Source organism: Pinus tabuliformis, chromosome Q (genome assembly GCF_031772625.1).
Source record: "Pinus tabuliformis cultivar Carrire ecotype Pingquan chromosome Q, CPIR1, whole genome shotgun sequence".
Lineage (NCBI taxonomy): Eukaryota > Viridiplantae > Streptophyta > Pinopsida > Pinales > Pinaceae > Pinus > Pinus tabuliformis.
This window is the reverse complement of record NC_142296.1, coordinates 71,498,764-71,570,852: the sequence shown is the minus strand read 5'-3', so window position 1 is coordinate 71,570,852 and position 72,089 is coordinate 71,498,764. Positions and strand designations below refer to the sequence as shown.

The window sequence follows — 72,089 nt, the reverse complement described above, 5'->3', positions numbered from 1 at the left end:
CCATACATGTACTTGAAAGTATGCACCCCATCCTGCATCAAAGTCTCTGACCTCAACTCCTCAATGCATCGGATCCTCCAAGTCCACCATATATGAAGTCCCTTTAAGTCACAACAATCTCATGTCATCATGAGCTCCATGATTCATCTCCAGCCAACATCTCAACAAGCATACAAGTCTCGGCCCAAAGGTTTCTGCAAGATGCCTCAGCTCTCCATGTAGTAGGAATGCTCCATAGTCTGCTCATAACTTCATCTAAGTCCATGGCCTTATTGTACAAGAGTGCACAACCTCTCTATCGGCTCATAAGTAAAACATCTCCATGTCACACCAGCAAATCTATCTGCACAACATCCCTGCCTTGGCACTCCTCATTGGATGCCCATAAGTGACATCTCTACAAGTGCTCCTGCATAATGTCCCTGCATAAGATTGCCATGCTCCACGTCCCCAACCTGATGTCCATGACTAAGTTTCCCATGTAGTCCAACCAAGTAGACCCATCACAACAATCGATCATCCTCATCCAAGTCTGCAATCTTCAGTCTAGTGAACTCGATCACCCAACCATATCATCATCATCACGAGTCCCTTCCATCATAGCTCCCCCACTAAAGGTTCCACCAAGACTTTCTCTTAGTCTCGGCCATGATAAGTCCACCCAAGCATCATCATACCCAAGTGTGTGCCCTTCAATTTATCCATGAGTCATGCCAGGCACTTAGCCAATTCTCCATATGGCTAAAGCATGACCCATTCTCCGGCAATGATCATCATGTTCCTCCCTTGTCATAGGCCTTTGTGCCTTCTATCATAAGATCACAAACAACCCCAACAAGTCCTGCAACAATCAACAATCCTTGCTTCTCTATACAAGGTCTCATCATAGTCATCCATGGTACGATCCTCCCTAGCATCGACAAACTGGTTTTTCCCTTCCCTGCATATGGTCCATCTACCAAATGCTCAAGTGAAACACAAGTATCAATAGTACTTACATCATCATCATGAGGCTCCTCCATATGAGTATCCTCATCCATCCATGTCTGCAAATTGCACGATCCTAGTCCAACTTAATCAATCTCAATTTCATCCTCCATCGTTGTCACATCTGCAACATCCTCAATCATCACGACTTCCTCTTCCTTGTCAGCACAATCTGCAACTTCATCTTGCTCCATTGTCCAACCAAGTTGAAGAAGTTCGTCTTCAACATTCTTTTCCAAGACTTCAAGCTTTTCTCAAATCCATGTATTCTCTTCTTTCAACCGCTTCAACCTGTATAAGGTAAGCAAGACCTTCCCTTTGCATTCTTCCAAACCTGCCATGCCTTGTCGTTTAGCTTGGCCCAAGCACTAAGCTTCTCCTCTGCTAAACCTATTTCACCATTCACCTGAATCACCCCGATATTCCACTTGTCACCTGCAAAGCTTGAACACCCTCTCAAGTCTTCGGTCTTCGTAGAATCAGCTCCTTGATTCAGCTCACCAGCTCTGATACCAACTGTCATGCCCCTACACCTGCGATAGTCTTTCAACTGCTTATAGCGAGGTGCGGCACTACCAATCGTTTTCTTTTCACCAATACTTACGATTGTAGACTACGCCTAACATTCCATACTTAGTTTTATTTTCGTTACCAAGTATTATTAAGGTGTTCCTTTATACAAGTAAAAGCCCATAACATTCACATAAACAGCATTATACAAGAGAAATGCACCAACAATATAAAGGGAGGAGCAACTCCTTGCAATATGAGTCTGCCCGAATCAATATATTATACAATTTTTCCACTTTTACAAAGTACAGACTAAGTCCTTGGGAAACCCCAAATTTATGCTTAGCCATTTTTCACAACTTCTGCAAACTCGGTTGCCCAGCTCGTCAACACCTCCGCACGGTCGTCGCACGACTCACCAACCCTTCGTTCACCTCGTCGTACGATCATGTTGTTTGTCCAACTCGGGCATGCCTCCAAGTCGCCACACATGGGCGCCTCTGCCCGAGACACACCTCCGTTCACAATCTCAACACACCACCAAGTCTCTGTGCACACTTGCACGACGGGCGGGCGCTCACCCGAGTCACCCAAGAACCTGTGCCAAGTCGTCGCACAAACTGGGCGCTCCTCCGTTTCACCATCGGGCACCTTCGCACAAATCGAGCGCCACACCCGTGCACGTCTCAACCGTCCGTCGGGTGCCACACACCTGTGCACACCCTCACCCAACCACCGGGTGCTCCTGCCCGTGCCTTCACCCACAACCGAGTCAAACACGTCTTCCCCATGTAGCCCTACCCAAGAATGGGCGCATCTCAACTTGTGCCTTCTTCTCCTTAGCCTTGCACACTTTTAGACCTGCACCTTACTCCTTTACATGAGCAAAGATGTGATGATCAAATGATGGTTTGAATGAGCTCCACGCTCACCCAATATATATCCAACGTAGGGCGTAGTCCTGGCTGCCCAGTCGACTCGCCCAACGCCCACACGCCATCGCAAAGTCATGTCGGCTCCCTCACAATCATAGGTCGGCCTCCATACAAGTTACACCATGCTCTCATGTGTATAACCAAGCTTGCCCACTCCTCATATGCGCATAATCTCCATCGCACCTTCAAGAGAGAGCTCACCCATCACACAATCGTAGTTGCATTGTCCACCCGCGTGCCCAAGAACTACAGGTCGTTACATAACTAGTAGAACAAATGGTTATCACAACGAATGTCAATTCCTGGACCGTCAGCTCAAGCCAGACCTTCGGTTCAAGCCAACAGCAAGGTTTTCTTACTACTTTCATTTTCCAAATAAGTAACCCATAACCCATAGTTACAAATGAAATGAAACCAAATGGTACATAATAATTATCCCTCACCCCTTGGCCACATGTTAAGTAAATAGATTGCGATTTACGAACAATTAATGTCATAACATCCAGCTGCAAGGATGGGAAAAAGTAAAACACACACGTCTCCATTGCCAAGGACAAAGACATTCACCAACACGAAGGCCATCACCAACTTGAGTGGTTAGCAATAATAATTTATGGCAGATAGGCATTTTATAGTGAAGTTTTTCGTGGTCACATCATTGAGATTCGTCATCTTCAACAATTGGCGCGAATCTCAACAGTGTTATCTGAAAATTTAAGCATTCAATACATTTAATTTGAGCAGGGCATCTATTTGGGTTTACAAAAGAAAATGAGCTCTTTGTGGGAAGGCTGGGGAAGGTTGGCTGGATCACCTGAGAAACCATAATGGGGATGGGAGCTTTGGCACAACTGAACATTGAGATGGTAGTCCCTGTAAACGAAAAGGTGATCGAACCGCTGGTGTTGTTCAATGTTTTGGTTTTTTTGTTTGCAGCATTGAATATCGTGATGGAATTGTGGAGACTCACGAAAGTGAGTTTATCGATTACATTCAACATCGGTTTATTTATACATAATCTTAGCTGAAGATTCAATAGTGAATCTGCCCACTGTCATGTGTCATGTACACTCTACTGGATATTCTCTGTGATATACGCCACACAAGCATCACAGTGTTCATCACCGGACACTTGGTTACAAACACTCATATCTGCGAACACTCCATTGGATATTCTTTGCGCCACATAGTCGTCATGGTCGACACAATATTCATGGACACTCAGTTGCAGACACTCTTATCTGCCAACACTCCACTGGGTCTACGCCACACAGGTGTCACGGTCGACATAATCTTCATCGGCGGACACTCGGTTGCAAACACTCTTATCTCCCAACATTCCACTGGATCTACGTCACACAGGTGTCACAATTTTCATCAACAAACACTCGGTTGTAGACACTCTTATTTTCCAACACCCCACTAGATTTACGCAACATAGGCGTCAGAATTTTCATTAGCGGACACTCGGTTGCATACACTCTTATCTGCCAACACTCCACTGGATCTACACCACACAATCGTCACAATCTTCATCAACGGAAACTTAGTTGCAAACACTCATATCTGCCAACACTCCACTAAATCACTCTCTGCGTGATTCATCAACGAACACTTAATTTCAAACATTCATATCTGCCAACACTCCACTGAATCACTCTCTACACGACACAGACGTAACGGGAGGCACAACCCTTTTTAATGGACACTCCACTGGAAACAATGCTTTCCAACAGCGTCAACAGCAGGGAAGACTCCTCTTACCCTTCACCACTACCGAGCCCTCCTCTGGCTCTTCACATCACAGAGCCCACAATTTTGCACACCATCAAACTTAAACGATCTTAGGCTCACCCTTATGCCCTCTTCCAAACAACACTAGACCTCACATAACTCCACAGGCTCTGGTAGTGAGTCTCAACACACAAGGTGGCCATTTAACAATGCTCTTCTTAACCGTGCTTTGTCAAATGGTCTACACTAGATGCTTCTCCAAAGAGCCTTTTAACAACACTCTTCTTAACTGCGCTCTATCCCATGCTCTACGCTAGCTGCTTCTCCAGACAGCGCCTCTACACCTCTTCCTAGGCTATCATTGTCTAATAATTCCACACTACATGAGCTACAATGCCCTTTTTGGCCTTCATAAACTTCTTGAAGCTCAGCTTGCCTAACATACAGCTTCACATGCTTTTTGTTGGACCTCAGATGGAGCAGCTCTCCAGGTGATTTGTTCACATAAATTATCTTCCAGGCAATGACAATGGCAGCTTCTTTAAAGCCTTGGTTTTTGTTTGTGTTACCACTAACCCTTGCCGCATCCAAGTATTTGGCGTTATAGAAATTCCTCCATGAGGAATCAGAAAGGGGGTTGGATCGAGCTACGATGACGTTCTTAGGACTCGACAATATTCCATCATGTTGGTCAGGCTGCTACTCTGGTTTTCCCTGGGGGTGGCAAAATTAGTCTTTGCCTTGGCCCCCCTTCGAGTCTTGGTTGTGTTATCATAAGCCCTCCCATCTTCTTCTGCGGTATCAAAAGTACCGAGCTAGACCCAGATTTTCCTCCAGGGACCACGAATCTCCATCGTAAATCAACTCCAAGGCCTCCTTCTCAACTCCTGCATTACATCACAAATTCTTTGTCAACATTCCAGGCGGGTTATCCTCATGTCGGTCTCAGCGAGCAGAAGAGATCACTCGCACAGGCATTCAATTCATTCGCCTCTTTAATTCATCTGTTGACCTCTATTGACAATACCAGTGGATGGAACTATGAAGACTCACCAAAGTGAGCTTATTGATTACATTCTGTTGGAAGGAACTAATTCCAACTACCCACAGTCAAAATTCAACAAATGATTTAATGCAGGTTCTAGAATACATTGACAATGGGCAAGCTTCCTGAAGAAGCCACTACCCCAATCAATCTCTAGAACTTTCTCTATCCTGTATAAATATCTGTTTAATCAGTGAATGAAGGCAAGTTGCTGAGTTCTAAGTTTTGTGTTTGAGTCTCTGCGCTCTCTGATATGGTATCAGAGCAGGCGTGAGGCTGTGTGAGTCGTTGTTGTGTTCGAGTGTGATCGACTAAGTTTCCGTTCTCTTTCTGAGTAAGAGGAGTGTTCTGTATTTGTGAGTGTGAGAGCCCGCTGTGCGTGCAAGTCGAGAATTGAGAGTGTGAGAGCCCGCTGTGCGTGAGTTTGAGAAATTGCCGTGTTGCAGACAATGTGTGTCGCTGAGAAATCACGTGAAACCTTTCATGTGAGAGTGGGTCAAGAAGTCGATCAAGGTTGAGGCACAGCCCGAAGGGTTCCAGCGGCAACACAGAAGAGGAGAAGGCCTGCTAGAGGTCTCTGCCATAAGACACAACCACCAGTATTGTGAGCCACTCTGACTTTCTATTATTTTCTAAGCTCTATTTTCTAAACAAAATCATAATGCTACATAATTGCAATCAGTGAAATATATGCGGATTCATATGCTTATATTAAATTAAGAAAAGCTAGATAGCCACTTTGTAACATTGTTGTTGATAAGAGAGCTGTGAGCTTGTAGAACTACAGCCACATGGCAGAGAAGAAGCGTTGAGAATAGGTTTATTTGCAGCGGGTAAAGGCTCTGGTGAAGCGCAAACTGGCTGAAGGAGTTGTGTGCATAATTTTTCTTGTGTGTTGGTAAGAGAGAGATGAAGAAACTAGGTAAATCCTCAGTGTCTAATGCTTGGAATGCTATAACGTTTGATTGACTATGCTCCCGAAAGATTTTGCACAATCTGTACTCGGAAAACATTGTTAAGTTTCTGTAGTGCTACTCCCTGCCTTCATGCTCCTCAAGATAATTACTTGTCAAAGAATGATCCGCTTGTATCGGTGTTCTTTTTCTTTCCTTTGATTGTTGTGGATAGGCTTTGGAGTTTGTGGAATATTGTGGGCAAAGTTAAGATTTGGAGGTTGTGTGTTTGCTTTGAAGATCTTGTGGTATTTGCTAACTCCTACAATTGTCTGCATCATCTTCGTTAAAAAGACTTTGGTTCTATGATAAAGAAATGCGCTTGTAGATTTTGGAAATTTTTAATAATGAAAAGTGCATGTGTGGTGAAAATTTTCTGAGACTTAGTGAAATTTGATACATTTGGATTTATATTTGGTGGCATTTTGGTGATTGGAGAAAGCTTTTTTTTTCATCATGGCAAATTTTTTGCTTGATACTTATTTGAATGAATCCACCAAACTTGATGGAGGAAATTATGTGAATTGGAAATTCAAGTTAATGACTATTTTAGAAGGTTATAATTTGTGGTCCATTGTGAGTGGGGATGAGCCCAAACCCACTGTGGCAGGTTCTATTCAAAATTGGGAGAGAAGGGAGACGAAAGCAAAGGTGTTGTTGCGTATGTCCGTAAAGGACAACATGTTTGCAGCAACAGAATTGACGAAAGAGGTTGAAGACATGAATCAACCAACTATGTCAGGAAAGAAAAATAAAGGAAGCAAAACTCTTTCCAAAGAGCACGATGACAAAAATCAATATGGTTTTTTTTAATGAATCTAACATTGTTTTGAGTGTGCAAATATTGACAATCAGAAAGAAGCAACAAAACTTGAAGAAATTGCAAGCATTAAGGACAAGTATAAGTCTCAAGAACGTGAAGCAATGTTGAATACAAAGAATGTTTCTTTAATATATGTATATGTTGATGATCTTATCATAGCAGGAAATGCATGCAAGTTGATTGAAGAAATTAAAAATCAGTTGTCACATGTATTTGAGATGAAGGATCTTGGTGAATTGCATTAATGTTTAGGTCTTGAAGTTTGCAGGGAACCTGGTAAGACACTAATCACACAAAGCAAATATACAAGGGAAATCCTTAAAAGATTCAATATGTTTGAATGCAAGGCAACATCTACTCCTTTAGAACAGAATGTCAAATTGTGCAGTGAGGATGGAACCAAAGAGGTGAATGGAACTATGTACCGTTAACTAGTGGGAAGTCTAAACTATCTCACCACTAACAGGCCAGATATAGCATATTCTGTCAGCATACTTAGCTAGTTCATGGCTAAGCCTTGTGAAAGCCATTGGAAAGCAGCAAATAAAGTCCTTTGATATTTGAAAGGAACACTTAACTTTTGTATTATGTATACTTATGAATTTGATGTTGAATTGGCAAGTTATTCTGATTCTGACTAGGCTGGAAATCTAGATGATAGGAAATCTACTACTTGATATGTGTTCAATATTGGTTCAGGATCAATATCATGGAGTAGTAAGAAACAACCAACTGTTTCATCGTCATCCACTGAAGCTGAGTATAAAGCATTATGCAGTGCTAGCTGTGAAGCAATATGGCTTATGAGGATACTTGAAGATGTTGGAGAAACACAACAAGCCCCTACAGTAATCAAATGTGACAATCAAAGCACTATCAAATTGGAAAAAAATTCTATATATCATGCAAGGACAAAACACATTGACACACAACAACATTTTGTAATAGAAAAATTGCAATCAAAAGAAATTGACTTATCATATTGTAATACAAATGAAAATGTCACTGACATATTCACCAAGCCTCTTGGAAAGGCTAAATTTGAAATGTGTAGATGAAACTTGTGCGTTATAGAAAATCCAAATTATGTTGTAAGCCTAGCTGGGACTTAGACCAGCGAGCATATCAATTAAGAGTATGTTTTTTATATAGTTGGAATTAAGGGGGAGTGTTGGAAGGAACTAATTCCAACTACCCACAGTCAGAATTCAATAGATGATTTAATGTAGGTTCTAGAATACATTGACAATGGGCAAGCTTCCTGAAGAAGCCACCGCTCCAATCAATCTCCAGAACTTTCTCTGTCTTGTATAAATATCTATTTAATCAGCGAATGGAGGAAAGTTGTTGAGTTCTAAGTTCTGTGTCGTGTTCTGTGTTTGAGTCTCTGGTCTCTCTGATACATTCAACATCGGTTTATTTATACATAATCTCAGCCAAAGATTCAATAGTGAATCTTCCAACTGTCATTTATATTTCAACAACTCTCATCAACTCGTCACATGAACATGCATAGACGGCGTCGGGATTAATATTCTAACATCCATACAACTGTAAATTCATCATTGACGTTGATGAAGGAGAAGAATAAGAAGAATCGATCGCCAATAAAAAAAATCATGCTAAGTTTAGACTTTTAGTTTTTTAATTTTTTAAATCAATTTTCTGTAATATTGTAAATAGGAATATATACCACACAATCAATTTTGTTATCTTTAAAACTAGAGATATTATTATAGCATGTATTCTGGTTTGCAATGTAGTTATATTGATAATCATCACGACCTTCTCTTCTTTTCTTTTATAAGTTTTAGTTCAGCGCTGTGGTTATTTTGTTCAACGACTTTGTTTAAGTGTTTGAAGCAAGTTGCTAACTTGCTTTTTTGTTTCCTGCCATTATATCTTTTGATCGGTCACTTATTCTCATTTATTCTCACAATGTTAGACCAAAACTACCTGTTCAATATGAGAAAAATAATTTCTTTCTCCTAACTTTCCCCGGGTTTTTGAGATTGAACCTTTACTTACAAAACTGAGGAATAGAAATGAAAATATATAATAAAAGGCCCGATGGAACCTACAATTTTAAGTTACAGTGTATCAAAGTACTCTTGCTGCCCTGGCAATCTAATCCTCGGAACTATAGTCTCCCATTTCATTGCATCTGCATGGAGCATGGGTGCAAGTATATAAGCAATCGTTACATCAACTTGTCCTTCCACTCGGCAAAAATATTTTCTGTGATGATGACATCATTTTCCCTTATCTTGTTTTCTGTCTTGTATTTTTTATCATGTCTATCAATGACTACATTTTAACAGGATCAAGAACATTCAAAATGTGGTATATTTTTCCTAAATTTATAGTGTTTTTAATATTTGTATATTTTTATTTTTATTTTTATTTTTTTCTAGATATATTTTCTAGTGAAATTTATTTAAGATGTGACAAGAATTTGTTATTTGATGCTTCAAGGATTTTTTCAAGACACTTGAATCAATTATACATTCAAAAACACATTTTAAACAATAAAACATCACAATCTTAGTTAAAGTTGTAACTTAATATTCCAAACAAAAAATATATATATAGAAGTAATATACAAAACCTTATTCATATTCTTTTATATACAAAAACTTTGTTTAAAATTCCAACCTAGTCACATTGAGGTTTTTGTCTTTTCATAAACAAGATAATTATTGTCAAAATTGTTATTTTTATTGGTTGACCTGAAAGGAAAACCAAGAGTTAAATGAGTGTATATAAAGTCAAGCACGTTATCTAAACCATAACCCACTCAAAAAATTGAAACACACATTTAACCCACCCAAAAAGTAAAAAACACACTATATTCAATCTATAGTTCTATCGGCATGTTTTTGCACCTTTTTGGTGCAAATGCTAGTTTAGTGTAGTGTTGAATAGCCAAAATGTACCGCCAACGACTAAGGGATCTCCCCGGTGTGAAATCCCAATTAGGCCTCACACCGATTGGGATAGGAACCCCATCCGGTATGTGGGCTTGGCTGCCACCATGTATGTTTTTTTCTCTTGGTTATCAAATGAGAAGGTGCTAGAGTGGGGTGAGAATGAAGTGCTTGGGCATCGAAACAAAATTAGCCCAAGATTGACAAATTGCAAAAAGAGGTTTAAACAAGTCACAACAACAATAAGAAGGGATAAACGATGAGGGCGATTAGTGAGCTAAAACCCCATCGGACATAATAAACAGGAACATGCCGGAGGTCAATTGCATAGTAGTTCAGAATCGGTCACCGACATGGCAAGGAACAAGTAAACACAGATTCGAAAGCAAAACATACATGCAACCAATATGTATCAGAACATAACATCTTGCATATATGAAAGCACACATACAAATATGGTGAGGTACCAGACAAGTAATACAACCACCATGAGTGAGCATGGGAATTAGTGTCAAAGATAAAAGAAAACATCTTATTAATATGCTACAACTTCAAATACATATCATACAATTGGTCAATACCCAGTAGTGGAACATCGGTTGTTCATACCATTTATTGATTGCAAAACCCTAGCCCTACTGCAAACCCACTCTCCTAGCTACCAAGCGCTGAGTGGCCCTAGCTCTCAAGCATAAATCAAGTATCTATACTAGTCTCAACTCAAGTACTAAAGTCCTCCTAGTATATGAGGCATGAGGATAAATTTATAGAGGTCAGGTCATTGTTCACCTACCATGACTCTTCAAGTTCCCCCATGCCCTTTTGGCTACCCTCCACACTCTTGAGCATCCCCACTTCTTTCTCAAGCCAAGAATGCTTGTTACATGCTCACATTAGTCCCAACATAATGGTTGATACAATGGTGGGTGAATTTTACGTTATGATGACAAAGGGAGAGGGGAAAGATGTAGAGGGTTATTGGAAACCCTAAAATTCTTGTTTCCGATATCTCATAACGATGTAGATGCTTTGTCCTGAAAATGACTTGTTTTCCTACCATTGTGCTTCACTCACATTCATTAATCCTTTGGTAATGCACCTTCGAGTTTACTAAAAGGTTCTTGGGACTTGGAAGGGCCCATCTGGTTTGCTGAAGGAAACCTTAGTTATGCGAGCTCCATGAGAAACACTAATCCCTTTGTGTAGACAAAACATCACGTGCTCTTCCTTCCGCTTTCGGTTGGTGTGTTTCTCTCATGTCCACATGATTGATTGTAATATGATGTGATGACTCTTATGCTATGCCTATCGAATATGTGTGCTTCCCTTTCCTCCTGAACAAACACTCCAACAAGTCTCACTACACAGAAATGACAATGGCTAAAGTACAGGTGCACGACATCCATTCTCCCATTAATGCATTTCTAAATTCACTTGTATGTACTGATCCAGCATTCTGTTTGGCTAAGAATTTCAGCCAACGTTCGAAACACAGAAAGATGGAACTAATCTTTCTTTGTGGATTTTCAAATAACTGAATTGCAAATGTAAGGGATGACACCCACATTTAGCTAAGCATTTCAGCCAGCACCTTACAATAAAACGCTTGGAACCATCACCAAAACATACAATCTAAAGCGCTTGAAACACAGGATCAATGAAACGCTTAAAACAAATGACTCTGGCATAGTGTTATGCACAAGTTGACGACTAGCAGTCGTGTCATGAGCATCACCCATCTAAATTTTTGTTAATTGCTCAATCGGCCGACCATTTTGATTGATTTGGAAATGTACTGCGACCATGCAACAAAAGCACCTTTTCAAGTGACCACTCCACCAAGGTAGTGACCAGTGAGGTAGTTCACATTTTAGGAAAGGTTACATGGTCGCATTTTCGCAAAGTCGCATTACTTGGAAGCTTGCCTGAGGCACAAGAATGTGATCTCCTGACCTTGCTAGCAGTGCAACCTCCACCAGGTTACACTATCGCAATCCAACAGGTCGCATTTCAAACGGATACTCTTAATATGCGATTTCATGACTCACGGGCTTTCCATAAGAATGCAACATGTTGTAATGTTGGATTTGCACTCATTGAGGGTGCTTTCAGTAGGCTCACTAGAGGTTTTAACATGCGACCCAACGACTACGAGTGGGAGTGCGACTTCTGGGAGGTCACAAAGTTGCATCTCAGATTGGTCGCACTACTTGGATGTTTGCCATCAATGTTAAAGTGTGACCTGGCAACTATGTGAGGGAGTGCGACTTCTTAGAGGTCGCAAAATCACCGAATGGGCTAGTCACATTCTAGGATGCATTCGTTATATATTCATGTCTAACTTCCTCATGCTTTCTATAACTCGCTTTCAAAACCCGTGATGATTTAAACATTGATGTCATTAAATTGGACCACTTCAAGAATCATACATTTAACATCGAAATAAAAACTCGTGTCCTGCCTAAATCACATTCTCTACCTCTCCAATTTCTCGTCATGATGAGAAAATAAGTGAAAGTTTGCACAAAAAGCTTTATATATTTCTAGAGAACTGGGCAGAATTCTAAAATTGTTCCATTTCTTGCTTTGCCTGAAATATGAATCTCCTACAATTATTCTTTTTTATCATCCTCATTGCCCATTAGCTCATCCAGTGAGAACTCGTCTTCCTCTAAAATCTCTCCATATTTCCCATCCCACGGTTCAGTTTCCTCAATAACAGGAACAGATTCTAGGGGAAGATTACCTTTACCTCCTCACCCTGCATCCTTCACAAAATCCACAAGATGTTCAAGCTCAAATTCACTGTGAAGTGGAGCATATACACTCTTTTTAATGTTTAGAGCTATGAAGGATGGATACCCATAGCCACCAACACCCACAACTTTTTCAAGAGCAGGTTTCTTTCCTGCTACTACCCACACATAGTTGTATGGACTTCTTTTGAATTTTTCTACCACAGACATGAGTTGTTTTAGGTAACGATCCCTTCCTTCTACTTTTGTGTCTAAAATTTTGGGCAGTAAACTAACAAAACAAATTACTGAAGAAGCACATTTGGTTTCCAATACATCCTGGCTTGTAAGCTCCACCACTTCCAGAGGAGAAACATTCATCTCAAGCTGCTCAAGGGCAAAGGATTAAATCGCAGAAGTTGTCCTTGCACCTTCATAAGGAACTTGACTCTCCTTATCAGAACCAAAGACCAAGATTGTAGGAAAGCCTTGCACATTGAACCTGCTCATCAAACTCTTCTCCTCATCACAATTGACGTGACCCATATTCACCTTGCCCTTCAAGCTATTTGCAGCTTTCTTCCACTCTGGAGCAATTTTTTTGCAGTGTCCACACCAGGGAGCATAACATTCAACAAGCCATTGATCTTTACTTTTGAGGACAATGTCATCAAAGTTTCTTGAAGTGAGTTCTACTGATGAACTTGATGAACTTTTCTTATTTGATCCAGTCTTCCCATTTAGTCGGTCTTTAACAACAATTTTCAACTGCTGAATTGCAAATTCTACTTGGTTTTGCATCCCTTGCTCCTTGATAGTCTAATGGGGGCTTTCCAAGAGTAAATACCTTAATGGTTGGAAACTCCTTGATTCCGTATTCTTGAGAAAGTGACTTGTGGGCGTCAGCATCGAGAGCAACAATTGTAACAAAATCTTTCAAAATAGTGGTTGTCTTTTCCCATATTGGAGTTAGAGCCTTACAATGAACACACCATGGTGCAAAAACTCAACAAGGACAACCTTGTCAGAATTTAGAACCTGCGATGCCCATATAATACCCCTTATGCTCCATGCATCACTTTGGGATGTATGCTAGCTTTATGGTGGTTACTTGGCTCTTAATCATTCTTGGCAAGCATCCACCATGTCGTGTATCAAGAATATGCCTTGTCCTATGAAATGTTGTCCTTAACAAAGCCTCATGAAGTCAATATTTATATCATTAGACAATTGTTTTCTCCATAAGTGGCATATTTCCAAACTATTATTCAATTTCATCCTTCTTCCTTAAATATGTGCCCAATGCAACTCCATTTAAATCCCTGCAAAGAAAATGGGATAAATAATTAAAACCATGAAAATAATTTCATTTGGAGGTGATAGTAAAATTGCAACTAAATTATATGAGTAAAACAAGAGATGCTCGAATCCGAAAATCAACACAACATTTAGGCACCTTACTGGACTTATGAATTGCAAGAAATTTATGTGATGCCAAAAGCAATGGTGCAGTTATAGATTCAAGGGCATCGAGTAAGATGGAAATTTGAGGAATCTTAATGCACTTGAGGGGACAAGGACAAAGACAATCAGCGTTACTGTCATAACGTATTATCACAAATCCTTATGCATATGTGTTGTTGGGAACAGGTTCCCTAAAGAATAGTTTTGGGGCTACAAGCCCATATTTTGGGACAATTTTGTAATAAAATTGTGAAGTCTCCGCATTTTGTGGTCACAGAGCGTGAAGGTGTCAAGAGCCATAAAGGGTTGTCTGCCCTTATTTTGTAAAGTATCAAGTCATTTGTAAAAAAGAGCTAAGTAAACTCTAGGTAATGAGTCAAGGAGAAAAAAGAACTATTGGAGTTTTGGTAGAGAAGTATAATTGTTTCAAGTCTTAGCGTAGGTAGAGGCTCTACAGCTGAGTGCGCAGAGGCCTAGAGTGGAAGTCCATAGCTGAGTGCGCAGACCCCTGCAGCTGTGTGCGCAAGGCAAATAGAGTCTGTATTAAACTGGAAGATATCAATAAAGAGAAGTATTTTGAAATTACTGTGTATTTAGTTCTTGTTAATGCATCTGATTATATTACATTTTGTGTCTAATTTACAATGTTTATTGGATGCGCGAATATATGTGATTATATCTATTAATTGAACACAAGTAAAGATATAAGCTTATGCGACGCTAATTGTGATTGATTAGTAAGATAAGTAAAACACTTTAGATAACTTGGGAACCTATACAATACATTGTCATAGCTATGAGAAAGTACATGGACCATGGGTCAGGGCTGCGTGAAGGTCAACCATACACCTTCGTGGAGGTATTGAAGGGCAGAATAAAGGGTAGACTGAAAGAGCCCTAAGGCTTAGCGACCTGCATGAAAGTAAGGGCAGAGGGTATAAACCGACATCGCGACCATCTCAGGGTGTAGAAACTTGGTTCGAGCATCCCCCCATACTTCTTCGGGTGAGACTTCAGTCTGCGCTTCGTGGGTTGATGCTGAAAGGGCCAGTAGTGTAGGGATTTGTTTGGCTGACTAACGCTAAACCTGGGTTAGGGTCCACAAAGCCAACAAATGGTTCCATTGCCGGGATTAGAATCTGCCTGAGAGATGTGTGATGTCCTATAATTGGAATCCAACTAAGAAATTGATCGAAGACTAGTTGGATAGAAAGATCCACGAATTCATGGCGCGGGAGAACAAAAATCCACGGATGACAAAGGAATAGTGGCTAGACAGGTACTTCTATGCAGAAATCTAAAAGATCCTTTTCTGTTCCTTTCAAGTTGAGTTATATGAATGGATCGCGAAGCTAGTGGATAGCCAAGGAAGGTGGAGGCTTGATGGTCCTATTATCTGGACCCTGGAGTTAATGTATAGACTGGAAGCCTCCGAGGATAAGATCGCCCATGTTTTCGATCATTGGATTAATCGTATCATAGGAGGGTTTGTGACAGAATTTGTGGTCGATACCTCAGTCAGTTATAGCGACGTGGAGGTGCGCTTTTTCAAAGGTCCGCAAGGTAAGTACTTTAAGTCTTTAAACACTTGGATTAATATGTTATTATGTGAAAAATTGGTTATGCATCTACCTTGATGTTCAGAGCTACGTGAAGTGGAAAGACTTACAGGAACGAAGGAAGAAAGGCTCTTGAATATAGCCCATTGATTTCACCTCCTTTGAGTGACGAAGAGGGAGAAGCGCAGGCTTCTCCACGAAGTGCAGTTCAATTGATAAAAAAAGTGTTCCCGCGACTACCACCTCCACCTTCACCACCATCACCTCTAACTTCGCCCACACCACCACCACCTCCACCATAGTTCAACATAGAAAATTCAGTGAAGTTGCCTTTGTTTAAGGGCTTGGGAAATGAGGACCCGGACTAGCTCTGATTCATTGTAAAAGTTGTATGGGAAGCTCAGGGCGTCATAGACAATCACATGAAGAAGGCAACATTGGTTAGTGATTTACAGGATCGCACACTAACTTGGTACATCAATTACTTCAATGATAACCCAAATGTTGGGTTGACAGAGATCCAAACCGCATTGAATAAAGAGTTTAGTAGGCCTAAATCGAAGGCGCAGTCGATTGTGGGGTTTAAGGAAATCGTGATGAAACTAGGTGAGACACCTTGGGAATTGGATCAGAGTTTGAAGTGTAAAATCTGCAAAGCTAATATGAACTTAACAGATGGACAACACCATGAGTGGTTCGTGGCTTCGCTCCTGCCTCACCTAAGGGTTGCACTATCATAACAAAATATTACGACTCAAGCATAGGCCTTGGAGATTGCAATAAGACTGCATGAAACATCGATGCAAGATCTAGATATGGGGGTTCAACAAATCCATGCGCAGTTGCAAAATATTTGCCTCGACATGTAAAGTTTGAATCAGGATAGAACAGTTCAACTGGAGGTTCGCGAAGAGATATGGTGCCTGAAATGTAAAGGTCAGGGGCATGACAAAGACCACTGCCCGGTCTTTGCAAACTATATTGGAGGAGGAGCACTGATGCCTTTGAGGCCGAAAGCCCAAGCAGGACTGAGCATGGGGCCTACGTTGTGATGCGATATATGCGAAGTAGCAGGGAAACATACGACTGATAATTGTCATTTGTTGCAGAAGTTTGTACAAACACCGCAACAACTATTCTGCAACTTCTGCAGGTTGGTAGGGCATGATGAGCACAATTGCCGAATTTAAGAATTGATGATGGCCAGAAAACCCGCCTATAGAGTTCAGGAAGAAATGCTTCTTCCTTACCAGAGCATTGGGATGGCATGAATAGGCTTTTAGGGGCGCGGACGAGGCCGAGGCAGAGGAGGACTTAGCAGAGGTTGAGGACAGTTGATCTGTTACAATTATGGACGACCAGGACACTATGCCCGCAAATGCACTAACCCAACGCATCCGATGTGCAAATATTGTACTCAATTTGATCATGAGACAGAGGACTGTACTACACTGATAACAAGGATACGCGACAAATAGGTGCTACCACCGCATCTGACTCAGAACCTACAGATGATGAGCATTGAGCCTCGCGAAGAGGATCTGAATGTGAATATAGTGCTCCGAAGTGGAATTGCAATGGGGGATGATAAGGGGAAACGACCCGAAGATAGTGCATGGGTTCGAAAAGCTCTGGCGAAGGAGGCTAAATTTGATTTGGAGTGTGCACGTGAAACATTCATGGAAGCAAAGAAGAGCTATGTTGAGGCCTCTACCTCAGGGAGTCGGGATAAGCATGTTCAGGAAATGGACCCTTTTATTCTTACGACCTTTTTAGAGACCTGCATGAAGCTGTTACGAGATAGCAAGGCTAGGAAGGGGTTAAAAGAACTTATAAATAGATGCGTCGAAAACACTCCGGGTGAACTGCGTGTGGTGCAGAATATTGGCAAGCATAAGGTAAGGACTGGGTGTGAGATGAGACTCACCGCACAGATAGGAAAATATGAAATGGATCAGGTTATTCTGGATATGGGGTCAGACACGAAAGTTTTGCTGAAGGAGACTTGGGAGCGGATTGGGAGACTCACACTGCAGTGGTCTCTGATTCAGTTAAGGATGGAAAATCAACAGAATATCATCCCCATGCGATGGTTGCAGGGAGTAACTGTAGAAATTGAGGGTGCAAGCGCATTGGATAATTTTGAAGTAATAGAAATTGTCGATGACAACAACCCCTGCCCTGCACTCCTTGCCATTGATTGGGCTCATGACATGAATGGGGTAATCAACCTAAAGAAGCAAAAGATGATATTTGAAAAGAAATCACTTCACTTAATAGTACCCCTAGATCCTGCTGAAGGATCGTGCTATACTGAACTAGTCCACAATTACAAAAGCGATGACAATTTGGAATTCATATATAAAATAAAAGCGGGAGAACAAGATTGGGTGAATCTAACAATGGATGGCCAAATTACATGGGATCGTGAGAGTTCCTGCAACTCAAATTCAGATGAAGAATTACAACGCTGGCAGAGTCGGCTACATGAAGTAACTATGTTGAGCTGTAACATGATGACCCGGTCGTTCACTATTTATCGTCAAAGGTAAGAAATCTGCCCATTTATGACGGCTTGAATGATGTGGATGTTTTTTTGGATGAATTTAAGAGGGAAGTACCAGAGAAGCAGTGCTTCTAGGCTTTATATTGGGCACTGCGCAGTACACCTACGAGATGGTGGGGTACGCACAAGGGTCTCTTTGATGATTGGCGTGAGTGTTATAGACATTTTTGGGCACTAAAACCCCACGCATGAAATGTCCATAAACCAAGGGCTCCTAAGTCCCTAAAAGTGTTGTTCTAACCCCTAAAGGAACAAGGTCAACAGATTACAGCTTCTCCCAGAAGTTCTCCATGAAAAATTGCTCAGAATTGGTCAAAACAAGATCATTTCAGCTACTCCACTGGCCAAGTGCGTTGCGTCTCACCTAAATACACTGTGTGGGTGCGTTGCATTTCAAAAATCCCTTCTATGGGGTGCGATGGGTGAGAAATGACAAATGGCAGTGTCATTCCATGAGGTGGAGACACAATGGAAGCTTCCAGAATCTTCTCCTGTGACACTTGCCTCTCTGAACTCGACCAAGGATGAGTAAGATATCATCAATCTCCAAGTGGAAGAAAGAACTATCAGAGGGAAGACACTAATCAAATCATAAGCTGACTCATCTCCATTACAGATATCTATATATGGATCCCTCATCCCAGAGATCCAGAGGCTGGAATTTTGCATATTGTAAGGAATTGCTATTGGTTTCTTGAGACAAACATCAGATTGTTGGGTGATCTAAGCTTTGTATGAGGTGAAGAGGGGCTTCCTTGCTGAGAGGTTGATGCTGGGTTAGAACAACTAGTTGTAACTCCTCTTGGCTCTTTCTTGTTTATCAATAAAAGCTATTCAAGTTTTCCTCCATGCTCTTGTGTCATTGATGTTTGCTAAATTTGTATGGTCAATTTACATATGATCCTAGATTGTTTATGATTATAGATCCATGTCTTTGTATAGTGCTATGCTACTGTGATCTTACAGGTACTTTGTGAAGCTGGGCGTGCAAGAGAGCGGGTAGCTAAAGACTACCAAAGAAGAGAGGAATCAAATCAGGAGATTAGTGCAAGACAGAGGTTGGTCTTTCTGTTCCTCTCTATCTATAATTCATAAAGGAAAAACGAAAGTAGCTTTTCTCTGTTTTTTTCTAAGGCAGCTGTCACACCTTAGTGGGATAGAGCAATTCTATATAGACACTTTTCCCTGTAACAAAATGGCGACTCTGCTGGGGAAGAATTAGTTTGTTTGTTTATCATTCTTTGTTATCTATTTCATAAACTTACAGGTAGTATTCGAACTGCATTTTCCATAACAAATGCAAAGTAGATAAATGCTACTTCAATCCATCTACTGGATTTGTTTATGATTTAAACAACTGATTCACGAACTATCTGATTGCCCTTGTGATAGCTCTTAGATCCTCCTTATATCTACCCCTCATTGTTGCATTACTGATTGCTTTTTTCTCGGCCAAAACCCAAGAACTGAACTGCAAACTGTGACTCGGAACCCAAACAAAATCTCGTTTCTGGCCCAGTGCAGGTGCTGTTCAGAGAATCTGAACTTCAGCGCACCCCAAGTGGACAAGGTGTGCTACATTTCAAATTCTCTGAGTTACAGGTGCGCTGATCAGACTAGGCTCTGTGCAGTTTTGGTTTCTGTGATTCATTCTTTCCAGTTCTATTCCTGAATTTTGCTACCTGTGATCAGTATATGTCTGTTTGAAACCCCGTTTCCTTGTTGTTATTCCGCCTCCTTTGTACAAAAGAACTGTAGATGTTTTTGTGTGTTTGTTGATTCATTTTCAGTTCTCCTTTGCAAAAGTAGCATAATCGTACTGTCGTCCTTTGATTTGAAACTGTCGCAAGTGTCGATTTCAATCGTAGGAAAGAGTTTGATTGCTGTTGATGGTCGATTATCCTGTTACTATTGTTTTTGGTCTAAATTTGTAATTTTCTAGTGTCAAGAACCAGTATTCATTTCAAAATCGTAAGGTGTTGTGCTCGACTCGATTTTTTATTTTGAAAAGAAACTTGTTGATATTTGTCACTTGAAAAGAAATTTAGATTTGTGCATCAACTTTCTTTTTAGCATTCATATACTAAGAAATTCGAAAACAAATACATGCATGTGCATTTGGATATAGACAGTCTAATTGGTTTGATTTAGGAAAGTGCATTTAGAGTGTGCTCTTTGCTCTTTGTGAAAAGATTCTGTCTTTCTTTCCTTAGTAGCTAGGATTTTCATTGCACAAAGAAGATAAAAAGTTTGTTTATCATCTTAGATTGCATTTTAGGAATTACATCTACATCTCGCGGTGAACCTGAAAGGCAAACTTCATAAACAAGATCAACTATAAAATAAATTCAATGAATCTAACAACGCTTTGGAACTTAATGCACAACATTTAGAAGTCTAGGCTAGAGACGTATTCCGGCGTCGTAAAGCCTGGTAACTGTTGTTCTCACTGATGGTTGGGTGATTCCTCCACTTTGAGGCGATAAGTGCCAGTACAGACTTGTGCTCCCACATACCGTCGAGTATATTTTGGGAGACCCCAATAGGCTTAATCCTTTATCCATAGCAAGTCGTGTCTGCTGCCCTATTGATCGCAATGCACTGAACACAACATTCGGGAAGATTGACTGCCGTACCGTAAAAAGTATTCTGCAGTTTTGCAATTGGTTTGGTAATCCCTCTACCTAGATTTCCAGAGCAGTCCCTTTCGTTCCTTTTCAGACTCCTTAATAGAAAAGGTCCATCTGAGCGCTTGTCACTTCAGGCTCATTAAAAATCGAAGGAGACTAGAGTCATCTTTTGTTTTTTCTCGACTCTTAAAAATTGAAAAAACAAGTTGTGTCAAAGCGTCTAAAATTCATTTAATTCGGAAACATACTTGCCCTTTATTTTTAGTTGATTGAGTAATCTGAAATCATGGAAGAAAGTCAATTGAAACCCTGTCGTTCGCGGAGGCTTACGAGTCAACCGTCTTTGTCTCCGGAATCGAAGATAGTACGGACAAAGCGAACTCGTTTAACCGGTTCCAAATCTCCTATTAAAGTTAGAACAAGTGTTCCAACAACATCAGAGACTCCGGTTACTCCAAACATTTCTGGAATCCCTGCCTCTACAGAAGAAGTTCAGCAGCCACAGAAGGACAGTAGTATTGATCCTAGTCTGAGAGTAGACACTTGTGTTACCGAACCGGTTCCATTTACAACCGGTTCGGAGAGTCTTGCTCCTCAAACATCTGTCGCTGTCGATTCCATACCTTCTTCGGCACCAGAAATATTCTATGGACCTGACGGTCTACCCCTTCCACCTGGTCTGATTGCCATAGAAGAGATTGTGGAAGATCCTCCAACTAGTACTCCATCGCAATTTGGAGTCAGGATCACTCTGTATCCTTGTTCATCAGAAGTTAGTCTACCGCCAGCGGAAGCTCCTGTAGAATCGCTAGGTAATCTTTTGGATAGACTAGAAATGTCTGAACAACCGTCAACATCTAGGACTATGTCGTCTGACACATCAACGACAGAACTCCCTACTATCACTCCAACAATGTTTGCCAGTATACCATCTATCCCAACTAGCTCTCAACCGCTAGAAGGAGCCCACTCAGGGGCCGTTTCGACAGTATGGTCTGTTCCTGTTTGTTCAGCCAGAATAATATCTAGAAACTCTTATGTTGAGTCTCAACAAATTGATCCATTTGGAGGTCAATTTGGGCAGTCCGGCCCTCAAGGGAAAACCATTCCCTTGAGTTTTGGATTACCACCGTATGGGGGGCAGTATGTCCTTTCATTATCCCCTCAAGGAGGACAACCATACGGGAGTTCACAACAAAATTCGGGTTATGTTGGAATTACCTCTAGCGGTTGGGTACCGATACTACCTCAACAACCAAGAGTTGTATACTCGATGCAACAATGCTTACCTATGTCAAATATACCAACAACGCCAGCTATTGTGACGGTGTCACAAGTTCAAGCGCTGCCTGTTGTATGTCAACCTCAGGTTTCTCAGGTTGTGATGCAACAGCCCCTTGACCCTGCGACTCAACCATAATCACCGACTGGTGGAACGACACAGGTTCAGACGGGTACAATTACCCCTCATCTTGGTCAAACTGTTAGTATCGGGCAATATCACATGGCTTCACAACCATGGCTACTACAATACCAACAACCACAATTCCAACAAGTATACCAAGGTTCTAAGCAACAAATCTTTGCAAATAGTGGGCAGTCGTATATTCAAAACGGTGAAAATCAACCATTTTACAATGGTCATGCCCACCAAAGTTACCAGCATCAAATGCATTATGCCGGTATGCAAAGACCAACCGCTCAGGCAATCCCATCTTACCCTGGGTATGCTTCACCTAACCTGAATCAGCAGTTACCCTTTGTGGCAACTTTAGAGTTACCTGATTTAAATCGGTTAACAAACGATCCAATCGCTTACGCCCCTTGGTGGCCAGCGATTCCACATAAACTTCCATCAGATATTCCTAAATTTAATGGAAATCCGGGTGAAGATCCATCGAATCATGTGATGACCTTTCATCTGTGGTGTTCATCAAACACCCTAAATGATGATTCGACAAGGCTTCGCCTTTCTCAGAGGACGTTAACTGGCCCAGTGGCAAAATGGTACATCGAATTGCCTAGAGCTTCATTCGACAACTTCAGTACCTTAGCCACAACCTTTTTAACCCATTTTCAATTACCAATAAGGTACAAAACGGGAACGGAACTCCTTACCAACTTCAAACAGACGACGGCCACTCACATATCTGATCATACACATGAGTGGCAACGTCGTCGTAGAATGGTAAAAACGTATGTTCCCGATTAGCTCTTAGTTGAATGGTTTATCAAGTCATTACTACCTTCCATCACGGAAGATGTGGCAAAGGGGGGAGTCGTAATAGAAGAGCAAGTTATCGCTCGTGCGCAATATTTGGACTTGATTTACACTGAGTCTGGCACCCTCTAAGATAAAATACCTGATGCCCCTAGACCGGAATTCTCAGTTCTTCCTCCTCCTAAATCAAACAATGACTCTCATGCCGGAAATGGCGTGATTAGCACAACAGACACGAAATCGACAAAGGCTACATCCAAAAAGGCCCGTAATATTTCAGGTCAAAATGCAAAAGATGAACTTCTTGCCTCGGAAGTAAATGTCGTATCGATAGATAAAGGCAAAGAAACCAAACAACCAGGGGGCAAGAAGAAAGGCAAAGGGAAGAAGAAGAAACAGGAAGAATCATCACCTGAAAAATCTTCTGCAAACCCTCCTGGAGATAGGAAACCAAAAAATCCATGCTTTATATGCGATGAGGATCATTGCACTGCAAATTGTCCACACAGAGCTGAGCTTAAAAAATTCTTCAAGAATTCAAAAACGTCCACAGTGTTAACTGATCCGTTTCCAAATCCAAGAACAAATCTAGTTGAAAGTGGAAATGCTTCCCCATCTCAAGTGCTAATGTTGTCGGTTTCAAAACAGCAAAATGATGATTTGATATCGACAAGGAACAAAGATTATGGGAATCCACAGCTGTCGAACAACAAGGATAAAGATCAACCTAGTAGTTCGACAACAACTTCGACAGAAGTTGCACCACCCATCATTCCTGAATTGACAATAAAACCGCCAAAGGGAGTAGTACACAAGTCAACATTTAATCCCCGCACTAGAGCGGCACAACATTATAATATAGTGGAAGATTTGGCCCAATCACCATCCGCTATGTCGACTCTTGAAGTACTACAAAATTACCCATCCCAAAAGCAGGCTTTATTATCAGCCATTGGTGGGATAGGCCCAAAGGATTCCAATCTTGTATCCTTTGATCATAAAGTATACGATCCTCAATTACCAGCTGAACTACCTTTCCTTATTCAAGTGAAAGCCCTCAACAGAACTGTTCATCGAACAATTATTGATGAGGGGGCATCTACATGCATTATGTCGATGAGTTGCTAGAAAACTTTAGGATCTCCAACCTTGTCGCGATCTTCGACGACATTAAAAGCCATTCGACGGAAGGACATATACCCCATATGGTATTCTAAGTAACTTGAAATTTTTACTAGGAGGGAAAATAGTAGAAATAGATGTTGAAGTAATCGATGGAAATATTGATTACAACATCCTACTAGGAAGACCATGGATATATGCTATGGCTGCTGTTGTGTCGACCTATTTTAGGAAGATTGCATTTCCCTTTCAAGGAGGGATTACAATCGCAGAACAACAAAACTTCCTCCCCAATGGTTCTCAAGTTACAAGAAGCATTCCTATGATCCATGGAAGCCCCCATTCGCTTCAAAATATCGGAGTAGGCCTATTAAAAGATCCTATATTAATGGGAACTTTCGCCCTTCCACCTCCAATCAATATGGCGGAAGTAGCGTCTGTAGGAACCTGCAATATGATATCTTCTAAAATGATATCGACATGGATCATGCAATGGTTTTGCCCCCAAGCCCAACGGAAATATTGTAGTAATCAATGTTCCTAGCCTAGATGGCAAACCCAAATCAACACTCATCAAGCGTTTGGATAGATAGGTCTAAAGAATATGGTACCCCTTTAGATCCTTGGTCGCGAATGCATGTCACTGACGAAGGAATTGTTCAATCAATGGTAATTGAAGGAGCACCATGGAATGATTCCCACCATCGTTCCCTTCTTCCGGATTGTGGAGAAGATACCCCTGATGACCTTTATCATCCTTCAGTTTTTTATTTTCTATCAAATACTGTAAACACGGTGGATTCCGAGCGAAACTTGTCCAACATTGAAGAGACTATCGCCATAAATATCTCGACCAAAACAGATGTTGTAGAGAATATTTATGTTGTCAAAGGTTGTTCTCCTTCAGAACTGGAAATATATGACGCTCTTTTTCGCGAATTCAGAGATGTCTTTGCTTGGTCATATAGTGAAATGCCAGGCATTGACTCGAGTATCGTTGAACACGAAATTAAGATGTATCCAGATGTAAAACCAGTACAACAACGGCTACGGCAGGTGCACCCCAAGAAAGCCGCTACCATTAAGGCAGAAGTTGAGAAACTTCTCCATGATGGTTTCATTTATCCGGTTCCTCTAACCGATTGGGTATCGAATATTGTCCATGTTATGAAAAAACAAGGAACAATTAGAGTGTGCGTTGATTATAGGGATGTAAATCAAGCTTGTCCAAAAGACAACTACCCTACACCCTTCATCAACCAGATAATTGATGAATGCGCCGGATGTGAAATCTTTTCATTCATGGATGGATTCTCCGGGTATAATCAAATAAATATCCGCCCACAGGACCAGTCAGAGACTGCATTTATTTGTCCATGGGGCACATTCGCATATCGAAAATTACCCTTTGGTCTAAAGAACGCAGGGGCGACATTTCAGAGGGCAATGAATTATGCCTTCTATGACATCAAAAACATCGTCCAACCATACCTCGACGACCTTCCGGCTCATTCGCGAAAGTGGACTGATCAACCGCAGCATTTAAGAGCGATATTTCTACGTTGCCGACACTACAAGATACAACTCAATCCACACAAATGTGTATTTTGCGTCAGTTCTGGTCGTTTGCTTGGCTTTGTAGTCTCAAAGGACGGGATTCGTCTCGACCCATGTAAGGTCCAAGCAATCATAAATTTTCCTCCACCTTCGAATTTGCTTCAGATTCAGAAACTCCAAGGGAAAGCAAACTTTCTGAGGAGGTTCATTCCAAATTATGCTGAACTTGCTAAAGGTTATACACGTCTTTTGAAAAAAGGAGTACCCTTTGTCTGGGATCAGGTTGCGCAAGCTTCCTTTGATGCTTTGAAAGAATCCCTAATGAAAGCATCATTAATGTACGCTCCTGATTATCAAAAAGATTTTAACGTGTATCTGGCTACAGCGGATACGACCATCGCAATGGTTTTAGTTCAAGAAGTCAACGGAATTGAACATCCTATATATTATTTAAGTAAGAACTTAAATGATACAGAAAGCAAATTTTCTTATGTTGAACAGCTAGTGCTCACAGTTGTTCAAGCGATACAGAGATTTTGACACTATGTCCTCTTTCGAAAAACTACCATTCTGTCAGATTGCAACCCCATGACTTATATATTGTTGTGACAGTTGCTGGGGGGAAAATATTCAAAATGGATAGCAATCCTACAAGAGTTTGATCTGGAATTTGTAAAATCCAAGTCAAAGAAAGCTCTGGTTTTTGTAGAATTATTATGCGATCTCACATCGTCGTCCAACGATGAAACATCCGTTGAAACAATCATGGACGAAAGTTTGTTTCTGATATCTTCAAGCAATCAATGGTATGTGGATATAATCATTTATCTCCAAACCCAAAAATATAGGCCAAATACCTCTCGCTTCAAACAAAAACGTATTCGATACCAAGCAAAAGACTACATGATCGTCGGTGATACACTTTACCGTCGCGGTATCGATATAGTTCTGAGAAGGTGCCTCACCCATGAGGAGGCCAAAAAAGTCTTGAATGATTGCCATTCGGGCGTGTGTGCGAGGCATCAATCCGGTTATGCTACGGCGCAAAAAATCTTACGTGCAGGATACTTCTGGCCAACAATGTTCAAATATTGCATAACCGCAGTCAGAAGTTGCCATGCTTATCAAATTTTCCATAGCAAAACCAGAAGACCACCCGCACCTCTGCAGCCAGTAGTTGTTGTTGGGCCATTCGCCAAATGGGGCATCGATTTCATGACATGTAACCCCACCTCGACCGAGGGGCATGGGTATATCATAGTCGCAGTTGACTATTTTACCAAATTGGCCGAGGCGATGCCTACATTAGATAATACAGGTGAAACAGCTGCCCTCTTCTTTTTCAATCATGTAGTTGCTAGATTCGGCGTACCACAAGCTATAGTCACAGATCATGTATCACATTTTCGCAATCACATGATGGTTGAATTAGCTGCCAAACTAGGGTTGTCTCACGACATCTCTACTCCATATTACCCGCAAGCCAATGGACAAGTTGAAGCAATCAACAAGGTCCTGAAACACATGCTACAAAGGATTATTGGAGTTCACAAAAGAAGATGGCACCTAATCCTGTACTCAGCTTTGTGGGCTTACCGAACATCGGTAAGGAATGCAACCGGGTTTACACCTTTCCAACTGGTATACGGCCTAGAAGCAGTCTTACCAATCCAGTGCGAAATCTCGTCCCTCAAACTCGCAATTGATCTCCTCCCCGGAACTTCAGAAGAAGAAGCTCGTTTCGTGGAACTAATCCAATTGGATGAAACCCGTCGTGATGCCTCTTTGGCTAACGAAGCCCATAAGAAACGAGTCAAAGCACAGTTCGACAAAAATTTCAAACCCCATGTCTTCTCAGAAGGCGACTTGGTCTTGCTTTATGACCAAGAATCCGATAAATTGGGAGCAGGTAAATTTAAGTCTTTATGGATGGGCCCCTATATTGTTAAGTGGGTGTTAGCAAAAGGAGCCTACGAGTGAATGGATTATGACGGAATTCCACTGGCGCAACCTCGTAATGGGTTGTACCTCAAGCGTTACTATGCGTAATGGTAACCTGTATGCTTTTGTTATGTTTTTGTTTTCGCTAAAGTGTTTATTTTGGTCAAGTAATCCACTTTTTACATTTGTTGCAGATGTCAAACCTATTGGAGTCATGTGTTGGATATGCCGACGGAGCGAGTAATAGTTTGCGGAACCTATCTGCCGCGGCCTGGGCCATTTTTGATCCAAGCGGCGAGTTAGTAAGTTTCAGAGGGGTATGTATTGGTCGATCAAAAAATAACATCACTGAATATAGCGCATTGATAGAACTTCTCTCTGATGCCATCACGCATGGTATATGCCGACTGATTGTCAGGCTAGACTCACAACTCGTCATACTACAACTCACTGGTATCTATTCTGTCTGAAATCCAGCTATTTATCGCATGTTCCTAAGGGTTAAGATTTTGGAAAGACAATTTGATTTTATTCAATATCAACATATTTCCAGAAACTTAAACACATTAACTGACTCATTGGCAAATTATGTGTTAGATAGACATTTGCAACATTTATAAAAAGAAACATACCATCAATGTTTGCATTTGGATCATGTAACTTAACCAAAATAAAACTCTGAAAATCAAAAATATATATAACTGTTTATGGTTTACACATAATGTTCTGTAACCAAGACAAAATTGGTCAAATGACCAAAAAACTCAAAATGCTAGGGGGCACCCTATTCTAATGATGCTCGTGATAGCAAGTCATAGCCTGTGCGATCATGTGTAAGAGACGAGTCCATCATCTTGGCACACCAGTAGTATGCCGCTGTAACCTCAAAGGTAGCTCGTCAGTCCTCACATCTGGAATACCAAGAGTGAGGCCCTCAACCTGCTCCTATAATGCTGTGAGAGTCTCGGCCACTTCAAGGTCGCGAAGGATAGCCCTTCCAACAGCCTCTCATGCTGGGGCGGCAACTGACGCTCTTAGGCGTGCTATGGGCCGAACAGGACCAACATCTGCATGTACACATGAGTTTGATTAAAGTCTTGATAGAATAAAGAACAAGGACATTATAAATGAAAAATGATAAACAGGAATATGGTCAAAGAATTTACCAATGGCACCCCACTGTTTGCCATCCGGCAGTACTAAATCTGGATCACCCCGGAAGTCCATGCTAACATATCGATACTCGGAATAAACCATCTCCTGACGATCAAACCACCTGAAGAAGGTATCAGAAAATGAAATCTGAGACTGACTAGCGTGCTTAGACATATGGTCAACCCATCTCTGCATACGTGGTTCAGTAGGTGAAGGTAAATCGAGTGCAATATACTGCGGCTGCATCAGTGGTATCTTTTCCAAGGCAAAGGCGGTCAAAATAGAATCATATCCAAAGTTCTTCAACCTCCTGCTCTTTACCTTGGACAACTGTTCTTTCATCACAAGAAGTACTGCGTCGCACCAGTTGAACACCTTCGGTGGGAGGCATTCCAAGGCATACTGCATATAAGATCGATTGGCTACATGAAGAGCCGCACCACCAGCCATCCTACCAAAAGTAAACAGAATAGTCCTAAGGGACCTGTCAGTGACATCACGGATGATGATCTTGTCGTCTTTACTCGGCTGAGATCCCTCTCTGCAATACCGGCGAACATAATCTCTCACAGATTCACCTCCTCGGGCCGAACCTGATAAAGAGATGGGGGCACCCCGCCTCGATAAGCCAGTCAAGAAATAGATGTCTACTACAGTCAAGGGGATAGATTTTCCCTTGATCTGGAACACCTGGTTGGTCGGATCCCAAGCATCGAGCAAATACTGTAGTAAGTTGATCTGTTGTCTCATGCTAGAAATGCGGAAAAACTTCAGCAAGCCACAGTTCTGCAGTGCGTTTACTGTAACCGGATCATGTAGGGCAAGCATGTCCTCTTCTTCATGCTCATGTTCTCGCCATGTAATGGTCATCTTACTCCAAAGATCTCTGAAAAACAAACAAGAGAAGAGTTAGATCCTGATTTTGGTAAGAAACAGGCAAAATTTCCATTAAAAATTGTGCATAAAATTCCTTCTGCGCCCATCGCACCTACAGTAGTGCTCTGGGTGCGTTGCATGTCAGATGGCCATTAGACAGGCCAACATCCAATGCACCTTTCGATACACAGAGGGTGCGCTGAAGGTAGAACGAGATTTTCAAACCCCAGAGGCTCAGAAATACTAGTAATCAAGCTCAGAATACAAAAAGGAAAGCATGAAATGAAAGAGCTCAAGTTTAGCTCCTACCTGGTCCAGACGGCGCCGAGAATCGTCCACAGAATCTCCCGAAATCAGCTGATGAAAATCAAAGGGGGAAAGCACCTCCAAAGCTCCAACAAACCAAAGTTCAAATGAAATGGTAAAATGAGAGGTAAAAACACTTTTTCATTACTTTTTACATAGTTCAAAGTAAAATATTAGTGTTCTAACTCGTTTTTCAAGCATATATTGTTCATTTCTGACTAGTTTGATGAAGCATTTGAAAATACAGTACAATCTTTGAAGAACAAAGCTATTTATGGTAAAATAAAAAAGAGACCATTTCATCGAGCAGTTTTAGCACATAGTTCAAGCTCGTTAAAAAATAAACATAAGACATGAGCAAATGTTTCCCCCCGCGTTTAAGCTCATTAAAAAATGAACTATTCACCGGTAAATAACCATCGTGAATGTAGTACTTCAGCCATTAAAGCCTTGGTCGTGTTTGCACCATCACCTCCACTTTTGCATTGGCCGATCATTCACCTCCATGTGATTGTTTACCCATTTTGAGGAACAGCTGCGAAGAGTGATTTCACTAGCCATCCTTGTAACACTGTCGTTATTGGAAAATTCCAAACCTTACCTGGAATTAGTTGCTACCCATTTTATCACTCGTTCCTCAAAAGACGAGTCTCCTTTAAGCTCTTTTCAACTGACTCGTAAAATATGAAAAGATTGCCGAGCAATTGGCCTCTCCAACTCGTTAAAGGGACTGGAAGTGCTACCTCTCGTCTAAATTTTAATCTTTTTGTACCTGAGAGATTATTACACAAAAAGATCAAGCGCTTGTTTTGTTCAGCTCGTTAAAAGTATCAAAAATTCATCCCTTCTGTATTGTTTTATACTTTTTCGGACTTAAGGGATTAGATGACGAAAAAGGAATTTTGGAGTTACCTTTACGTTCCTTTTCAGACTCTCTAAAATTGAAAAGGACCGTGTTATCTTTGTCGTTAAACTCGTTAAAAGTTTAATAGCGGAAAACTTGTCTATAGATGAGAACGAGTTTCACTATCGCTAGGCTCATTAAAACATAGCGATGGGTTTGCCCGAAGGGCAAATTATAGAACAAGCATATGTTATCCTCCTCAAGCTTGACAAAAATAAAGAGGTACTGGTCAGCAATGACTGGGAAAAATTTGGAAGAAAACTTGAAGAAACTTTGTTGGTAACAAGTCGCTCTTGAACATGACACTTCCACTCCGCGTTCAAGTCGGGTTGGGTTGTTTCATTCACCGGTCACATCACCATGGTCCCATCATACCATCCACATTTGGGGTTAATGCTACCAATCCATCACATCAATGTCGCCGATATGTTCAAGAGAAGTCATTCAGAGAATTCACCTGTGTCTCACCCACTACCATACATTTATACTCCATTCTTTCATGACCGCCACCCTGAACCTTATATCACCAGATCGTTTTCACCTCCATTAAAATCATTTGCTCCGTTCCGTGTCATTGATGTGGGATTCATTAAGGTCCTCCTGTGACGGATCGCTTCTTGTCGACATCAGCTCATTATCCAAGAAGTTGATCTAGGAACACCCCATTCAATACTTTGAAGCTTGCATGCCTTAACGGCAAGTTTCTCACTTCCGGCGACAGGTTTACATCAATGGCCTTCGACCGAAAGTTTTGCGTGGTGTTCGACGCCATGTCCTTTATTCACACCACGTGAATTGTACTGCAGTACCTTGAGGGTCATTATCATTATCGGTGATTCCTCTCGCGCCTGTTAACAGCTTACATCATTGGCTGGTAATCAGGCGATGTCTTTCCATGTTCGACTCCAGAACAGCTTTCACATGGATCGACTTGTACTTCGAGTGAAGATCGAACGAGATTGAAGACCCCGGATCTAGTTTCATCCATCCGGGCTGCGATATATATTCAGGGAAATAAAGACATCAAGTGTACATCATTGCTGCATAGATAATCATCCAATCAAAAGGATCATGGCTCTATCAGAATCATCAGTCTACACTCAGACGATTGTCTGTCCTATGTACATGAAAATGAATTTATAGAGCTGAGCATGAGAATGCCCACCTCAGCTAGATCATGAAAATATTATGAAGATAATGTATTGTATTGTATCTTATTACAGGTCTCCTCCCAGCTTGAAAGAACTTCGGATCCTCATAATAAAGCATTTCACCCGACATCAAAAGATTAATGACCTCATGCTTTAGGGGGCAACTGTTATAGACATTTTTGGGCACTACAACCCCAAGCATGAAATGTCCATAAACCAAGGGCTCCTAAGTCCCTAAAAGTGTTGTTCTAACCCCTAAAGGAAGAAGGTCAACAAATTATAGCTTCTCCCAGAAGTTCTCCATGAAAAACTGCTGAGAATTGGTCAAAACAGTATCATTTCAGCTGCTCCATTGGCCAAGTGCGTTGCATCTCACCTAAATACACTGTGTGGGTGTGTTGCATTTCAAAAAGCCCTTCTATGGGGTGCGATGGGCAAGAAATGACAAATGGCAGTGTCATTCCGTGAGGTGGAGAGGCAATGGAAGTTTCCAGAATCTTCTCCTGTGACACTTGCCTCTCTGAATTCGACCAAGGATGAGTAAGAGATCATCAATCTCCAAGTGGAAGCAAGAACTATCAGAGGGAAGACACTAATCAAATCATAAGCTGACTCATCTCCATTACAGATATCTATATATGGATCCCTCGTCCCAGAGATCCAGAGGCTAGAATTTTGCATATTGTAAGGAATTGTTGTTGGTTTCTTGAGACAAACATCAGATTGTTGGGTGATCTAAGCTTTGTATGAGGTGAAGAGGGGCTTCCTTGCTGAGAGGTTGATGTTGGGTCAGAACAACTGGTTGTAACTCCTCTTGGCTCTTTCTTGTTTATCAATAAAATCTATTCAAGTTTTCCTCCATGCTCTTGTATCATTGATGTTTGCTACATTTGTATGGTCAATTTACATCTGATCCTAGATTGTTTGTGATTATAGATCCATGTCTTTGTATAGTGCTATGCTACTGTTATCTTACAGGTACTTTGTGAAGCTAGGAGTGCAAGGGAGCGGGTAGCTAAAGACTATCAAAGAAGAGAGGAATCAAATCAGGAGATTAGCGCAAGATAGAGGTTGGTCTTTCTGTTCCTCTCTATCTATAATTCATAAAGGAAAAATGAAAGTAGCTTTTCTCTGTTTGTTTCTAAGGCAGCTGTCACACCTTAGTGGAATAGAGCAGTTCTATATAGACACTTTTCCCTGTAACAACGAGTGTAGGAGGATGATGAGGACACGCTTTGGGAAGCCGAAGGTACAAGTGATAGACAACTATGACGGGAAGGACAATCCCCGCACACACTTGGCAAAATGGGCTAAGGCCTATGGAGCGGAGCCCCAACCTAAATGGGTGCACTTGTTTTGTCACACCTTGGATGCCATCCAGATGAACTGCTACTTGGACATAGAGCTTCGCCATGGCACAAGCGAATGGGATATTTTGCGTGAAGGGTTCATAATGATGTTCAACTTCGAAGATGGGTTTGACTGTATTGACGAAGCGCTACAAAAAGTTAAAACAACAATATTTAGGATATCGTAGGATCCTTTGGATCTAATTCAATCCGATTGGACTACTCATCTAAGCCACGCGCCGGAATGCTATAGTGTGGTTGCTGAAGAAGAAAACAAGGACCCACGAACGATTAATATCCCTGAAACTAAGGGCCACCGTGAGGTTGAGGGACCGCAAATCTCGAATCCTGATATAAACGACACAGGTAAATATTGGTACGGACGCAGAACCGAAATTAGCGAAAATTGGAGATTACTGGGATCGCGTGATGGTAGATAAGGTCGTTGAATTGCTCCGCAAATACGAGGATGTGTTCCCTACCAATTTTATGGAGTTAAATGGGATAATAGGGGATTTGGGCATTATGAAGATCACGTTAAACCCTGACGCAAAGGCGGTTAAGCAAAGACCTTACCGTCTCAATCCAAAGTATAAGGAGAAGGTTTGCTTAGAGTTAGATAAGATGCTCGTGGCAGGCATCATTGAGCCCATAGAAGAATCTGATTAGGTGAGCCCAATGGTGGGATAGGAAAAGAAGAAGAAGGATGAAATAAGGATATGTGTAGATCTCAGGAAGTTGAATGACGGTTGCGTGCATGATCGTTTCTCGACTTCGTTCACTAATGAGGTATTGGATAATGTAGGTGGCTAGGAAGCGTACTCCTTCATTGATGGGTTTTCTGGGTACCATCAGATCAAAAGTGTGCCTGAGGATAGAAGAAAGACGACCTTTACGACTAAATGGGGACGTTTTCAGTACACTGTAATGCCTTGTAGATTAAAGAATGCACCTATGATTTTTTCGCGCGTAGTCATTGCTGCATTCAAAAACTTCATTCATAAGTTTTTGGAGGTGTACATTGATGACTGGACTATGTTTGGGTTGGTAAAATGCCATGTGGCTAGTTTGCACTTAATGCTAGATACTTGTCGAAGTACCAGATTGCACTCAATCTAAAGAAATTTATGTTTTGTGTTCCTTTTGGGACTCTACTAGGTCATGTGGTTTGTAGACAGGACTTATGGTAGATCCTACGAAGATCGCAATGATACATAACTTGGAGGTGCCGAGGAGTGTTACACTAAAAAATGTCACCATGACTATTTACAGTTAGTATGGCTCAATCAACAGTCATGCTACCCTCTTAGGCAAGTCTTATGCCTCTGCTCTCCATGTCAAACTCCAAAAAAGAGAGAAAGTCTTGTATAAATGTATTTATCTCTGGGGACGCAGGTTCTCTCAACCTTACCTGCGGGGACGCTCCCAATGTTCACAAAAGTTACGTCCAAAGACGCTCTGTATGTAAAGGGACAGGTGTGTCCCCTTGTAAAGGTTAGAATGCGCAAGTTTCATCTTTAAAAAGTTACTTGTGGTCATTTCTAGAGCATTCTAGAAGGTTGTTCGACGTGTATTGGGCGCCTCCAGATGGTTCATGCACTCCTATCAAAGAGGAACTTATCCCATCAATAAGGGAGCTATCCCACCCAAAGAGGGGATTATCCCATTGATGGTGGACCTGATTAACCTCCTCTTGAGCACTATAAATACAGGCATTGGGCCAGAAGGAGGGGAGGTTGAAGCTATACATTTTCTAAGGGTAAATGTTGCAGGAATTAGGACTCCCATTTAGAAGCTTGTGAGGAGAGATTGCCATCTTTGCTTGTTCTATTTGGAAGTGGGTGTGCTTTGTCAAAGTAAAGGAGAACTCTTGACGGACCCTGGGAAGGACTTGCACAACACCAAGGCTCAGGTTGTATTTGTTCTTTTTGTTACCTATTAATGCAAATGAGTCCATTCTTCTCAATAACTTGTTGTTTATGAGTTATTTCATGTGCTCCTTGGTCTACATGTTGAATATGCTTTGTTTTATGTTATAATCAGGTGCTATTTAATTGTTTGACTGTTGGTGATTACATGTTTTGGAGAAAAGGAGGAGCTCATCCAGATCAACAAAGCTTGGACTTCTACAACAGCGTTTGGACAAAGGTAAGAACAAAACACTTGATATCTCATATCATAATGCATGTTTAGAGAAGGATAGATCTTGTTTGTCTTGTTTGTCACTAGAGAGTCTTAGGCTCCTAGGGAGGTTGGTTGTGTCCGCACAATCGACTCTTTCCGCCTGACAAATTGGCGACTCCACTGGGGAATCCATTGATGAGAAAAGTCTTTTCCTTTGTGTGAACTTTGCTTTGAGAAAATTGGTTTATTTTTCTGGTTTTGGCTCTGTGATTCTGTCTCTGGGTGGGTTAGCTTAGGATTAGTTTTATTTTGGTTTTTCTTGAGTTTTTCAGTAGGACGCACCCTCTGAGTGCTGCACAGTGCGTCCCTGGACGCACTTTTGCTGTGTGCACAGAGCGGACCCGCACCTGTGCTAACGGGTTGCCTGCGTCCCCTGCCAAAATTTGAGAAAATTCCATTTTTTACACTTTTTGCTCTTAGATTTTGTTTTTTCTTAGTTTTTTTTGCCCAGATTCATTAGTCCCTTACCAAGGATCTTCACCTGAACTTGTTTCTATAGCATTGAGTGTTTTAGTGGATTTCATCGAAGATAAGCCCTAGGGTTTGATTTTGAGTAGGTCTTGTAGTGACTTTGGCGGTAGGAGTTGTCAAGCCTTAGATCTCTCTGGTTTTGTCAGCATTCTAAGAAGTCAGACCTGTCATAAAGTCTACCTGTGAGAGCAACTTACCATTGAGTTGTCTTTTGGGCCAATTTCGAAGTGCTTGTTGTTTAAGTCTTGAATTCCATTTTACAAAAAGAACAAAAAGATTTGAGTTTTGTTTTGACTAGTCTTTTGATTCTGCATTAGCTAGTCCTTGATTTGATTTTGATCAAGTAAAACAACCTAGAATCATCTTTGTGAGATTTTGCCTTGTTAGGTTTGTTTAGAGTAATTTCTCTTTTGATTTGCTTGTGAGTCAAGTTTTCATAGTTTTTATAGCTTTTAAGATTGATTTTCGTTACAATAGATTTATATGCTTTATTAAAAAGAGAAAATACAAAAAATATCTCCTTTGAAAAGTTTTGTTTCAAGTAGCTTTGAAAAGATTTGAAAGAAAAAGAGTTTTTCGTGCACGTAAAGAGTGGTCATGTTTGTATGCTTGAAAAGAAAAGAGAATTGTTTCTTTGATTGTCTTTATTAAGAAAGTTGTTTTCTTTAAAATTTGCATTCTCTCAACTCTCTTAGTTAAGAATTTCATTGAAAAAGCAAAGTAGCGTAAATCATCTTAGGTGCATCTTTGTAGTGGTTGGAGTCGAGTCTACACACCATTGGTTTCACTTCCACTACCTTGTGACTTTAAAGAACAACCATAAAAGTAACGCTTAAAGTAAAATCGAAATAGTAACTTTTATTTACTAGGGCTCTGAAGCACCAATTTAGATCAGGCTAGTGTCTTGGAGTAGGTGAGTAATTAACTCTCCAAGACAACAAAACCAAACAAGTAGCTTATCTTGTGATAGATTAAATCCAATTGTCTCATTTGTACTCTGGGAAAGCTCCTCTTAAAGGAGAAGCACGAGCTCGTGTCCGAACCAGTGAGGGGATCATTCCCCCCTCATTGGGAACGACGCCAGACACGCACGTATTACAAACGGTAAACCTCGGATTAACCATTGTCGAGGAGCCAGGGGTCACTTGTTGGTAAACCTTGGATTATTGTCAAGGAGCCGGCAAGGGGATTGAGCTTGCTACTCTGCCCTTGCGTGCTGTCGGATTTTAGACTGTTCCCCCAGGTGCATTTGTTGCGATTGGTAACCTTAGTGGCCATTATCTTTAGGATTCTACCGAGGTGACGGTGGAGGGAAGGTCCCACTGTACCTGGAGCATACGTCGGTTATACTCACTTGGATTTTCTGGGGGGTTCACTTCACTCGAGACGGTTAAAGTGGAGGAACTTGGTCCAGTCTATTCATTAAGCAGGTTGCCGGGGTAACTGTTCCACCCGCCATTTCTGTACTGAATCCAGCGAGGTTGGGCTTCATCACCAACTAGCGCTTTTGGTCCGGAAGACTACTGTTTGTGTTTGGTTTGACGCCCTAGATTCTTTAGGCGTGTGATTCAAATTTGTTTGGTTCTTTAGAGGCTTTAGGTGGTTTGATTTGAAATTTTATTTTGTGTTCGTGTGTAGTAGTTAAAAGTTTTTAGCTGTGGCGGAATTACCGAGACAGTCCCGTAGACTTCGGGGCAAGTCTCCTGAGATTGTTACCGGAATAGATTTGTTAAGAAAACTCCGTAAATCGCGGGGTGAATCTCCTGAAGATATTCCGGGTCAGTACGAAGGGTTAAAGGTCCTTGTAACTCCTCCTAGTGACAGTAGAGTAGGTTCACCTGAAGAAGGAGAATCTTCCTTGGTAGTCCATCCAGATTACCAAAGTTTAGAGACAGGTTATAATCCCGAAGCTGTTTCAGTTTCTGAACTTGTTGGTAGTTTTTCGTCTGCTAGTGATACAGGCGAAGAACCTGAAATATCTGAACCTGTTACTCCAACTTCTAGTGTTCCAGATTCACCGAGAATAGAACGAATTATCACCGAAAATCTTCCTACTGGTTTGATTGCTATAGAAGAACTTGCTCCAGAGGAGGATATAGGTGTCTCTAACCTTGAAGGTCAACTTACTATTGATCTAAGGGAGCGTGAATCCATCTTTTACAGTCCTCCTAGAAGTACTTCTTGGTACCTTGCGTTAACCAATTTTTTAGACAACTCAGGGGTAGGTTTTTCTACACCTCGTACTCCTTTTCCACCTGGAGGTATTTATACTCCTGTAAATATGTCTGGTCAGTCGTCCGTGTTTACTCAAAGTCATGAATCTTTCTTACACGGCGGTCCTTCTGTCCCCACTGGGTATCAATCACTTTCTGGTACCTTTGCGGGGGCATCTCCTCAACCCGTTGATCATGGGTTATTTGCTGGAAACAGTGGTAATATACCATTGGGTGTAGGAGACATTTACATGATGTCAGGTTTAGTTCCCGTTTCCCAACCTCAAGGTGGCCAATTACCGCCTGGGGGGCAACCGCAGTTAACGCCTGGGGGGCAACCTCAAGGTACACAAATCGTGTCTGGGGGGCAACCTCAAAGTCAGTATGTACCTATGGTGCAATACGTGCCTCAAGGTCAACCCCAGCCTCAATATGTACCCCAGGGTCAACCTCAGTATCAATATCAACCTCAAGGATGGCAACCTCAAGGATGGCAACCTCAAGGGTATCAACCCCAAGGTTATCAACCTCAAGGATACCAACCTCAAGGTCAAGGTCAACCCCAGTATCAGTATTTACCTCAAGGTTATCAACCTCAAGGTCAATACTTGAGTCAAGGTTATCAACCGCCTCAAGGTCAGTCATATGTTCCAAGTATGGGAACTGCACCTTACAATTATCAATCCTACCCTCAATCCGGTTATGGATCTCAGTATCCTCAACCTGTTACGGGTCAATACCCTGGAATGTTAGTGTGGGATCCATCACAGGGTCAACAGGTGTTGCAGCCAAGTATACAGATGGTTCCTCAAGCTGGACAACCCGTAGTTTCTGGTCCAACCCAGCAACCGCAACCTGTCCAGTCAAATGTTCAAACTTCTGTAACTTCGGTAGTTACTCAGCCGCCAATTGCACCTAGTACTCCATCTCAAACGGCTGCTACAACTACCGCTACATCTACCATACTTACTTCTGGAGTATCGACGGCTCCAGTTTCTACTGTCCCTGTTACCACACCTCAGACATCTTTACCGTTGTCTGGATCTACGATTCAAACCACGGTCCAAATGCCTGTAGATCAGCCTGGTATAAGTACGGTTGTCACTACTCAACCTCAATTTGTTCAACCTCCGTACCAGGGACAGTACCAACATGGGCAAGCTGTCCAACAACCGGTTTACCAGTATCAACCGTATCCTGGGTACACTTATCAACAACCTCAACAACCCCAGTACGGTCCGGTTAATCCTGGTTTTCCAGGAGGATATAATATCCCAAATGCGACTCCTGTTCCTAGTTATCCTGGATATCCTCCTCCTGGGGCTGGTATTGTGACCCAGAGTTTTAGAGATCCTAACTGGCAGTTACCGTTTATCGCAACTTTGGAATTACCAGACTTGACGCGCCTAACGAACGATCCAATTCAATATCTTCAGTTCTGGCCGCCAATGCCAAACAAGTTGCCCAGTGATATACCCAAGTTTGAAGGTAAGTCTAGAGAGGATCCGTCCAATCACGTGATGACTTACCACCTCTAGTGTGCTTCAAATTCTATCTCGGATGATTCAATCCGCTTACGTCTTTTCCAGCGTACACTCATTGGTCTCGCGGCCAAGTGGTACATTGAGTTACCACGGGCCTCTTTTTACAATTTTAGCCAGTTAGCTACCTCGTTCTTAACTCACTTTCAGTTGCCGGTCAGATACGATAACGGCACGGAGTTATTAACTTCACTAAAACAATCGACGTCCACGTATATTTCTGAGCACATTCATGAGTGGAGACGTCGAAGAAGACTAGTGAAAGTTTTTATCCCGGACCAAATCTTAGCTGAATGGTTTGTCAAATCATTATTACCGAAGATTACTGAAGATGTAGCTAAGGTCGGAGTAGTTACTGAGGAGCAAGTCATTGCTCAGGCACAATACCTTGACTTAGTTTACACTCAGTTGGGTACGTTACACGAGAAGATTCTGGATCTTCCAAAGTCGAATCAAATCGCTGTTGCTCCTTCGAGATCTCATGCCACTGATGGTATGATTGGTATCGTGAATACAAAGAGCAAGAAGAAGTCTTCCAAGGCTTCAACTACTCCAATTATCACTTTGCCTGATTCTCCGACAGGAGAGTCTTCTCCTGAACTTACCGCCGATATTCACGCTGTAGAGTCATCTACGGCCAAATCAAAAAACGGTGGAAAGAAGAAAGGAAAGAAGAAGGCTAAAGCAGACAAGGCTCCAAAGGAGAAAACTGAAAAGTCGGAAACCACTGACGAAAAGCGCAAACCTCGATATCCTTGTCTTATTTGTGAAGAGGATCATTTTACGAGAGATTGCCCTCATCGGGCCGAGGTTGTGAAAATAGTCAAAGGTTCTCCCACTCTTGCTGTGTTAAAAAATCCATTTCCGGAGCAGGAGAATAAGATGATAGGTTCTTCTTCGAATGCCAGTGAAGAACCCATTTTGATGATGTCTCATGTGAGGATTGCGACTCGATCGCAAGATTATGGTAGTAAGAATCCTGTTGATGGTAAGGAAGCAGAATCTTCTCATTCTAATCCATCAACCTCAGCTCCTGGTTCCGATCCACTACAGATCGAAAAACCTAACCCGGACTTAGTAATTAAACCGCCCGCCAAGGGTGTACTTCGAAGGTCTGCTTTCAATCCACATGCGAGAGTGGCCCAGAATTACAACATTGTTGAGGACTTAGCTGTTTCACCCTCAGCAATGTCGGCGTTAGAAGTGCTGCAATCATGCCCAGCACAACGAAAATTGCTTTTGTCGGCTATCGGAGCTGTTGATGTTCAGGATCCAAATCTAATGATCTTCGATCTAGAAAATAGTACACCGCGTCTCCCCCATCAAATGGCTTTCCAAATTCCAGTGATAGTCAAAAACAGGCCTATTCATCAGATTGTGATTGATGAGGGAGCTTCTACGTGTATTATGTCGATTCAATGTTGGAGATCCCTTGGTTCTCCTTCGTTGAACCAATCCCCCACCATCCTTAAGGCCTTTGATGGCCGTGGGTTCCGTCCGTTTGGTATTCTACAAGAATTGCCTATAGGGGTAGAAGGTAAAACCGTTAGTCTGGATGTGGAAGTGGTTGATGCCCCTCTAGACTACAACCTTCTTTTGGGTCGAAGTTGGTCATATGCTATGACAGCGGTCGTTTCATCGGTCTTCAGAATAATCAAGTTTCCACATAACGGTAAGATCGTGACTATTGATCAGCTAACATACTTTTCATCCGACCCAGCCTCTTCAGAGAGTATCCAGCATGTCGGTAAGACGACAATCCCTTATAGGGACGTTGGTGTAGGTTTAGTTAAAGATTCCGGTTTACTGGGAACTTTTCCTCTCCCTCCACTCAGCGTAGATCCTTCGTTTGCAACAATTCATATGATTACATCAGAAAACATTATTTATGATGATCCTTGGTTTGTCCCATCTGACTCTGAGATAGACTCATTCGGTAATGCTATGCCCTTGAGTCCATATGAAATTGCTTATGAAGCTCTCATGTCTTTTACCGACTTTCATTCAACCGAGCTCGACCAAATGAATGTGGTTAGTGAAGAGTCACTTTTCACCTCACCCTCAGAACGGATAGCGTTTCCCGAAGTCGTGTCATCTGATGAACAACTTCGCGAAATCCTAAGTGTAGACGATCTACCATGGGAGGATCTCCATCACAGATCTTCGTTTTTACCTAAGGATGATGCATTTGAAAATGATTTTTCATCTATCTTTACCGCTGAATATGTCAAAGACGCTCAGGATCCAACGAAACATTCTGATTCAGAGTTGAATTTAGGGAATATTTCTCGTACTATTCCCATTGATATTTCAGTGAAGCCCGGAATTGAGGAAAACATTCATATAGGTGCCGCTTGTACAGAAGAAGAAATCCAAACTTACAAGGCCCTATTCCAAGAATTCCGCGATGTGTTTGCCTAGTCTTACGAGGAAATGTTGGGAATCGATCCTGCCACTGTTGTTCATGAAATAAAGACCTACCCGGATGCTAAACCCGTCCGGAAATGGTTGCGTCAGATTCACCCTCGAAAAGCGGCTGCGATTAAAGCAGAAGTCGAAAAGCTGTTGAAAGCAGGTTTCATATATCCGATCCCGTTAACGGATTGGGTATCGAATATTGTTCCGGTCAACAAGAAACAAGGAACAATAAGAATCTGTATCGACTATAGGGATATAAATCGAGCTTGTCCAAAAGACAACTATCCTACGCCTTATATCGATCAAATTATTGATGATTGTGCCGGAAGTGAAATGTTTTCCTTTATGGATGGTTTTTCGGGCTACAATCAAATCAATATTCTACCTGCCGACCAACCAAAAACGGCATTCATTTGTCCATGGGGGACATTTGCTTATTGCAAATTACCTTTTGGGCTTAAGAATGCCGGGGCCACTTTTCAACGGGCAATGTCTTATGCATTTCATGACATCAAGCACATTGTGCAACCGTATCTCGATGATTTGTCTGCTCATTCTTTACATCGAGCTGATCACCTTGTCCACCTACGAGCAGTCTTTATGAGGTGTAGGCATTATCGAATTCGGTTGAATCCCCACAAGTGTGTTTTCTGTATAGAAACAGGTCGATTGCTGGGATTTGTTGTTTCAAAAGCCGGCATTCGCGTCGATCCCTCGAAAGTCGAGGCTATCATCAACTTGCCTCCTCCTTCAAGTTTGCGCCAACTCCAAAGTTTGCAAGGGAAAGCGAACTTTTTACGCCGATTCATCCCAAACTACGCTGAGGTCACTAAAGGTTTTACACGGTTGTTGAAACAGAACACACAATTCTTTTGGGATGAGATTGCTCAACAATCTTTTGATGCACTTAAACACGCGTTGACCCATGCACCGTTGTTGCATCCTCCCAACTACAACCAGGACTACTTCTTATACCTCGCAGCTTCTCATTCCACCATTGGAATGGTGTTAGTTCAAGAAGATGAATTCGGAGCGGAACATGTGATATATTATCTTAGTCAGACCTTAAATCCAACTGAGTTAAAATATTCGCATGTGGAGAAATTGGCCCTGGCAGCCGTTCAAGCTGTCCAGCGTTTCCGTCACTACATTCTTCTCCGTAAAACTACAGTTATTTCGGATGGCAACCCTATGATTTATATTTTGACAAAACAACTGCTAGGGGGCAAGTACTCTAAATGGATTGTTATCCTGCAAGAGTTCGACTTGGAGTTCGAGAAGTCCAAGTCTAAGAAATCCTTAGTTTTTGCGGAATTGATGTGTGATTTCCCGAGTGCTGACACAGAGACTGTGGCAGAAGAGTCCATTCCGGACGAATCTTTGTTTCTTATCAGTACTGTAGATCCGTGGTACGGGGATATAATCATCTATCTCCAGACCCAAACCTTTCGGCCTGAAGCTTCCAAAGCAGAACGTCGAAAAATTCGGTTTCAATCCCAGCAATACAAAATTATTGGAGATACACTTTATCGCCGGGGGGCAGACTTAGTTTTTCGACGTTGTTTAACTCACGAAGAGGCTGAGAAGGTTTTGAATGATTGTCACTCTGGAGCATGTGGCGGTCATATGTCTGGGTATGCCACAGCTCAGAAGGTGTTGCGCGCTGGCTATTTCTGGCCGTCTATGTTTAAAGATTGTATCATTGTAGTCAGGAAGTGCCACAACTGTCAAGTGTTTGATCGCAAGATGCGCGCTCCACCTGCTCCTCTCCACCCTATAATTGTCGTTGGTCCATTCGCCAAATGGGGTATCGACTTTATTACTTGTAACCCTCACTCGGCCGGGGGGCATGCGTATATCATCCTCGCGGTTGATTATTTTACTAAATGGGCCGAGGCGATGCCTACATTCGATGCAAGCGGCAAAACAGCTGCAGTTTTCGTATTCAATCATATCATAACTAGGTTTGGTGTCCCACAAGCAATCATTACTGACCATGGGAGCCATTTTCGAAACATCATGATGACTGAGCTTACAAGCCAGCTTGGTTTGCGCCACGATAGCTCTACTCCTTATTATCTGCAAGCCAACGGTTTGGTTGAGTCTATCAACAAAGTTCTGGTTATCATGATCCAACGAACCATTGGTGTTCATCGGTCGAATTGGCACAACATGTTATTTTCAGCACTATGGGCATACCGAACTTCAGTGAAAAATTCAACAGGGTTCACTCCTTTCCAGCTAGTTTATGGCTTGGAAGCTGTGTTACCCATTGAATGCGAAATCCCATCACTTCAAATGGCTGTCGAATTACTTCCAGCTACTTCCAAAGAGGAGAAACGTTTATTGTACTTAGCTAAATTAGATGAGACTCGACGTGACGCTACATTGGCAATCGAGACTCATGCGAAACGAATGAAAGCTCAGTATGATAGAAATGTAACCCCTCGAAGTTTTTCGGAGGGAGACCTAGTGCTATTATATGATCAAGCTAACGATAAGCTAGGTGCTGGAAAATTCGTTCCTATGTGGCATGGACCCTACATTGTAAAGCGAAAGCTAGCAAAAGGGGCTTATGAGCTAGTTTATTTTGATGGGGACTCTTTGGGTAAACCCAGAAATGGACTTTACCTAAAGAGGTATTATGCTTAAATGGTGGGTATGGAGAAATTTTTAGATAGGATAGATTTTCTTTCTAGCTAGCGTGTTTGTTAGTTTAGTCAGTGTGCTTAGCTTAGAGAGTGTGTTTTTCGTCGTTATTCTGGCTTATCTTGGTTTTACTCTTGATATTGCAGATGTCGACGCCTCTCCAAACATACATTGGATTTGCTGATGGTGCTTGTCGTAGTACACGGAATATCTCTTCCGCAGCTTGGGTTATCTATTCGCCCTCTGACGAGTTAGTTTCTATGCATGGGGTAAGCCTCGGTCAAACAACGAACAACATTGCAGAATACAGTGCAGTGGTTGAATTATTATCCGAATCTATTTCATTTGGAATTCGACGTTTGATAGTGAGGTTAGATTCTGAACTTGTTGTATTACAGCTTAATAGAGTTTATACCATTAGAAATCCTGTGTTATTAAGGTTGTTTTTGAGAGTGCGTCTCTTGGAACGTGAATTTGATTACATTGAATATCAGCATATTCCAAGGTCTTTAAATACATTAGCAGATGCAATTGCTTCTCGAATGTTAGACAGACATTTACGATAATCATGCAAGTAAATTTAAAAACATTTCATCACATATGTTAAACAAGATAAGCCGGTAATAGTGATATATATATAGATAGGAGTGTGTCAAAAAATATACATCGTCTTCGATCATAGGTTGAAAAACACCTTATGATCGGCAAAAATGATAAAGTACAAAAAGCCAAAAATGTCATATGTGTCTACAAAAGTGACTAGTCAATCACTGGTGGTGCTCCCTATACGACACCACTACACGGGCTACCTTACGCAAAAATCTCCTAAACGGTCCAGGGACTGCGACTACAAAGCGCTGAAGCCTGATAGGAATGTCATCCATAGTAGTCTCAGGCATATCTGCCGTCAGACGCTCTAGATCATGCTCCAACTCAGCTAGTACTTCTGCAACCGCGTCCTGTGGGGCTGGTACCAGTGCAACTGGGTGTCTCCTCTCAAAAGGCCGGAGGTTGGCTGGGCGCTGTGGACCAACATCTGCATTTTGAAAATTTTTACTGTCAGTTTTGAGACGATATATATAAAAACAAAAAAAAAATACATAATTTGAAAACTTGTGAAAAATAAGGTACCTCTGTCATCCCATTGTTCTCCTTGTGGAAGAACCATGTCCGGATCATGTCGAAAATCTACTCCGGCGTACGGAAAGTCCTGGATCGAGAAAACCTAGTCCTCCAACCAGTGAAAGTAACTATCAGAAAATCGAACAACTGCCGCGCCCTCGTCAGGATGCTGGGCCATCACCGCAACCCATCGTACCAGCTTTGGCTCCCGAGGACCCAAAATATCAACAGTGAGTTGCTGAGGGATCAGCATCGGAACTCTCTCTAAGGCAAAGCTCACGACTAAAGGCCCATATCCAAAAGTTTTCAGTTGTCCGTTCTTTGCCTTAGTCAGTTGGCTCTTCACATTAGCCGACACAGCAGCACACCAGTTGAAAATGGTGCCTTGGTAACAGTCAATTGCCATCCGCATTTGGGACCCAGAAGCAATGTGTAAAGCGGCTGCGCCGCAAATTCTGGTAACCGTGAACGCTATAACTTTGAGCTCACGTAGAGAGATGTGTTTGATCTCCACGCCTTTCGAATGGTGTGCACCAGGTGTGCACCAATCTTCCCGGAGACTAACAAGGGATTGGCCACCCGGCCTAGTCCCGGCTAGATTGAGTTGCTCGCCTCTGTTTGGCAGGCCAGTGAGAAAGTATACATCCGAGGGCTCTATCTCGAGCTGGTGCCCTCCTATGTAAAAGCATTGCTCTTGAACGTTCCATCTCTCAACCAGCCATTCTAAGAATCTTACCTGAGCCCTCATGCCCGGTATGGCCCAGTATTTATATAACCCGCATGCTTTTAGGGCATCCAGGGAAGGTTGGTGTTCTATTGCAGCTTCATCAACCTCTTCGTGCTCTCTTTCTCTCCAATCCAACATGGTGAGTGCCCTACACACCAAGAAATAATGATTAGAATTAATTTGGGGAAATTTGATTGGTTATTTGTGAGGATTGGGGTTTCAAATTCCGCGTTCCACGGAGGATGCACCCCGCGTTTGGAACACAGGGCGTCGGGACGCAGCTGGCCTGAAGGTGGGCTGCGTCCCCCGACCATTTTCCTGTATAAGAAAAAGTCGGGGGACGCAGGTCACCCGAAGGGAACCTGCGTCCACCGAGGAGCGCATTTTGAAACCTAAACCCTCCCAAAAAACAAAACTAAAACCTAAAAAACAATTTTAATCGGATAGAAATGAAGAGTAGGATGTTGTAAAATACCTGGAAGAGACGGCGTTCGATTCTGACAGTCGGATTTTCCGCAACGACCACGGGAAGTTTTCTGCCCAAAAGCCCTTTGTTCAACCTCAACAGTAAAACGGTAAAAATGACATGGTAAAAAGTCTTTTTATAGGTTTTTTGGATGAATTTGTTCATTTTTCACCATGAAAAGATGTTTTTCGATGTATTTTTGCCTATCTTAAACAGGTATGAGTAATGTGTTACTTTTTGTGCAGGACAAAGGGATTTAGAGGGAAAATTGTCATTTTTCACGAACCAAAATATCAGAGTCATCTTTTAAGCCCTTTTCTGACTCCTAAAATATGAAAAGATTGCCGAGCGTTTCTTTTACACTCGTTAAAACGGAATTAAAAGACGGTCCCCTTATAGCTCTTTTCTGACCGTAAAATCAGGAAAAGATTGCCGGGTTTTTGTCGTTTCAAACTCGATACGGAAATAAAACGACGTGTCCTTGATCGCTTTTTACTTTTCAGTTCAGTGGCACTAATTATGAAAGTACTCCTTGGTCGCAAGATCAAGTGGTTCCCCCAGGTATTATTTTATACTTTTTCGGGCTTGAGGGACACAAATCTACGAAAAAGTTCAACTTGGAGTCTTCTTAAGTTTTTCAGACTCTCTAAAATTGAAAAACACCGAGTTTCTCCTATACTGGGCTCGTTAAACATTTCACAGTAAAGGACCTGTTCAATTACAAACAGGAACGAACCACTCCTTCCTAGGGTTCGAATCAAAACTAGGTTGGACTCATCCGAAGGATGAGCTTATAATCAAGCATATGTTATCCTCCTCAAGCTTGTTAAAAATAAAGAGGTACTTGCCAGAAATGGTGGGGGAAAAGAGAGAAGAATGAACCTGTTTGTTACCTTTTGTCTCAAAAGAAACTTTATTACCACTCTTGAACACGACACTTTTCATTCACCTGGGTTGGGAAATCTTTTACCTCATAGTTGATCAAACCACTTTGAAAGTCTTTAACCGGGTTCTGGGGATTAACTTTGAGTTATTCGTCACCAAGCCATCTTTCATGTCGTTATGTGTTCAAGAGGTCTGCAAGCAAAACTTTCATCTGCAAAATACTTGTCATCCATTTGACCATCCCTGAGTCAGTCCTTACAGCAACATTTCTTCAACTTGAACAATGATTTCGTGTTGCGGGCTTGCCTGCAACGGGTCGCTTTCTATCGACATCAGCACATTATCTAGAGAGATGACTTAGAAATCGTCAGTACCTTGAAGTCTGCATGCATCAATGGCAGGTTTCTCGCCTTTGACGTCAGTTTACATCATTGACTTTCGATCGAAGGATTCCGTGAAATGTTCGACATCAACTCATTCATTCACATCTCATGGATTGTACTGGGTACTTTGAGAACCATTGACATTACTGGTGGTCTCTCTCACGCTTGTTAACAGTTTACATCATCGACTGGTAATCAAGTGGTTTCTACCATGTTCGACATCAACTCATTTATTCGCATGGCTAGAATCGTACCAATTCGGGAAGTAGAAATGAAGACCCTGGATCTAGTTTCCACCATCCAGGCTGTGAGGAGTATTGTATTCATTATCTAAGTAGACTAATCATAAACAGATGGCTGCGTCCATACTGTGTCTACAAAAGTCTATGATTGTGATGTACTGCAAGATCATTCCTGTATCAGAGTAGTTAGTCTGTTAGTTAAAGTTTTGATCTGAGTATGGGAATGCCTACCTCAGTGATGATATAATCTTATACATGTATTTTGTGTTGAAAATTGCAGGTTCTGACCAGGCTCTCCATGGGATAATCCTTGAAATGATAAAGCACTTCACCCTTCCTAGATATTACAAACCCTAATCTATTCCAGGCTTCGCACTTTAGGGGGCAATCTGTTACACTAAAAAATGTCACCATGACTATTTACAGTTAGTATGGCTCAATCAACAGTCATGCTACCCTCTTAGGCAAGTCTTATGCCTCTGCTCTCCATGTCAAACTCCAAAAAAGAGAGAAAGTCTTGTATAAATGTATTTATCTCTGGGGACGCAGGTTCTCTCAACCTTACCTGCGGGGACGCTCCCAATGTTCACAAAAGCTGCGTCCAAAGACACTCTGTATGTAAAGGGACAGGTGCGTCCCCCTGTAAAGGTTAGAATGCGCAAGTTTCATCTTTAAAAAGTTACTTGTGGTCATTTCTAGAGCATTCTAGAAGGTTGTTCGACGTGTATTGGGTGCCTCCAGATGGTTCATGCACTCCTATCAAAGAGGAACTTATCCCATCAATAAGGGAGCTATCCCACCCAAAGAGGGGATTATCCCATTGATGGTGGACCTGATTAACCTCCTCTTGAGCACTATAAATACAGGCATTGGGCCAGAAGGAGGGGAGGTTGAAGCTATACATTTTCTAAGGGTAAATGCTGCAGGAATTAGGACTCCCATTTAGAAGCTTGTGAGGAGAGATTGCCATCTTTGCTTGTTCTATTTGGAAGTGGGTGTGCTTTGTCAAAGTAAAGGAGAACTCTTGACGGACCCTGGGAAGGACTTGCACAACACCAAGGCTCAGGTTGTATTTGTTCTTTTTGTTACCTGTTAATGCAAATGAGTCCATTCTTCTCAATAACTTGTTGTTTATGAGTTATTTCATGTGCTCCTTGGTCTACATGTTGAATATGCTTTGTTTTATGTTATAATCAGGTGCTATTTAATTGTTTGACTGTTGGTGATTACAGGTTTTGGAGAAAAGGAGGAGCTCATCCAGATCAACAAAGCTTGGACTTCTACAACAGCGTTTGGACAAAGGTAAGAACAAAACACTTGATATCTCATATCATAATGCATGTTTAGAGAAGGATAGATCTTGTTTGTCTTGTTTGTCACTAGAGAGTCTTAGGCTCCTAGGGAGGTTGGTTGTGTCCGCACAATCGACTCTTTCCGCCTGACAAGGAGTGTGAAACAGTTGCGTGCAACCTTGGGACATACTAGGTACTACAAGAAGTTTATCAAGGGCTATGCCCAAATCATTGCGCCTATGGAGAAGTTGTTGGAAAAGGATGTCACGTTCTGTTGGAATGAGGAATGTCAGTAAAGCTTGGTTGTGATGAAAGGGAAAATGGTCACCGCGCTGATTTTAGTCTTCTCATATTGGAAGAAGGAGTTTGATGTACATGTAGACGCATCATGTATCACACTAGGAGCAGTATTGACACAGGCCGATGAAGGAGACTTGGACCATCCTATAGCATTCACAAGAAGGAGGTTATGAAAGGCTAAGAAGAACTATTCCACCACCGAGCGCGAAGGACTGGCCATGGTATACGCACTCCAGAAGTTTAGACACTACTTGCTGGGTGGAAATTTTAATGTGTATACGGATCATTCTACGTTGAAGTACCTGTTCAATAAGCCTGTGTTGGGGGGGAGAATATATAGGTGGTTGTTATTTTTTCTGGGAGTATTATTTTGAAGTTATTGTGAAGCCTAGACGACTGAATGCAGGTCCAAACCATTTGTCATGCATCGAAAAGGGGGAAGAGACCACGAATTTGGAGGAGGGATTTCCTAACATGCAGCTCTTTGCATTGCGCACTGTGGATGGTCACTTTCAAGACATCATACACTTCCTAACAACAGGAACTGCGCCGGAAGGCCACATTGTCCAGTAGAAAAAGGAGTTAGTGGTGTGTGTGACAGGCTTCTCTATCATTGCCAGACATCTGTACAAAATGTGGTCTGATGAAGTATTACGACGATATGTACCAGAGTTTGAAAGGAGAAATATCCTTGCAGACGCTCATGGGGGCACCGCAGAAGGGCATTACGCAGGAAGGGCGACCGCACAACAGATTCTACGTGTAGGATTGTGGTGGCCAACCCTCCATCAGGATTCCAAATCTTATTGCAAGGCATGCAACATGTGTCAAAGGACTAGAAAGCCAGTGCAGAGAGATGAGTTGACCCTGAACCCACAGATGACATTACAACCTTTAAAGAAATGGGCAATAGATTTTGTGGAACCCATTCAACCCCAAGGAAAGAAGATGGGAGCACGGTACATTATCACCATGACTGAGTATTTGACTCAATGGGCGGAGGCACAACCTGTGAAGGACTACACAGGTGTGACTACTGCGAAGTTTCTCTTTGAGTACGTAATGGCGCGATTTGGGTGTCCAAAGGAGTGATCATGGTATGCACTTTCTGAACGAAATGATCAGCGCACTGACGGAGGAAATTCAAGTGTATCACCAGATGAGCACGCCTTATCATCCACAGGCTAATGGGATGGTGGAAGCATTCAATAAGGTACTAGAGAACGCACTGACCAAGGTTTGCAATGTTCAACAAGGTGATTGGGACTTGCACATACCTGCAGTACTATGGGCCTATCGAACGACATGCAAAATGTTCACTAGGAAGACACCCTTTATGCTTGTATATGGTGTTGAAGCAGTGATGCCCATGGAATACATTGTGCCTAGTCTACGCATAACTGCACTCACAGGTATGATGGATCATGGAGCCCTAGAAGAGAGGCTCGCGCAGCTTGCTAAGATTGAGAAAGAACGATTTCTGGCTGGATTTCACCAACAGGTCCAAAAGCAACACGAAAAAGCATGGCATGATCATCACATTAAACTGCACACCTTTAAGGTAAATGATCTCGTTTTTTTATATGACAACAAGTTTGATAAATTTCTAGGGAAATTCAGAATGCATTGGCTGGGGCCCTATGTCCTTAAGGAGATTACTGATGATGGAGAAGTTTAGTTGGTTAAATTGAACAGAGATCCCTTCCCAGGCAAGGTGTATGGCATTAGATTGAAGCCATACATCGGTGACCCGACCAGGTGACTATATGAAGGTAGCATAGTCTTAGCACTCTAGGCAACTAAAACGAGGCACGGGACTATAAACTACACTTCCCGGGTTGGGGAACTGCGTGAATGGAAGATTGTGCAGAATGAGGCAATGTCACAGGGTTCGCGACAGCACGAAGTGAGCTGCGCTACTTAGGGAGAAATCACGCAGATCAGCCAGAAAGTGACTATTAAAGTCACTTTTCATGATTTGACAATGAGAATGCGGCCAAATGGAGCGAGCAGCCGGCATTTAAGACAAAATCTATGGGTAAGATCCTTGGAAATTTTCTGCCAGTTCGGAATTAATGAACCAAATGTTGGGGAACGGTCGGATTTGAATTCAAAATGGCCTATAAATTATAGGTGGAGGCCCAACGAAAGACACTTGGAATTTTGAGCATTGAGTTGGTGAGCTCTCAAACGTGCATGATCTGTGCATTATTCAAAGAATTTCTTGACTACCCAGTGTTTGATCGATTTCCAGAGTCCAACCACAATTTCATATGTGATTTTATCCCAGGATTCGAAGCAATGATAGCCGAGGGCTCTGTGCTGGAGGTTGTTATGGAGGCATAAAGAATTGCTCCAGAGGTTGTAGAGGTACTAGCTGAAGTCCCCAAGTCACCATGGGTGCCTAGACCGAAGCCTACCACGACCAAAGAGAGTGAAAAGGATAAGAAGGGCAAGCAGGTTGCGATACCGATGTGCGTGTCGAATAGAAGAAATCCACAGAAGGACAAGCCCACTGCACAGGAAAAGGGAAAACCCATTAACTTGGAGTCTTATCCAAAATGGATCTTGTATACAAAACCTCTAAGTCCAAGTCTTCATTGATTAATAGTGCAAAACAAAAGATGGCGGAAAAACCTGAAAGTCCAAGGGAAAGTGGAAGCACAACAGGAATGCACCAGAGTCGTTGGATCCACGGGATCAATGGATGGGATTCAGTTGCATCGGAGGAAGCTCGGGGCACATCAAACCTTAGCCTCAAGCAATTGCGATCAGCAATGACATATAAACTGTTGATCAAGAGCATAGATCAACGATGGAGCAGGATTGAATCGCATCACAAACCACCAAAGGGAGGACTTACCGCAGTCCAAGAGTTCTTGCGATGTGCGATTGCGATTATCGCATCGCAATATCGCATCACACCAAAACAACAAGGAAAGGACCCATAGTATAGCAAATGGCTGATATACGATACACCGATATTAGTGATCGGCAAGTGTAATGGTGCAACAATGCATGTTATCGGGAAAACTACTGTCTATATAGAGCTGCTAGTCCCACTAAGGCTAGTAGCTACCTTAGAAACAAACACACTAAAAACTACTTTCGTTTTCCTTTATGAGCAAAAGATAAGAGAAGAATAAGGAGACCAACCTCTGTCTTGCGCTTGGTTCCTTGCTTGATTCCTCTCTCTTCTGGTAGGTCTTTGCCACTCACTTCCTTGTCTACCTAGCTTCAAGGAGTACCTGTAGAATCAAAGCAGAATAACACTATCCATGAACATAGATCTATTATCATAAACAATATAGGATCAGATGTACATTGACCACACAAATGCATAAATCATCAATCATACAATAATGTGGAGGAAAACTTGAATAGCTTTATTGATAATCAAGAAAGAGCAAAGAGGATTACAACCAATTGTTCTGACCCAGCATCATCCTCTCAGCAAGAAAGCCCTTCTTCACCTCATGAAAAGCTTAGATCACCCAACACTATGATATTGCACCAAGAAACCAACAGCACTTCCTTACAAGATACAAAATTCCAGCCTCCAACCTCTGGATCTCTGGGATGAGAGATCTATATATAGATATTTGCAGAGGTGTGAGATTGAGTTAGATATAGTTCCATTGGATATATGTGGTATTGTTTTGGGAAGTCCATACTTGTATGATAGGAAAGCTATTTTCTATAGAGCTGAAAATAAGTATCAACTCACTAAATATGGAATAGAATATATTGTAAGAGCTCATAAACTCAATGATAACTATTCTCTCATAAATTCAGGACAGATAAAAGAATTGTGAATTCAAGTAAGCAGTTTTTACTAATGGTTGTAAAGGAAAAGGATCCTAAAAAATCCAATGCATTTGAAGGCTGTGATTCTAAACAGAAATCTAATTTAGTTAAAGTTGTTTCAGAGTATGATGTTCTATTTCAAGAACCAAAAGGTCTGCCACCGAAGCAAGAAATAGTACATAATATTTATTTGCAGCATGATGCTCCATTACCTAACATTGGAATGTGCAGGTTGTCAGCTTTAGAGAATGGAGATATAAAGAAGCAGGTATAGGAGTTGCTTGATAAAGGGTTTATACGATCAAGCACATCACCATGTAGATCTCCAATTGTGCTAGTGAGAAAGAAAGATGGATCATGGAGAATGTGCATTGACTATAGAGCACTAAATAAAATAACGATCAAGAATCGTTATCCTCTTCCTCGTATTTATGATCTATTAGATCAATTGAAAGAAGAAATTTACTTTTCTAAGTTAGACTTATGAAGTGGCTATCATCAGGTCAAATTTGCAGAACAAGATGCATGGAAGATTGCTTTCAGGACAAAGCAAGGATTGTATGAATGGTTGGTTATGCCTTTTGGCTTAACTAATGCTCTTGCTATATTTATGAGAGTCATGAACGATGTACTCAGACCATTTCTTGATGACTTTGTAATTGTTTATTTAGATGACATTCTTGTTTCTAGTAAGACATGGGAAGACCATGTAAAGCATGTAAAGCAACCTTATATGTTTTGAAAAGACAAAATCTCTATGTAAAACTGTCAAAATGTGAATTTGGCAGAACATCTTTAAATTATTTGGGTTATATTGTAGGGGTGGTGAATTGAAGATAGATCCCTCTAAGGTTGAAGTCATTGTAAACTGGCCTAAACCAAAATTTGCTACAGAGGTTAGGAGTTTCCTAGGGGCAGCACAATACTGGAGAAAGTTTATTGCTAACTTTTCTTTGATTGCAGCTCCATTACATGCTTTAACAGGATTGAAATAGGTGTTTCAGTGGGGAGGAAAATAGTAGAAATCCTTCAACACCTTAAAAGAGAAAATCAGTACAACACCAATACTAGCACTGCCAGATCTTCAACATCCATTTGAGATTGAGACACATGCCAGTGACTATGCCATGGGAGCAATGTTGATGCTAATACAGAAAACCCATATGCTATCATTCTGAGACATTTACTTCTGCAGTAGTTAATTATCCCACATATGATAAATAATTGTATGCATTAGTACAAAGTGTGAAAAAGTGGAAACATCACCTAATGGGTAAGGAAACAATCATACATACAGATCATCAACCCTTTCAATATTTGCACTCACAAACTAAATTGCAGCAATCAAGATATTCTAGATGGATGGGTTTTCTATAGCAATTTCATCTTGTCATCAGATATAAGGGCATACATAATAAGTTTGTAGACATGTTATCAACACCAATCATAAATGCATCCACTATACTTAAGCATATCTCAGTAATGCATGAAAGTTACATTGAACAATATGCTCAAGATGTAGATTTTAAAGATGTATATGCAACTTTATGTCATGGCAAGCAAGTAGAAGAATTGGATTATTATGTAAAGGACCAACTCTAATATCATTTGGGAAAGTTATGCATTCCACAAACTGAAAGAGTTAACATAATTCGAGAAGCACATACTTCTCTCATATCAGGTCATTTTGGTGTAAGTAAAACAATTGCACAATTGCAAAGGTTTTGTTATTGGCCAAGAATGCATGAGACAGTTTCTAGATATATCAAAGGGTGTACTATGGGTGCTACAAGTAAGCCCAATAATGGAAAATTAGGCTTGTACACTCCACTTCCAATTCCTTCTCATCCTTGGGAAAGTGTTTCCATGTATTTTGTTGGGGGATTGCCAAAGTCTAGGAAAGGTCATGATTATTTGTATGTTGTTGTGGATAGGTTCAGTAAAATGTGTATTTTGATACCATGTAACAAGCAGGTTACAGCTGAACAAACAACAAAGTTAGTCTTTCAAATTGTATGGGTTCATTTTGGTTTACCCACTTTTGTTGTATCTGATCGAGATTCTCGATTTGTTGGGAAGTTTTGGTCAAGTTTATGGGAGTTGATGGACGCCAGGTTGAAGAAGAGAACAACATTTCATCCACAAACAGATGGTTAGACAAAAGTGGTCAACAGGACAGTGATCCAGTTGCTCGGAGGCTATTGCAGCAAGCATCCCAAGCTTTGGGATGAGCATTTGTGTTATGTACAGCATGCTTACAATTGTTCCAAGCACTCTTCTACTCAGAGATCTCCTTTCGAGACTTGTTTTGGTTTGATACCAAAGTCTCCCTGGATTTTGTCTTTGGTAAAGACATAGCAGTTGATGGACACAGTGATGTGGACAAAGCAACCAATTTCATTAAAAAAATCCAGGAAATTCACTAGGCAGTACAAGAATAGCTGGAAAGAAGTCAAGCCAAGTACAAGGCAAGACATGACAACCATCGAGTTGAGCATAGTTTTCAGGTTGGGGATCAAGTCTGGTTGTACATCAGCAAAGATAGAATGCAAGGTGTAGGTAAGATGCTAAACTAATAAGGTATGGACCTTTCAAGATACTTGATAAAATTGGTGAAAATGCTTTTCGCCTTGAGGATTTGTTGCCTGAATATCTCAATGAGTTACAGGAAGGTGAGAACTATGCGTCAAGGGGATGCTGAGCACCTGAGAGTGGGACTCAAAGGTTCAAATCCAAGCATAGCTCGATGGATGGAAATTGGACAAGTGAGGGCACAGTATCATCACTTGCTCGAATGCTAAAACAAACTTTTGGTCGTCCAAAATCTTTTCAGTGGGAAGGAATGATCCAAAATGGATCTTGTATGCAAAACCTCTAAGTCAAGTATTCATTGATTAATAGCACAAAACAAAAGATGGCGAAAAAACCCGAAATTCCAAGGGAAAGTGGAAGCACAGCAGGAATGCACTAGAGCCGTTGGATCCACGGGATCAACAGATGGGATTCAGTCGCATCAGAGGAAGCCCGCGGCACATCAAACCTCAGCCTCAAGCGATTGTGACCAGTGATGACATATAAACTGTTGATCAAGCGTGCAAATCAACGGCGGAGCGGGATTGAATCACATCGCAAACCGCCAAAGAGAGGACTTTCCGCAGGCCAAGAGTTCTTGCGATGTGCGATTGTGATTGTTATCACTCAGGTTGTTCCCTTTGACTCCTAAGGGAATACGGCCGAGGTAACCACTAACCAATCTTTTAGCCACAGGTCCTAGCCTACCTGCAACCAGAGAGGGCTCTCTCTTTTTTATTTATCTTTGTTTGGAAATGGATTTTAGGCTAGATATTTAGTTCAAGGGGTTTTGTTTTGGATTTTGCTGGATGGAAGATGCTTTCTAGCAGAGAGGCACAACATAATCTGGTCAGTCTCAAACCATTGGGCATGGAGTCAAAGAATAGGGCTGCTGGTGTGTTTTATTGGTCACAAGATCAACATGGGGCAAGATAGCTGCGTATGAAACAAATTTTCAAGCCAAGGATGGAGTGAGAGCTAAGGCATGAGAGGCAGTAAAGAATCTCTCAAACAGGTTTAGCAGGGGGAAGATGAATGGACTCTGCCTAGGAGCAATTAAGAATTCCTAGTTAACAGTCACTCATATGTGAAATAGGTTAAACATGAGCCATAAAGGAATTCATATCCATGCCTAAATCAAGAGGAAAACATCAAGGAGCTACAGAAGCTGAGCATAGAGTGCATTTAGCAAATTCTAAACTAATCTTTTGTTCTGTAACCTGAGCATGTATGGAAATGAAATACAGAGTTAAGAAACACTTATTGGCTCATACCACAGCACATGAATTCCACATTCACATCTTCATAACCAGTAAGAACACACCCGACAGTCCATTCTCCAAGTCTTTGAGCTATCTTTGATTAAAGAGAAATAACAGTTACATAGCGCGGGTCTCTCTGGAAAAACCATCGACCAACCCCAAACAAACTACACAGGGGCATATATATATAAAATTTGTTTACAAAATATCTGAAAATATCTCAAGGATGAGTCACTGTTTCATAACTCCTCCTACCGACTCTGAAAAATAGTGGTTACAAATAGTTATTGCTACAAAATATCTTATTACAACTGTTCACTATTGTCAGGGATCCTTTGACTTTAGAGCCAACCGGGCGGCCTGAGCGCTGAAGAGCAGAGCCTGATGGACGCATCACATGCCTGGCGATCCGAGAACGGTTTCGAAGACACCTTTAGTTCAGCAGTGCGCGGGAAAAACAATAACACAGCCCTCTGCCTTAACATAGGCAAAAACGCCTAAAACAAAAAAATTTGGACAAAATTGGCTCTTTGGCGCGTTCCCGTGATGACGTCAGCATGACATCATCAGCGGGCCCAGGGTACGGACAGATGATGCAGTGGCGGAGAGGGGGCGTGACATCACGCTGATGGGCGGGTGACGCAGGGGGCGGAGATGGTATTGGCGGGCGGTATGTGGTTTCCCCGCACCGCTTTTGGGGACAGGCGGTATTGGCGGGGAGGGCTCCGAACAACCCCATCAGTTGCCATGTGGCGGGGGTACGGACCCAAAACCACCGGCTCAAAACACCCGCCCACCGTTGGATCAGGAGAGGCGGCAGATCAACGGCTGGTGGGGGGAGAAACAAGCAGCGCACAGCTTGGAGCGGGGACCCGCCCAATCATAATGTTTAATGCGCGGTGATATGGGGTCCATAACTTTGGTTTTTGTGGGTTTTTGAGGGTTAGCATGGGTAAAGGGGTTAGGAAAGGGGTTTAGGCGTAGGCTATTAGTCATAACCAGGGGTTAGACTAATTCCGGGGTCAAGACTCGGAAGGGTTGACTATAGTCCCAGATGGACTAATGTCTCCCAAAACCATATTACTTAGCTATAATGCTAAGAGGGGGGGGGGATATTTATATTTTTGGGGTTTTATACACCATAGTGTTATAGTAATAGGGAAAGGGGAACATAGGGGATTTACATAGTAAAAATTAGAAATTAATATGAATTGGGGATGTGAGAGAGGGGTTAAGAGCTAAGTTTAATGAGTAAACTTAGTTTTTTAGAAGCAGATGGGAGTGAAGAATGATTTTACACAGGAAATGTGGCTTCTTTTCGGAAGGAAAGGTCACCACCTGACATGAAATTTACAAATGAGAAATGTAAGGAGGACTGATCAGGCAGATCCTGCAGTGCTCAAGGGGATGTTAGTAAGAACTTTTTGAAGGGGATGGGAGAAGAGGGGGGAGTTAGACATGCCTCGCTTGAAGTCCACCAGCTGGAAAACTGCCTCAACCCAAAGATGAATTGCTTACCAAAATTGGAACACAGTAGTGGTACTTAGATTGGTGCACTCCCAAGGACACTTCCCCGGCCACCTGCAGCAAATATGGAGCATTGCAGCATGCATAGTATGACATATTTGGCATGTAAAAATGTCGATCATGAAAGATGATTAACCTGCTGCAGAAGGAGGCTAACAGTGGCTCCACTTGGGGATGGCCTTTCCTTGCGAAAGGCCAAGAACAGCAGGTCAGAATGCCTTGATCCTCTATAGTTGTTGTTAACTGAAAACTTCCTATGTGCTAACTGCTAAGTGACTGGAACTTTGACCTCTGAGTGCAGCACTCTGTTTGAACTGAAATACTGTGAAAAACATAGCATCGCCTGCTTTATTTATGAACATGACAGCATACTTTGAGGAGCTTAGGGCCTTCACTTTGGGCTTCAACTGCATCAAGCTGCTATCCAAACAGAAAACTGAACTCCTACCTACCTATTCTAATCAGCACCCTCTGTTTGCTGGTTAGGTAAAATGAAACAGCCAGTGCAACCACTTAAGCAACTGTAGAAAGAAATGAACTGGCTGACTGATTGTTAATGAAATCGGAAGCATTATTCGGTCGAAAGGCCACTGCTGATATATTTGGTCTTCACAGAGAAAACATGTTACAGATTTTGAGTTGAGAAGATCCTCAATGTAATCTGCTACAGGATCAACAAAAGCATCATGTGGGATGGTTTCTTCTGGGCCTTTTTGGTTCATATTTACGGGGATAAATGAAATAGCAGGAAGAGATTTGATGACTGGAGGAGTGGAGATAATAGTAGGAGTACGTGTAGTGGATGAATGTGTAAAAAGGGTATTTTGAGAAATGGATGAGGAATTAGGAGAAATAACAGCGTGAGGGTGGAATGAAACTTTAGAAGGGGTAGGGATATATATATACGGAAGTGTTTCAGGCCTTGAAACAGCGAAATCCTCAGCAATCAACCCTGCAACCAATTCTTCAGACTTTGCATCGAACACATGATTATCCTGAATCTGAAAATCAGAAGGTAGTACAATTTCCTTATGACTTGGAGAAGGAAGATTTTGCAAGAAATCTTGAGGATCATGAAAATCATATAACAGAATTTGAGAATGCAAGAGATCAATTTCCCTTTCATATTTTTCAATGACTAATTCAAGAAAATTGACATTGGTCTCATGCGGGAGTCCCGCTGCTTGGACTTTTAACAACACCAGCCTAAAAAATTCTTCATCGAGCTCAAATTCTGATAAACCCTCCCTGGCTTCATCTAAAACTTGTTCAAATGAAAGATTTTCCACCAATCCGGTCATTCTGTCTTATAATCAATGCTTTGGAATATGGATTGTTGGGCTGTAGAAGTGCTCTGAAACTTTGAAGCTCTTTCTCTTAGGTTCGTTCCTCCAGTGGAGTCTAGATTGTGAAGATGATGTGGAGTCGCCAGGTGGAAGATATAACCACAGGTGCATCTGATCTCTGTCCACCATCACAGATCAGAACTGAACATGAAAAATAAATCTGGTTCTTTTTGGGAACCAGCTTCCAGATCTGCTTTTTAATAAGGGACTGCTCAGATTTTTGAAACAATTTTCCAGAGACTAAACTAACATGAAGCTAGACTGAAGCAGCATTTATTTACTCCTGTAAATGCAAAGCAAGGACAGTTTCACAGGCTTCCTGGCTGACATTCAGACTTCATCTGTAGTTTAGCAGCTGAAAAATTCATTGTTTTCCAGTGGATCTTTGCCTATTGATTTCTGAAATTATCTGAGGAAGCTCCCCAGTGGAGTCGCCATTATGTTATCACTCAGGTTGTTCCCTTTGACTCCTAAGGGAATACGGCCGAGGTAACCACTAACCAATCTTGTAGCCACAGGTCCTAGCCTACTTGCAACCAGAGAGGGCTCTCTCTTTTTGATTTATCTTTGTTTGGAAATGGATTTTAGGCTAGATATTTAGTTCAAGGGGTTTTGTTTTGGATTTTGTTGGATGGAAGATGCTTTCCAACAGAGAGGCACAACATAATCTGGTCAGTCTCAAACCATTGGGCATGGAGTCAAAGAATAGGGCTGTTGGTGTGTTTTATTGGTCACAAGATCAACATGGGGCAAGATAGCTGCGTATGAAACAAATTTTCAAGCCAAGGATGGAGTGAGAGCTAAGGCATGAGAGGCAGTAAAGAATCTCTCAAACAGGTTTAGCAGGGGGAAGATGAATGGACTCTGCCTAGGAGCAATTAAGAATTCCTAGTTAACCGTCACTCATATGTGAAATAGGTTAAACATGAGCCATAAAGGAATTCATATCCATGCCTAAATCAAGAGGAAAACATCAAGGAGCTAGAGAAGCTGAGCATAGAGTGCATTTAGCAAATTCTAAACTAATCTTTTGTTTTGTAACCTCAGCATGTATGGAAATGAAATACAGAGTTAAGAAACACTTATTGGCTCATACCACAGCACATGAATTCCACATTCATATCTTCATAACCAGTAAGAACACACCCGACAGTCCATTCTCCAAGTCTTTGAGCTATCTTTGATTAAAGAGAAATAACAGTTACATAGCGCGGGTCTCTCTGGAAAAACCATCGACCAACCCCAAACAAACTACACAGGGGCATATATATACAAAATTTGTTTACAAAATATCTGAAAATATCTAAAGGATGAGTCACTGTTTCATTACTCCTCCTACCGACTCTGAAAAATAGTGGTTACAAATAGTTATTGCTACAAAATATCTGATTACAGCTGTTCACTATTGTCAGGGATCCTTTGACTTTAGAGCCAACCGGGCGGCCTGAGCGCTGAAGAGCAGAGCCTGATGGACGCATCACATGCCTGGCGATCCGAGAACGGTTTCGAAGACACCTTTAGTTCAGCAGTGCGCGGGCAAAACAATAACACAGCCCTCTGCCTTAACATAGGCAGAAATGCCTAAAACACAAAAATTTGGACAAAATTGGCTCTTTGGCGCGTTCCCGTGATGACGTCAGCATGACGTCATCAGCGGGCCCGGGGTACGGACAGATGACGCAGCAGCGGAGAGGGGGCGTGACATCACGCTGATGGGCGGGTGACGCAGGGGGCGGAGATGGTATTGGCGGGCGGTATGTGGTTTCCCCGCACCGCTTTTGGGGACAGGCGGTATTGGCTGGGAGGACTCCGAACAACCCCATTGGTTGCCACGTGGCGGGGGTACGGACCCGAAACCACCCATCCCCCGGGCGTTAAGGATCTGCACGTTGGCGGCTCAAAACACCCGCCCACCGTTGGATCAGGGGAGGCGGCAAATCAACGGCTGGCGGGGGGAGAAACAAGCGGCGCACAGCTTGGAGCGGGGACCCGCCCAATCATAATGTTTAATTAGCGGTGATATGGGGTCCATAACTTTGGTTTTTGTGGGTTTTTGAGGGTTAGCATGGGTAAAGGGGTTAGGAAAGGGGTTTAGGCGTAGGCTATTAGTCATAACCAGGGGTTAGACTAATTCTGGGGTCAAGACTCGGAAGGGTTGACTATAGTCCCAGATGGACTAATGTCTCCCAAAACCATATTACTTAGCTATAATGCTAAGAGGGGGGGGATATATATATTTTTGGGGTTTTATACACCATAGTGTTATAGTAATAGGGAAAGGGGAACATAGGGGATTTACATAGTAAAAATTAGAAATTAATATGAATTGGGGATGTGAGAGAGGGGTTAAGAGCTAAGTTTAATGAGTAAACTTAGTTTTTTAGAAGCAGATGGGAGTGAAGAATGATTTTACACAGGAAATGTGGCTTCTTTTCGGAAGGAAAGGTCACCACCTGACATGAAATTTACAAATGAGAAATGTAAGGAGGACTGATCAGGCAGATCCTGCAGTGCTCAAGGGGATGTTAGTAAGAACTTTTTGAAGGGGATGGGAGAAGAGGGGGGAGTTAGACATGCCTCGCTTGAAGTCCACCAGCTGGAAAACTGCCTCAACCCAAAGATGAATTGCTTACCAAAATTGGAACACAGTAGTGGTACTTAGATTGGTGCACTCCCAAGGACACTTCCCCGGCCACCTGCAGCAAATATGGAGCATTGCAGCATGCATAGTATGACATATTTGGCATGTAAAAATGTCGATCATGAAAGATGATTAACCTGCTGCAGGAGGAGGCTAACAGTGATTATCACATCACAATATCGCATCGCACCAAACCAACGAGGAAAGGACCCATAGTATCAAGAAGGGATGATATGCGATACGTCGATATTGGTGATCGATGAGTGTAATGGTGCAACAATGCAGAAGACCCGCGATATGCGATACACCGATATTAGCGATCAGTGGAGGAAAGGGATCGGAACCAAATACAAAGGGCCATTGACATGCGACTTGCGATTGCGATCAAGGTGGACCTGACAGGGTTTATAGATGTGGCACTATAAAATTTGAAATCTGAGATGCGGCATTTTGTCGGGTTTTTCTGTGTTTTGGTGTATTTTCATTATAAAACCGAAATACAAAGGAGACCATGGCATATGGGCACTACGACTTACGACAGTGATATAACACGGGCCCAATTGGGATTATGGACATGATTGGATATTATTTGAATTCTGATAGAAAGCTTTTTTGTCGAATTTTCTATGTTTTCTGCGTATTTTCCTTTGGATACCAAAAATGCATTGTTTTAAGGATTTTGGCTGGGGGAAGGCCAAACAGACAGTTCCACCCATGCTCGCCAGTATTTCATCCTGTTAGCTGCCTCGTGCCCCCGAGCATTTCAACAATGACTGCATGAATTCTCGACCAGAGATAGAGGGCTGGGGAAGAAGGGAAATGGCGGAAAGCCAGAGAGCTCAAAAAGGGAAATGAACAGACAATGCTAATTAGGACTAAAAAATCCATCCAATCACAAAACAGAGAGAGGCGGAGGGAGAAGTGTTATAGAAATTTTTGGGCACTGCAACCCCAATCATACATGTCCATAAACTAAGGGCTCCTAAGTCCCTAAAAGTGTTGCTTCACACCCTAAAAGAACAAGGACAGCTGATTACATCATCTCCCAGAAGTTCTCCACAGAAAACGGCTCAGAATTGGTCAAAGCTGGACCATACAGACTGCCCAGTGTAGAGCGTGTGATGCATCTCACCTGCCCAGTGTAAAGGGTGTGATGCATACTGGAAAGCCATTCTGTAGGGTACGATGGGCGAGAGTAGACAAATGACAAAGACAGTTTGCAAGGTGGATCGTCATGGAATCTTCCAGAAACTTCTCCTGTGACACTTGCCTCTCTAAATTCGCCTAGGGATGAGTAAGAGATCATCAATCTCCAAGTGGAATCAAGAACTATCAAAGAGACGACACTAATCAAAATCCCAGAAGCTGACTCACCCCCTTGCAATCATCTATATATGGATCCCTCATCCCAGAGATCCAGAGGCTATAATTTTGTATCTTGTAAGGAAGTGTTGTTGGTTTCTTGGTGGAATATCATAGTGTTGGGTGATCCAAGCTTTTCATGAGGTGAAGAAGGGCTTTCATGCTGGGAGGATGATGGTGGGTCAGAATAATTGGTTGTAATCCTCTTTACTGTTCTTGATATTAATAAAGCTATTCAAGTTTTCCTCCACATTCTTGTGTGTTTGATGATATATGCATTTGTGTGGTCAATATATATGTGGTCCTATATTTTTGATGATTGTAGATCTCTGTTCGTTGATAGTATTATGTTGCTTTAATTCCACAGGTGCTCTTTGAAGCTAGGTAGACAAAGGCAAAGCAGCAAGGATCTGTCAGAAGGGAGAGGAACCAAGCGCAAGACTGAGGTTGGTGTCTTTTGTTCCCCTCTTATCTACTTCTCATAAAGGAAAGAAAAAGTAGTTTTAGTTTGTTCGTTTCTAAGATAGCTACCAGTCTTAGTGGGACTAGCAGCTCCAAGTGGACACTAGATTTCCCGATAACAAAATGGCGACTCCACTGGGGAGCGAATAGATTGTTTGCTTGTCTACATTTTTCTGTTTTATAAACTTACAGATGAAGCTTGAAGTCAAACCAGCTAGCCTTTGAGCTGCATTTGCTATCCAAGTGCAAAGTAGATTAATGCTTCTTCAGTCTATCTCTGGGTTTTTTTTATAAACTGAACAATCACTTTTCAAACCTTCTAATTGCCCTAGTGGTGGCTCTAGTAACCTCATTAGATCAACCCCTATGATTTATATTTACTGAACATCACTTGCTTGTCTTAAATCCCTGAACTGAGCTGCAAACTGTGACTCGGAACCCAGTTGAAGTCTTGTCCCTAGACCATCGCACCTTCTCCTCTTAGGAATATGGATGCATTGCACCTCCCATGTGTAGTGGGTGTGCTGCATCGCACCTTCCCTGTGTTGCAGGTGCGCCGATCAGACAAGACCTCTTCTGCTCTCAGATTTTGGTTTCTATGTTCACTCTCTTCAGCTTTATTGAGGAGTTTTGTTGTCTGTGATCAGTATACCACTGTAGAAACTCCCTTCTTTTGCATGATTCCGCCTCCATTGTGCAAAGAACTGTGAATGTTTTTATGTATTGTGTGCCATTTTCAGTTCTCTTTTACAAAGAAGTAGCATAATGAAACTGTCGTCTTTTGATTTGAAAGTGTCGCAAGTGTCGTTTTAAGTCAAAGAAAAGAATTCTATTGTTCTTGATGGTCGATTATACAGTTACTCTTGTATTTGATTTGAATTAGTAGTTTTTCAAGTGTCGAAACTAGTTTTCAATTCAAAATAGTGAAATGTCGTCATTATCTTCCTTTCGTTTTTGAAGAGAAATTTGTTAGTACTGTCGCTTTGAAAAGATAATTCAGATTTTTACTTGGCATTCTTCTTGTCATTCACACATTAAGAAATTTGAAAACAAATACATGCATGTGCATTTGCATTTAGACTGCTCGTTGGTTTGATTTAGGACAGTGCATATAGTGTGTGCTCTCTGCTCTATGTTGAAAGAATATCATCTCTCTTTCTTTAGTAGCTAGGATTTTCATTGCAAAAAGGAGATTAAATGATTGTTTATCATCTTAGATTGCATTTTATGAATTGTATATCTACATCACGCAGTGTACCTGAAAGGCAAATTTCTTAAGAAAGATCAACTATAAAATAAATTCAATGAACATAAAAATGCTTTGGAACCTAACGCACAACATCTAGAGGTCTAGGCTAGAGACGTATTCTGGCATCGTAAAGCCTGGTAACTGTCGCTTTCACTATTGGTTGGGTGATTCCTCCTCTTTGAGACAAAAAGTGCCAGTACGGACTTGTGCTCCCACGTACCGTCGAGTATATATTGGGAGACCACAATAGGCTATATCCTTTATCCATAATAAGCCATGTCTGCTGTCCTATCGATCGCAATGCACTAAACACAGCATTCGGGAAGATTGACTGTCATATCGTAAACAGTATTCTGTAGTTTTGCAATTGGTTTGGTAATCCCTCTGTCTAGATTTCCAGAGTAGTCTCTTTCATTCCTTTTCAGACTCCTTAAAGGAAAAGGTCCATCTAAGCACTTGTCACTTCAGGCTCATTAAAAATCGAAGGTGACTAGAGTCATCTTTTGTTTTTTCTCGACTCTTAAAAATTGAAAAAACAAGTTGTGTCAAAGCGTCGAAAATTTATGTTAATCAGAATAGTATCACCATTCCCGTGTTGGTCTTATGTTGAGAAAAATGGAGTCCACCAACCAAGGATTTCCCTTGGAGGAAATCCTAGTCCTTTCTCCTCTTGGGGAGATGTTGGTGCACCTCATATGGCCACATTGTCATTTCTAGGATTGACGATTGGCTTGCCAATATGGCTCTTCTTGACCTCCGTCGTTTAGAACACCATAATTCCTAATCAAGTCGGAAAATAGATGATACTAAAGTTACCCCCCAGCCTTCTACTTCATTCGATTCTCCCTCTCCTCCTTCCTCTTCGCTTGATGAAGTTGGTAAAGCCAAAAATCAAGTAACTAAAAAGGAGAAGAAGGGGAAGGAGAAGAAAGAGAAGAAGAAGAAGGAGCCAAAGGCGAAAAGGGGTAACCGGACATCGTCTAGTGAAAATCCACACACTGCACCGTCCAAGCCTAAATCTCCATGTGTCATTTGCAAAGGAGACCACTATCATCGAGATTGTCCTTGCATCCCTCAGATCTTAAGGGACTGGGCTCCTCATTTTCACAATCCGGTGTCATCAACCTCTGAAGATCATGTTGAAAGTACACCATCAACTAGTGAAAGTGAAGCATTTGCTCAGAAAAGGAAATGTAAATTTCCTTGTAAATTGTGTGAAGGTGATCACGTCGTCCACTATTGTCCCTTCCTAGATGAAGCTAAAAGAGTCTTGGATAACCGTCTCGCTTCACCGCTACAGCTTCCTCTTGGATACAAGAAACTCTTGTCAAGTCCATCGCTAGTTGAAAATCCGACCGACACGCCATTATGGTCAGTCGAAGCATCCATCATTGAAGATAAACCCATTGAATCCATACCAAATGAAAGTCAAAAGGTTGAGGCGGTAGTTGACCCGGTCTTGTCTTCAGAAGGTCCATCTTCAGATGATACAATCACCGAAGAGATTGAGAACGACACCGATCAAATTCTTTTCATAACACAGACTCTGATGAACATGGGGGAAATCTACCCATTTCTTTACCATAGGAAGGAAGTTCGTTAGAGTCATATCCGGCCGTCTATTCAGTCCCACCTCCAAGTAACCTAGTTGTTTCCTTCGATTGAAATCTACTAGGCAGACCCTGTTTACCGGCTAATGTACCATTTCGAATCATTGTACAAGCTTACAAAATGATCATGGTCTGTACCATCATAGATGAAGGGACTTCTGTGAGTATCCTTTCCTCAACTACTTGGGAAGCGCTTGGTTCACCATCGCTTCTGCCTGAGATGAGAAATCTGACAGGCTTCGACAAAGGAACCAGTCGAACGTTAGGGATCCTTCCCAATGTGCCCATAACGTTGAGAAGGAAAACCATTTATATAAATGAAATGGTAGTCCAAGGACCTCTAGATTATAATCTACTCCTTGGATGCGACTCTATTTATAGCATGGGAGCCATTGTCTCCTCACTCTTTAGAGTAATGTGTTTTCCACATGAAGGCCGAGTGGTCCAGCTCATAGACCAACTTTCGTTTCCCGACTCACACATAGCTAATAGTCAAATTCCATCCCTAAATGGCCTTTCCACACAAGGAATGTCTCATCAATTTCCAGTCCGTCCACCTGAAGAGCGCGAGTGATTTGGGAGGACATGACTGAAACCCAGGGGGCATGCACCCTGGTCTATTTCGGCAGGAAAACCTTGGGCATTGGGTAGGTTTCCTAGAGGATATATGACTAGTCTGACACACCTGTCCATTTAGGAAAATGGGATTAGACTGGAATAAGATTCCCTCGACAAAGTTATGTGAGTGGAGGCGACCGCGCCACTCACCTTTGTCTATTTCGGTAGACATCGCTAAGGAAGTGTTTTGTCTGCAACGCGGATGGAGCAATCTCACATATGCAAGAGATTTCATTTGGTAACCTGGAAACTCTACTTCGCTATGCCTGGGGGCATGCAAACCTTTTTTCCTAAAAGTAAAGAGCGACCATTTATTTTCTTAGTTTGTAGTTTCTCAACCCTTTAAACTCGTAGGATTGGTCGTTCCTAGCTTCCATAATGAAAGGATCTAGAGCAAAGTTTTGAATGGTGCAAGCTCCCTAAAAATTGAACCTATCGATGAGACATCCTTATTATACGACTGGCACGAGCAGTTTTTATGCGAAGTTCAAGCTCGTTAAAAATTAAAACTTAGCAATGAGAAAACGTTCCCCCAGAGTTTAAGCTCATTAAAAAATGAACCAATCCCCGGTAAATAACCATTGTGAATGCATTATCATTAGCTTTTTGAGCCCTGGTTGTGTTCTTACCATCACCTCCACTCTTTTTTAGCCGATCATTCACCTCCATTTGATTGTTTACCCCTTTTGAGGAACAATTACGAAGAGTGATCCTGTTAGCCATCCTTGTGACACTGCCGTGATTGGAAAATTCCAAACCTTACCTAGAATTAGTTGCTACCTGAAATTATCACTCATTCCTCAAAAGATGAGTCTCCTTTAAGCTCTTTTCATCTGACTCGTAAAATATGAAAATATTGTCGAGCAATTTGCCTCTCCAGCTCGTTAAAGCTACCGAAAGTGCTATCCCTCCTCTAGATTGTAATCTTTTTGGACCTGAGGGAACACAAAAAGATCAAGCGCTTGTTTTGTTTGGCTCGTTAAAATTACCGAAAATTCATCCCTTTCATATTATTTTATACTTTTTCAGACTTAAGGGATTATATGACAAAAAAGGATTATTGGAGTTTCCTTTACGTCCCTTCCAGACTCTCTAAAATTGAAAAGGACCGAGTTTTCTTTGTAGTTAAACTCGTTAAAACCAAATAGCGACAAACTTGTCCATATAGACAAGAATGAGTTTCACTGTCGCTAGGCTCGTTGAAACATAGCAACGGGTTTGCCCAAAGGGAAGATTATAGAACAAGCATATGTTATCCTCCTCAAGCTTGATAAAAATAGAGAGTTACTAGTCAGCAATGACTGGGGAAAAATTGGGAAGAAAACTTGAAGAAACTTTATTGGTAGTCGCTCTTGAACATGACACTTTCACTCCACATCCGAGTTAGGTTGGGTTATTCCGTTCACCGGTCATATCACCATTGGTCCATCACACCATCCATATTTGGGGTTAACGCTACCAATCTATATCAGTGTCGCCGGTATGTTCAAGAGAAGTCGCTCAGAGAATTCACCTGTGTCTCATTCGCTGCAATACATTCACGCTCCATTCTTTCATGACCACCACCCTGTACCCTATATCATCAGATCGTTTTCACCTCCAAAAATCATTTACTCAGTTCCGTGTCATAGATGTGGGATTCATTAAGGCCTTCCTACAATGGGTAACTTCTTGTTGACATCAGCTCATTATCCTAGAAGCCGACTTAGGAACAACCCTTTCAGTACTTTGAAGTTTGCATGCCTCAATGGCAAGTTTCTCACTTCAAGCGATAGGTTTACATCAATGGCCTTCGACCGAAAGATTTTGCGTGGTGTTCGACGCTAAGTCCCTTTTTCACACCACGCGAATTTTACAATAGTACCTTGAGGGTCATATCATTATCGGTGATTCCTCTCGCGCTTGTTAACAGCTTACATCATTGGCTGGTAATCAGGCGATGTCTTTCCATGTTCAACTCTAGAACATCTTTCACATGGATCGACTTGTACTCTGAGTGAAGATTGGACAAGTTTGAAGACCCTAGATCTAGTTTCATCCATCCGGTCTACAATATATTCAGGAAAATAAAGACATCAAATGTACATCATTGTTGCATAGATGATCATCCGAATCAAAGGATGATGGCTCTATCAGAATCATCAGTCTGCCACACAGACGGTTGTCTGTCTTATGTACATGAAAATGAATTTATAAAGTTGAGCATGGGAATGCCCGCCTCAGCTAGATCATGAAAAAAATTATGAAGAGAATTTATTGTATTGTATCTTATTACAGGTCACCTTCCAGCTCGAAAAAACTTCGAATCCTCATGATAAAGCATTTCACCCAACATCAAAAGATTAATGACCTCATGCTTTAGGGGGCAACTGTTATAGACATTTTTGGGCACTGCAACCCCAATCATACATGTCCATAAACCAAGGACTCCTAAGTCCCCAAAAGTGTTGCTTCACACCCTAAAAGAACAAGGTCATCTGATTACATCATCTCCCAGAAGTTCTCCACAGAAAACTACTCAAAACTTGTCAAAGCTGGACAATACACACTGCCCAGTGTAGAGGGTGTGATGCATCTCACCTGCCTGGTGTAAAGGGTGTGATGCATACTAGAAAGCCCTTCTGTAGGGTGCGATGGGCGAGAGTAGACAAATGGCAGAGACAGTTTGCAAGGTGGATCATCATGGAATCTTCTAGAAACTTCTCCTGTGACACTTGCCTCTCTGAATTCGCCCAGGGATGAGTAAGAGATCATCAATCTCCAAGTGGAATAAAGAACTATCAGAGAGAGGACACTAATCAAAATCCCAGAAGTTGACTTACCCCCCTACAATCATCTATATATGGATCCCTCATCCTAGAGATCCAGAGGCTAGAATTTTGTATCTTGTAAGGAAGTGTTGCTGGTTTCTTGGTGGAATATCATAGTGTTGGGTGATCTAAGCTTTTCATGAGGTGAAAAGGGCTTTCATGATGGGAGGATGACGCTGGGTCAGAACAATTGGTTGTAATACTCTTTGTTGTTCTTGATACTAATAAAACTATTCAAGTTTTCCTCCACATTCTTTTGTGTTTGATTATATATGCATTTGTGTGGTCAATATATATCTGGTCTTATATTGTTTATGATTGTAGATCTATGTTCTTCAATAGTATTATGCTGCTTTGATTCCATAGGTGCTCTTTGAAGCTGGGTAGACGAAGGAAAAGCGGCAAGGACCTGTCAGAAGGGAGAGGAACCAAGCAAGGAACCAAGCGCAAGACTGAGGTTGGTGTCTTTTGTTCCCCTCTT

General features: G+C 41.8%; 1 pseudogene; it reads right to left on the bottom strand.

The window, feature by feature from the left end:
* Positions 1-12,454: 12,454 nt before the first annotated feature.
* Positions 12,455-60,811, bottom strand: LOC149218323 (protein disulfide isomerase-like 2-3; annotated as a pseudogene).
* Between the last annotated feature and the right edge of the window lie 11,278 nt (positions 60,812-72,089).